General features: G+C 53.3%; 1 long non-coding RNA gene across 1 annotated transcript; it reads left to right on the forward strand.

Moving 5' to 3' along the window:
• The first annotated feature begins 29,274 nt into the window (after positions 1-29,274).
• LOC140399608 (uncharacterized) lies at positions 29,275-35,349 on the forward strand. Its single transcript, XR_011937759.1, has 2 exons — positions 29,275-29,381; positions 33,360-35,349. It is a non-coding gene; the product is annotated as an uncharacterized lncRNA (long non-coding RNA).
• The last annotated feature ends 35,653 nt before the right edge of the window (positions 35,350-71,002 follow it).

Genomic DNA, 71,002 nt, shown 5'->3' on the forward strand with positions numbered 1-71,002 from the left:
ACCCACGGGTAACCTCACGATGCTCCACTTCTCCAGCTTCCACCCTAAACACATTAAAGAAGCCATCCCCTATGGACAAGCGCTCCGTATACACAGGATCTGCGCAGACGAGGAGGAGCGTAACAGACATCTACAGACGTTGAAAGATGCCCTCGTATGAACGGGATATGGCACTCGACTCATCGATCGACAGTTCCAACGCGCCACAGCGAAAAACCGCACCGACCTCCTCAGAAGACAAACATAGGACACAACCGACAGAATACCCTTCGTCGTCCAGGACTTTCCCGGAGAAGATAAACTATGTCATCTTCTTCACAGCCTTCAACACGTCATTGTTGACGATGAACTTCTTGCCAAGGTCATCCCCACACCCCCACTACTTGCCTTCAACCAACCGGGCAACCCCAAACAAACCATTGTTTGCAGCAAACTACCCAGTCTTCAGAACAGTGACCACGACACCACATAACCCTGCAATGGCAATCTCTGCAAGACGTGCTAGATCATCGACATGGATACCACTATTACACGTGAGAACACCATCCACCAGGTACGCGGTACATACTCGTGCGACTCGGCCAACCTTGTCTACCTCATACGCTGCAGGATAGGATGTCCCGAAGCGTGGTACATTGGCGAGACCATGTAGACGCTGCGACAACGAATGAACGGACATCGCGCAACAATCACCAGGCAGGAATGTTCCCTTCCAGTTGTGGAACACTTCAGCAGTCAAGGGCATTCAGCCTCTGATCTCCGGGTAAGCGTTCTCCAAGGCGGCCTTCAGGACCCCCGACAACGCAGAATCGCCGAGCAGAAACTTATAGCCAAGTTCCGCACACATGAGTGCGGCCTCAACCGGGACCTGGGATTCATGTCACATTACATTCATCCCCCATCTGGCCTGCGAAATCCTACCAACTGTCCTGGCTTGATACAATTCACACCTCTTTAACCTGGGGTTACCCCATCTCTGGATCTGTAAAGATTTAATCACCTGCTAATGGTCGCATTCCAAGCATTGTTTGGCATCTTTGAATTTGTCTGTATATATCATTCTGGAACATACCTCTTCATTCACCTGAGGAAGGAGCAGCGCTCCGAAAGCTAGTGACATTGAAACAAACGTGTTGGACTTTAACCTGGTGTTGTAAGACTTCGTACTGTGACAATTGAAAGTCATTGTTGTATCTGCCTCCACCAATCTCACAGGCAGTGCAGACCAGATAATTGAACTGTGTCTCAGAACATTGTAATAATTGTTCGAAAGATGTAATTTAAAAATCTTACCTCGCAGTTATATTGACCTGCGAGCTGCGAGTGCTGTGGCAACTGCAACTGATATCAAATTACAACAGGGCCACTCACTCCTGCCCCAACATTTAGCTTGATCACAGCTGAGCTTCTGCCTCAATGTCAATTACTGCATGTTCCTCAGACACTTTCATTCCCTCAAAGTTCACTGTCGTTAAGATAAATCGAGGCAGACACCCACAGCAAAATTTCAAACCGATTTGGACATTAGATGGTGTGGTCGAATCTGCAGCGACACAGATATGGAAGGTGGGCAGGTCAGAGAGTCATCGAAGTTTACAGCATGGAAATAGGCCCTTCGGCCAAACTTGTCCATGCAGCCCAGTTTTTACTACCCAAAGCGTGTCCAGTTGCCCACATTTGGTCATATTCCTCTCCCCATCTTCTCCATATATCTATGTAAATACTTTTTAAAGGCAGAATTGTAGACGCCTCCATTACTGCCTCTGCCAGCTCGTTCCAGACACTCAACTGTGTGAAACAATTGTTCTTCTGGACCCTTTTGAATCTCTCCCCTCTCACGTTAAACCCATGCCCTCTAGTTTTGGATTCCACTAACCTTGGGAAAATCTACTTCATCTATGACTCCGATTATTTTGTAGCCGACGTCAAGATCACCCCTAGCCTCCAAGAAAAATGTTCCAGTCTATCCAACCGCCCCGTTTAACTCAAAACATCAAGTCCGGTAGCAGCCTAGCAAATCATATCTGATCTCTTTCTAGGTTAATAATATCCTTTCTATGTTACGGTGACCAGAGCTGTACACAGTATTCGAAGTGTGTTCTTCCCAATGTCCTGTACAACTTCAGCAAGACGTCCCAACTCCTGTATTCAATAATCTGACTATGTATCTGTAGAATAGTAACAATGGCCATTGAAACAGTAATTGCGGATCAAAGAGCCTCCTTCAGTGTTGTGAATTTCCAATTATTCATCATATTTGCTGTGGTTGCAAAAAGCAACAAAGTCGCAGAATGTGTCTGACTGGCAAAAATGTAGAAGAATATCTTGCTCAAGAGACCCACAGCTAATCAAATCTTCACCCAATATCAATAGAAACAAAACAAAAACAGAATAAAGGAGAATGGTCAAGAGAGAAAGAGGGAGCGAGCGTTTAATCCTGGAGTACATTGCACACCACTCCCTTCCACCTTACTGCAGCAAACATATTGTTTCTATTTTCAAGGATTCATGCTGTTAGAAATGCATTAGATTCACTTTCCTCTGAAGCAGAAGTTACATGATTCATTCCACCGTTAGAATGACAAATAGGGACAGCAGGATGGCCCAGTGGTTAGCACTGCTGCCTCACGCCGTTGAGTTCTCAGGTTCGATTCCGTCTCTGGTTCACTGTCCGTGTGGAGTTTGCATATTCTCCCCGGTGGTTTTGCGTGGATTTCTCCCCCACAACAAAAGATGTGCAGGGTAGGTGGATTGGCCACACCAAGTTGCCCCATAATTGGAAAAAATGAATTGCGTACTTTATATTTATTTTTAAAGAATGGAAAACAGTTCATTCCCAGGCCCCAGAAATTCAAAGCACCAATGCTTTAAAAAGATCACTTTTACTGGATGTGAAAGTTGCTGGTTGGGCAGAATTTATTGCCATCCCTGGTTGCCCTTCAGAAGGTGGTGGTGAGCTGCTTTCTTAAATCGTTGTAGGCCGTGAGGTTTGGGTACACCCACGCGCTTTAAGGGAAGAAGCTAAAAAAAAATTCCCGTGACCGTGAAGGAACGTTAATGTGGTTCCTAGTGGGAGTGCTGAGTGATTTGGAGGGGGAATTGCAGTTGGTGATTTTCCCAAGTAGGGGCTTGTCTAATTGTTCAAAATGACAGTGGTCGTAGGTCTGGAATGTACTGCCGAAGGAACTTTGTGGAGTTATTACGGTGCATTTTGGGATGTCTGTGGCGGAGGGATTGAATGCTTGTGGCAGGAGGAGCAATCAAGCGCACTGCTTTGTCTTGGGTATTTTCGAACTATCTGAGTGCTCTTGGAGATCTGGGGAACAGCGTTTCACGTGGAAAATAATGGATAAATCAATTTGCCTGCGTAAGCAATCTTGTTCTGAAATTTAAAAAAATGTATAACAGATAATCAATCATTCATGTTCTTTTCCTCCATTTAGGTAGTGAGTAATTGACAAAGTGTGATCGGTCAGTTATTGTACAGAGCTGGAATCGAACTCGGGTTTCCGCAGCGCGAGGCCAGAAAGTAAACACGTGGCATAAGCTGCTTTTTAAACAAATCAATGCAGCCTGTAACAAAATACACCTAATTCTAATTATAAATGTGCTGCTGCTTTTATTTGCGCACCACACATGTTGTGAAAATAATTAAAGCGCCAGGCAGCGCCCACGGTGAGACAGTCTCGAACTTACAATTAAGTTGATGCTGTGAAGTAACCAGTGAGCTGAAGCTGACGCTGACGTCACGCACGGACTCATTGTATATAAAGGATTACCGTGATCAAACTCGCCGTGGTGGGTAACATTGAAGGGAAACTCCAGGTGTCGCTGCACATCACCTCACAGCCAGACGTGACAAAAAATTTAAAAGTGAATGAAGTAACAACGGAGGAAATTCATTCCGTTTAACCTCAGCGGCTCTTTAGATTTGCAGATCATTCAATCCCACTCGACCGATCTTTCCCCAGAGGCATGCATTTGATTGCTGTTGTTTCTCGCATTGAAATTCGAAAGTCATTGTTGTATCTGCCTCCGCCAATCTCACAGGCAGTGCAGACCAGATAATTGAACTGTAACCCAGCAAATTTAAATAATTGTTGGAAAGATGTAACTTAAAAATCTGATCTCGCAGTTATATCCACCTGCGAGTACTGTGGCAACTGGAACTGATAGCAAATGACAACATCGGGAGACTACACGGCCATCACTCCTGCCCCAACATTCAGTTTGATCACAGCTGAAATTCTGCCACGAATGTCATTTGCTGCCTGTTCCTCAGATATTTTCATTCCCTCAAAGTTCACTGTCGATAAGAAAAATGGAGGCAGACACCACAGCAAAATTTCAAACCGATTTGGACATATAGATGGAGTGCTCGAATCTGCAGCGACACAGATCTGGAAGGTGCGACAGGTCATAGGGTCATAGAAGTTTACAGAGTGGAAATAGGCCCTTCGGCCTAACTTGTCCATGCCGTCTAGTTTTTACTACCCAAAGCCTGTCCAATTGCCCACATTTGGTCATATTCCTCTTCTCAGTATAACTCAGTATAACTATCTAAATGTTTTTGAAAGGCAACAATGTAGAAGCCTCCACTACTGCCTCTGCCAGCTTGTTCCAGATACTCACCACCCTCTGTGTGAAACAATTGTGTCTCTGGACCCTTTTGTTTCTCTCCTCATTCAACTTAAACTTATGCCCTCTAATTTTGGATTCCAGTACCTCATGGAAAATCTACCTTATCTATGCACCTCATTATTTTTTAGCCGTTGTCTAGATCACCGCACGCCTACAATAAAAATGTTCCAGTCTATTCAGCCGCTCCTTATAACTCAAATTTTCAAGACCGGAAGCAGCCGAGCAAATCTTTTCTTCCCTCTTTCTATATTACGGTGACCAGAACTGTACACATTATTCCAATTGTGTCCTTCTCAATGTCGTGTACAGCTTCAACAAGACGCCCCATCTTCTGTATTCAATTTCTGACCATGTATCTGTAGAATAGTAACAATAGGCACAGGCACAGTAATTGTGGAACAAAGTCAGTGTTGTGAATTTCCAATTATTCATCATGTTAACAGTCGTGTAAAAGCAAAAAAGTCGCAAAATGTGTCTGACTGGAATAAGATGTAGAAGAATGTCTTGTTCTGAGACCCACGGCAAAACAAATCTTCACCCAATGCCAATAGAAACAGAAGAGAAACAAAGGAGAGTGGTAAAGAGAGAAAGGAGGAGAGAGCGTTTACTGCTGGATACATTGCACACCATTACCTTCCACCTGACTGCAGCAAGCACATTGTTTCTATCTTCCAGGATTCATGCTGTTAGAAATACCTTCGATCCAGTTTCCTGTGAAGCAGAAGTTACATGATTCAGTCCACCGTTAGAATTACGAACAGGGGCAGGACGGTGGCGCAGTGGCTAGCACTGCTGCCTTATGGCGTCGTGTTCTCAGGTTCGATCCAGGCTCTGGGTCACTCTTTGTGTGGAGTTTGCACATTATCCCCGTGTTTGCGTGGGTTATGCTCCCACAACCCAATTATGTGCAGAGTAGGTGGATTTGTCACGCTAAATTGCGCCTTAATTGGAAAAAATGAGTTGGGTACCCTATATTTTTGTTTCAAGAATGGAGAACAGTTCATCCCGGGCCCCAGGAATTCAAAGCATCAGTGTATTAAACAGATAACATTGACTGGATAAGACAGTAGCTGGTTCGGACATAATTTATTGTCCATCCGTAGTTGCCCTACAGAAGGTGGTGGTGAGCTGCTTTCTTGAAGCGTTGCAGTCCGTGAGGTTTGGGTACACCCAACGTGCTTTTATGGAGGAAGCAAAATTATTTTCCCCCCTTTGCCGTGTAGGAACGTTAATATGGTTCCTAGTGGGAGCGGTGAGTGATTTGGAGGGGAAGATCCAGTTGGTGATTGTCCCAAGTAGGGGCTTGTCTAGTTCTTCAAAATCTTAGTGGTCGTACGTCTGGAAGGTACTGCCGAAGGAACAATTGCCTGAAGAACTTTGTTGAGTTATTGCGGTGCATTTTGGGATGTCTGTGGCGGAGGGATTGAATGCCTGTGGCAGGAGGAGCAATCAAGCGCATTGCTTGGTCCTGGATGCTTTCGAACTCACTGAGTGTTCTTGGAGGTCTGGGGAACAGCGTTTCACGTGGAAAAGAATGGATTAATCAATTTGCCTGCGTTGACAATTTAAGGAAATGTATAATCGATAATGGTCCATGCTCTTTTCCTGGATTTAGGTTGTGTGTAATTGACAGAGAGTGATAGGTCAGATGTACTGAGCTGGAATCGAACTTGGGTTTCCGCAGTGTATGATCAGAAAGTATGCACGTGGCACAAACCTCTTTTCAAAACAGATCAATGCAACCTCTAAACAAAATGAACCTACTTCTAATTATAAATGTACTGCTGCATTTTTTATGCAACACACATGTTTTCGAAATTTTAAAAGCGCCAGTCAGCGCCCACGGTGAGACAGGTTGGAACTTACAATTAAATTGATGCTGTGAAGTAACCAGTGAGCTAAAGCTGACGTCGTTTTAAGCATGGGCACATTGTATATAAAGGATTACCGTGCCCATACTCGCCGTGGTCGGTAACATTGACGGGAAACTCCAGGTGTTGATGCACATCATCGCACAGCCAGACGTGACCAAAAACTTGAAAGTGCGTGAAGTACCGAAGGAGGACATTCATTCCGGTTAACCTCAGCGGCTCTTTAGATTAGCAGATCATTCAATCAAACTCGACCAATCTTTCCCTAGAGGCATGCAATTAATTGCTGACGTTTCTCGCATTGAAATTTGAAAGCAACTGTGTATCTGCCTCCGCCAATCTCACAGGCAGTGCAGACCAGATAATTGAACTGTCTCCCAGGACATTGAAATAATTGTTGGAAACATGTAATTTAAAAATCTTATCTCGCAGATATCTTCATCTGCGAGTGCTGTGGCAACTGGAACTGATAGCAAATGACAACATAGGGAGACTATGCGGATAATCACCCCTGCCCCAACATTCAGTTTAATCACAGCTGAGCTTCTGCCTCAATGAAATTGGCTGCCTGTTCTGAAGATATTTTCATTCCCTCAAAGTTCACTGTCGATAAGAAAAATTGAGGCAGACACCCACAGCAAAATTTCAAACCGATTTGGACATATAGATGGAGTACGCCAATCTGAAGCGACACAGATCTGGAAGGTGGTACAGTTGAGAGACTCATCGAAGTTCACCGCATGGAAATAGGTGCTTTGGCCTAACTTGTCCATGCCTCCCAGTCTTTACTGCACAAAGCCTGCCCGATTGCTCACATTTGGTCTTATTCCTCTATACCCATCTTCTCCACATAATTATCAAAATAATTTTTAAAAGGCAGAATTGTAGACGGCTGTACTATTGCCAATATTTCAAACACTCACCACCCTCAGTGCGAAAATATGTTCACCTGGACCCTTTTGTATCTCTCCCCTCGCAACTTAAACCTTTGCCCCCTAGGTTTGGATTCCATTACCTTTGGGAACATCTACAATATCTATGCTCCGCATTGTTTTATTGTCGCCGTCATGATCACTCCGAGCCTCCAAGAAAAATGTTCGAGCCAATCGGGCCTCTCCTCATAACTCAAACCATCAAGTCCGGTAGTAACCTAGAAAATCTTTTCTGCCCTCATTCTAGGTTAATACCATCCGTTCTATATTAGGGCGACCAGAACTGTACACAGTATTTCAAGTGTGTCCTTCCCAATGTCTTGTTCAAGTTAAGCAAGATCTCCAAACTCCTGCATTCAATTATCTGACCATGTATGTGTATAATAGTAATAATGGCGACAGACACAGTAATTGTGGAACAAAGAGCCGCTTCTATGTTGTGAATTTCCAATTATTCATCATGTTTGCAGATGTTAAAAAAAACAACAAAGTCGCAGAATGAGTCTGACTGGAAAAAATGTAGAAGAATATCTTGATCAAGAGACTCACAGCTAATCAAATCTTCACCCGATACTAATAGAAACAAAACAGAAACAGAATAAAGGAGAGTGGTAAAGAGGGAAAGGGGGAGAGAGCGTTTAATGCTGGAGTACACTGCACGCCACTCCCTTCCACCTTACTGCAGCAAGCACATTGTTTCTGTCTTGCAGGATTAATGCAATTAGTAATGCCTTAGATCCAGTTTCCTCTGAAGTAGAAGTTACATGATTCATTCCACCGTTAGACCGACAAACGAGACAGCACAATGGCCCAGTGGTTAGCATTGCTGCCTCACGACGCCGTGTTGTCAAGTTCGATGTCGGCTCTGGGTCACTGTCAACAAAGAACAAAGAACAAAGAAAGGTACAGCACAGGAACAGGCCCTTCGGCCCTCCAAGCCATTGCCGACCATGCTGCCCGACTAAACTGCAATCTTCAACACGCCCTGGGTCCGTATCCCTCTATTCCCATCCTTATTCATGTATTTGTCAAGATGCCCCTTAAATGTCACTATCGTCCCTGCTTCCACCACCTCCTTCCGTAGCGAGTTCCAGGCACCCTACCCTCTGTGTAAAAAAACTTGCCTCTTTCATCTACTCTAAACCTTGCCTTCTGTCCGTGTGGAGTTTGCACATTGGCCTCGTATTTGCGTTTGTTTCTCCCCCACAAACAAAGATGTGCATGATAGGTGGATTGGCCACACGAAATTGCCCCATAATTGGAAAAAATGAATTGCGTACTTTATATTTATTTTTAAAGAATGGAAAACAGTTCATTCCCAGGCCCCAGAAATTCAAAGCACCAATGCTTTAAAAAGATCACTTTTACTGGATGTGAAAGTTGCTGGTTGGGCAGAATTTATTGCCATCCCTGGTTGCCCTTCAGAAGGTGGTGGTGAGCTGCTTTCTTAAATCGTTGTAGGCCGTGAGGTTTGGGTACACCCACGCGCTTTAAGGGAAGAAGCTAAAAAAAAATTCCCGTGACCGTGAAGGAACGTTAATGTGGTTCCTAGTGGGAGTGCTGAGTGATTTGGAGGGGGAATTGCAGTTGGTGATTTTCCCAAGTAGGGGCTTGTCTAATTGTTCAAAATGACAGTGGTCGTAGGTCTGGAATGTACTGCCGAAGGAACTTTGTGGAGTTATTACGGTGCATTTTGGGATGTCTGTGGCGGAGGGATTGAATGCTTGTGGCAGGAGGAGCAATCAAGCGCACTGCTTTGTCTTGGGTATTTTCGAACTATCTGAGTGCTCTTGGAGATCTGGGGAACAGCGTTTCACGTGGAAAATAATGGATAAATCAATTTGCCTGCGTAAGCAATCTTGTTCTGAAATTTAAAAAAATGTATAACAGATAATCAATCATTCATGTTCTTTTCATTCCACCGTTAGAATGACAAATAGGGACAGCAGGATGGCCCAGTGGTTAGCACTGCTGCCTCACGCCGTTGAGTTCTCAGGTTCGATTCCGTCTCTGGTTCACTGTCCGTGTGGAGTTTGCATATTCTCCCCGGTGGTTTTGCGTGGATTTCTCCCCCACAACAAAAGATGTGCAGGGTAGGTGGATTGGCCACACCAAGTTGCGAAATTTTAAAAGCGCCAGTCAGCGCCCACGGTGAGACAGGTTGGAACTTACAATTAAATTGATGCTGTGAAGTAACCAGTGAGCTAAAGCTGACGTCGTTTTAAGCATGGGCACATTGTATATAAAGGATTACCGTGCCCATACTCGCCGTGGTCGGTAACATTGACGGGAAACTCCAGGTGTTGATGCACATCATCGCACAGCCAGACGTGACCAAAAACTTGAAAGTGCGTGAAGTACCGAAGGAGGACATTCATTCCGGTTAACCTCAGCGGCTCTTTAGATTAGCAGATCATTCAATCAAACTCGACCAATCTTTCCCTAGAGGCATGCAATTAATTGCTGACGTTTCTCGCATTGAAATTTGAAAGCAACTGTGTATCTGCCTCCGCCAATCTCACAGGCAGTGCAGACCAGATAATTGAACTGTCTCCCAGGACATTGAAATAATTGTTGGAAACATGTAATTTAAAAATCTTATCTCGCAGATATCTTCATCTGCGAGTGCTGTGGCAACTGGAACTGATAGCAAATGACAACATAGGGAGACTATGCGGATAATCACCCCTGCCCCAACATTCAGTTTAATCACAGCTGAGCTTCTGCCTCAATGAAATTGGCTGCCTGTTCTGAAGATATTTTCATTCCCTCAAAGTTCACTGTCGATAAGAAAAATTGAGGCAGACACCCACAGCAAAATTTCAAACCGATTTGGACATATAGATGGAGTACGCCAATCTGAAGCGACACAGATCTGGAAGGTGGTACAGTTGAGAGACTCATCGAAGTTCACCGCATGGAAATAGGTGCTTTGGCCTAACTTGAAAAAAATGAATTGAGTACTCGATATTTATTGTTAAAGAATGCAGAATAGTTCAATCCTTGCCCCAGAAATTCAAAGAATCAATGCATTAAAAAGATCACTTTTACTGGATGTGAAAGTTGCTGGTTAGGAGAGAATTTATTGCCCATTCCCAGTTGCCCTTCAGAAGGTGGTGGTGAGCTGCTTTCTTGAACCGTTGCAGTCCGTAAGGTTTGGGTACACCCAACGTGCTTTTATGGAGGAAGATAAATGATTTTTTTTCCCCCGTTACCGCGAAGGAACGTTTATATGGGTCCAAGTGGGAGAGTGCGTGATTTTGATGGGAAATTCCAGTTGGCGATTTTCCCACGCAGGGGCTTGTCTAGTTCTTCAAAATGATAGTGGTCTTAGGCATGGAAGGTGCTGTCTCTGGGACAATTGACTCAGGAAACTTGTTGAGTTATTGCGGTGCATTTTGGGATGGCTGTGAGAGGGATTGAATGCCTGTGGCAGGAGGAGCAATCAAGCGCACTGCTTGGTCCGGGATGCTTTCGAACTCCCTGAGCGTTCTTGGACATCTGGGGAACAGCGTTTCACTTGGACAAAAAATGGATCAATCATTTTGCCTGCGGAACCAATCATGTTCTGAAATTTCACAAAATGTATAATAGATGATTGTTAATGCTCTTTTGTACAATTTACATTGTGAGTAATTGACAATGTGCGATAGGTCAGTTATTGTACAGAGCTGGAATCGAACTTGGGTTTCCGCAGTGTGAGATCAGAAAATAAAGACGTGGCATAAGCATCTTTTTCAAACAGGTTAATGTTAGCTCAAAACAAAATACACCAACTTCCAATTATAAATGTGCTGCTGCTTTTATTTATGCAACACACATGTTTTGGAAATATTAAAAACGCCAAGCAGCGCCCATGGTGAGACAGGTCCGAACTTACAATTAAGTTGATGCTGTGAAGTAACCAGCGAGCTAAAGCTGACGCTGGCTTCAAGCACGGACACATTGTAGAAAAGGATGACCGTTATCCTACTCGCCGTGGTGGGTCACATTCGGGGAAAACTCCAGGTGTTGATGCACATCATCTTATAGCCAGACGTGACCAAAAACATAAAAGTGCGTGAAGTACCGAAGGAGGACATTCATTCTGTTTAACATCAGCGGCTCTTTAGATTAGCAGCTCATTCAATGCCACTCGACCGACCTTTTCCCAGAGGCATGCATTTGATTGCTGTCGTTTCTGGCATTGACATTTGAAAGTCACTGTTGTATCTGCCTCCATTAATCTCACAGGCAGTGCAGACCAAATAATTGAAATCTATCCCAGAACATTGAAATAATTGTTGGAAACATGTAATTTAAAAATCTTATCTCGCAGATATCTTCATCTGCCAGTGCTGTGGCAACTGGAACTGATCGTAAATGAGAACATAGGGAGACTATGCGGATAATCATTCCTGCCCCAACATTCAGTTTAATCACAGCTGAGATTCTGCCTCAATGTAACTTGCTGCCTGTTCCTCACGTACTTTCATTCCCTCAAAGTTCACTGTCGATAAGAAAAATCGAGGCAGACACCCACAGCAACATTTCAAACCGATTTGGACATATAGATGGAGTACTCCAATCTGCAGCGACACAGATCTGGAAGGTGGGACAGGTGATAGAGTCATCGAAATTCACCGCTTGGAAAAAGATGCTTTGGCCTAACTTGTCCATACCTCCCAGTTTTTACGACACAAAGCCTGGCCGATTGCCCACATTTGGTCATATACCTCTATACCCATCTTCTCCACATAAATATCGAAATACATTTAAAAAGGCAGAATTGTCGACGGCTGTACTACTGCCAATAGTTCAAACACTCACCACCCTCAGTGCGAACACATTGTTCACCTGGACCCTTTTGTATCTCTCCCATCTCACCTTAAACCTTTGCCCTCTATTTTTGGATTCCATTACCTTTGGGAACATCTACAATATCTATGCCCCGCATTATTTTATAGTCGCCGTCATGATCACTCCGAGGCTCCAAGAAAAATGTTCGAGCCTATCGAGCCTCTCCTTATAACTCAAACCATCAAGTCCGGGAGCAACCTAGCAAATCTTTTCTGCCCTCATTCTCGGTTAATAACATCCTTTCTATATTAGGGTGACCAGAAATGTACACAGTATTCCAAGTGTGTCCTTCCCAATTTCTTGTTCAAGTTGAACAACATCTCCAAACTCCTGTATTCAATTATCTGACCATGTATCTGTATAATAGTAATAATGGCGACAGACACAGTAATTGCGGAACAACGAGCCGCTTCTATGTTGTGAATTTCCAATGATTCATCATGATTGCAGAGGTTAAAAAAAACAACGAAGTCGCAGAATGTGTCTGACTGGAAAAAATGTAGAAGAATATCTTGATCAAGAGACTCACAGCTAATCACATCTTCACCCGATACTAATAGAAACAAAACAGAAACAGAATAAAGGAGAGTGGTAAAGAGAGAAAGGGGGAGAGAGTGTTTAATGCTGGAGTACATTGCACACCACTCCCTTCCATCTCACTGCAGCAAGCACATTGTTTCTATCTTCCACGATGCATGCTCTTAGAAAGACCTTAGATCCAGTTTCCTCTGAAGTAGAAGTGTGAGAATCACCGGTCACCTTTTAATAATTTACACTTACTCAAATTCTGAAGAACTATTTATTATCGATCTTGCAAGAGCGGGTGCTGCCAGTAAGCAATAGCAGACACAAATAATTCACACAGCATCACTTTGTTATATACAACCCATTAAAATACAATCCGTGAGAAATACATCCCACAAACTATAGAAAGGGCTTATCAGTGATCCCTTATTTGGCCTCCCCCTTGCATAGTGGTGTCTGTCAGCTCCTGGTATATCCTTGGACCGTCAGTTAAAGATAAGAATGAGGCCCCCAGCTGGCACCTGCTATCTTCCCCCTTGCTTAGCAATTTCTGTTATTGTACATCCCATTCTTCCCCGAAGGTCAGCCTTGTACAGAGTTACAACAACACGCTCACTATAGGTTACTCAGAACTTGACATGTTAATGTTCCCATCAGGCTTCATTGTTGACATCTTAATTGTGAACCAGAGATTATACATGTAAAAACAACACAAAATGTTCATTTCTCACAAGCCCCCTTTTTTTCTTTTTACTCTATTTGCTTTTTACACTTTGTCTCCTCTTCTAACCTACCCCAAAATTGTCCAACATCCTCTCAACTTCCCTTTCTATGGTGCCGTCCTCTCCTTCAGTCTTCCCTCTTTCTAGTAGGCAAATTGTATCCTGGCCTCCTTTGCCCAGGGGTAACGGCATCTGCTTAGTCAAGGCTGTTTCGATGTGACTCTGCACCAAGCCTCTTACGCACGGGATGATGCAACAGCCTATTGCCGCCAATGCTCCTATCACCACGATGATGGAGGTAAGGATGGATACAATTAACCCTTTCAATTTCCCAATCATTGATTCAAGCCACCCAGTCATGGATGTGCCTCCCCTGAGTTGTCCGCCATTTCCTCAGCAAGAGTGGTTAACCCTTGTAGCGCACGGGTAGTCGATCCGTCGGGTGCCGTGTTGTTGGGGATAAACGTGCAACACTGTCCCTTAAGCATAAAGCATACACCACCTTTCTCTGCCAAAATCATATCCAGAGCCAATCTATTCTCCCAGACAATTCTACTGGTTACGTCCAGATGTTCTGCTATGCCCTTCACGGCGTCCCTGGGATAATTGATGAACCTCTGTTGATTATAGTATATATAGTTTATCCAATCCACATTTTTATTGATCGTAACCCATCAGAAGAGGGACTCGAACCCAGCTGCAATCTGATTTCGGGCTTTGAACTCATTTGGTACTCCCCTGGGAATGCCAACGGGGTCCAGGTAAATCCTGTCATTAAATGAGGTGGGTATGCTTCGTTTAGATCGTTCCCCTTTTACACTCCCCCTCTCCTCTTGTCTTTCATAGGCTATACTGAACGGAATGGCGAGCTGAACTAATGCGCATGTCCCTTTCCATTGGGGGGGGGGGGGGGAGGGGGTAGAGTGGGTCTTAGAATATTTCCTCCGCAATACCACCATATATCCGCACGTGGTATTTTCAGTGATGAATAATTGCCCTGGGTGGTCACGTTCTTAGTCTCAATACAAGTCTTGAGTTCTCCCATATCTTTACTTAGCCCCGTATCAGAACGACTTATACACGATTTGTGATGCGTCACGGTAACCAAGAAGGAGGGAGGGTTTGCTGATAGTTTCTTATTAACAGGAGGAAACAACAGAGATAGGGCAGTGCAGGTCTTGTTTCCCCAGGCTGTCTCATCTTGGTACAAGGCCATCATGCATTCCATGCTCCCTCTATTGTCTGTCCACCCCAGTGTAAAGGGCTACATATGGGCCTGTGGTCTACCTGATGCGCAAGCATAACAATTGTCTTTCTTCTGCGTCTGGGCCGAATACCTCACCCACTCAATCCACGCATTCTCTTCCTCATAGCCGGTCTCTATCTCAAAGGCTTGCTCTAAATCTTTCACTTCAATTATTTTGACTCCCTGTCCCTTCTCCGCCTTGTCGTTCCTAGTTCCATTAGTTGGAGTTCCTCCCTGGTCTAATGAGATACGGAAGCAGCATTCAGTCTTGCCATTTCTCATGTTTACCCTGAATATCTCATGTCTAAGTGAACAAACCCTATTGCCTGTCTCAATCCAGGCCGTGTGTTTTACGGTGATGTATACAGGGTGACAAGTTCCAGCCTTGCACGTTGAGGGGGAATTTCCATTAATCTGGTGAATGCATACGACCGGTGGTGCCCCTCTGGGCAATTGGCAGAACCCTCTCCATAATCATTCCCCCTCGGTAATAATGAAGAGAATCTACCCTAAACTCCTTTTCATTCCCCGCTGACTCGCAGTCTATGAGGGTGCATTGATCAGTCCGTATTACCTGAGGGTACCGACTTTCTGGGATTGTTAATTTAAACATATGACCGATTCCTTCCCCCCACATTATTAATATTACAATACATTGTATAGTCCATTTTAGCTGTAGTTTTGTCATATTATTGAACAATTCAGGATTTAGTGTCTTTTCAACCTTATCTTTAATGGTTCCTCAGTGGCCTCCACATGCCATTGTTCCTGTTCAGGTGGTGATTTCACGGGACCCTTCGTTCTGCTGTAATGAGTCCAACCATTTTCCGCGGTTTGTATGGCAGTCTCTGTGGTTAACAAAACCAGGAACGGTCCATCCCAAGTGGGTTGAAGGTTGGTTTCTTTCCACGATTTCACCAGTCCCCAATCTCATGGTTTAAATGTGTGGACTACGAATTCAAGGGGAAGTGTCTGCGCTAGCAGTCCTTGTCTCCCGAGGAATGATAATGAGGAACAATGCCAGTATATATTTCTTTACATAGTTATCTTTACATTCTGCAATGGGCCATTCTCCCATTGTTCCAAGGTATGGCAATCCGAACAACATTTCGTATGGGGACAACCCCAAATCTTTTCTTGGAGCCGTTCGGATTCTTAGAAGGGCTATCGGTAAGCATTTGTCCAGGGGAGCCTAGTTTCTAGTATTATTTTTGACAAATGATTTTTAAGGGTTTGATTCATCCTTTCCACCCTTCCCGATGAGGAGGGGAGGTGGGGGGGGGGGTGCCAAGGAGTGTGGAAGTCCCAATTTATCTCCAAACTTCTAGTAGTGCCTTCTTTAATAGAAGCGACCAATTCATCTACAGGAAACCTGTATGTTTAATAAGTTTTTGTGTTTGATATTTTGAAATAAATGTTTAGAATTAGCCTGGAAATTAAAACTTAAAATGATGTGGAAGCTGGTCTTAAAAAAACAAATCAGCTTTGATTAAAAAGAACAGGTCGTTCAAGGACATTTGATAACGGGAATTTGGCAGCAATCCAACTTTTACTCCCAGTCGATGAATTTGAGCTGAAATACTATTATTGAAATGTTACTGAATCAGTAGTATCAAATTTGATTAATTTGTTAATTATAATAATTATTTTGAAATGCCTGGTTGTTGGGTCCCTGCGGTTGGCAGGTTTGTATGCTATATTGGGAACTTGCTGGACGGGGAACTGACACTGCGGTTGGCAGGGTTGTATGCTATATTGGGAACTTGCCGGACGGGGAACTGACACTGCGGTTGGCAGGGTTGTATGCTATATTGGGAACTTGCCGGACGGGGAACTGACACTGCGGTTGGCAGGTTTGTATGCTATATTGGGAACTTGCCGGACGGGGAACTGACACTGCGGTTGGCAGGTTTGTATGCTATATTGGGAACTTGCCGGACGGGGAACTGACACTGCGGTTGGCAGGTTTGTATGCTATATTGGGAACTTGCCGGACGGGGAACTGACACTGCGGTTGGCAGGTTTGTATGCTATATTGGGAACTTGCCGGACGGGGAACTGACACTGCGGTTGGCAGGTTTGTATGCTATATTGGGAACTTGCCGGACGGGGAACTGACACTGCGCTTGATAAGACCTTAGAGGTAAAGTGACTTCCCCTGTCCTAGTCTAGATTTTCTACCAACCCGTATCGGGGAACAATTTGCTCCAGAATGATTTTAGAGACTCCGCCTGCGGTGGCCGTGGTTGTAGGGTAAGCTTATTTCAGCCTTCCCACGGGTGGTAGTTCAGTATTTGCAGCCTTCTCTGCAACAAACTGTCTCTCTCTCTCTCTGTATTGAAACACTGACTCCAGGCATTTTGCAGCCTCCTCTGTCTCTCCCTCTCTCTCTCTCTGTATCTCTCTCTCTCTGTCTCTCTCTGTCTCTTTGACTCTCTCTGTCTCTTTCTCTCTCTATCTCTCTCTGTCTCACTGTTCTCTCTCTCTGTCTCTGTATCTCTCTCTCTGTGCCTGTCTCTCTCTCTCTGTATCTCTCTCAGTCTCAGTCTCTCTCTCTCTCTGTATCTATCTGTCTCTCTCACTCTCTGTATCTCTCTCTCTCTCTGTTCTCTGTATCTATCTTACTCTGTCTCTCTCTGTCTCTCTCTTTCTCTCTCTGTCTCTCTCTGTCTCTTTCTCTCTCTCTCTCTCTCTCTGTCTCTGTCTCTCTCTGTATCTCTTACTCCCTGCCTGTCTCTCTCTCTCTCTCTTTATCTCTCTCTCTGTCTCTCTGTGTCTCTTTCTCTCTCTGTATCTCTGTGTCTCTTTCTCTCCCTGTATCTCTCTCTCTCTCTGTATCTCTCTCTCTGCCTCTCTCTGTCTCTTTCTCTCTCTGTATCTCTGTATCCCCCTCTCTCTCTCTGTTCTCTGTATCTCTCTCTCTCTCTGTCTGTCTTTCTCTCTTTCTCTCTCTCTCTGTCTCTTTGGATCTCTCTATCTGTCTCTCTGTATCTCTCTGTCTCTCTGTATCTCTCTGCCTCGCTCTCTCTCTGTCTCTCTCTCTGTCTCTGTATCTCTCTGTCTCTGTCTCCCTCTGTCTCTCTCTGTGTATCTCTCTCCCTGTCCCTTTCTCTCTGTCTCTCTCTCTCGCTGTATCTCTCAGTCTCTGTCTCTCTCTGTCTCTCTCTGTCTCTCTGTTCTCTCTCTCTCTCTGTATCTCTCTCTCTCTCTGCCTGTCTCTCTCTGTCTCTCTCTGTTCTCTGTATCTCTCTCTCTCTCTTTCTTTCTCTGTCTCTTTCTCTCTGTCTCTCTGTATCTCTCTCTCTCTCTGTTCTCTGTATCTCTCTCTCTCTCTCTGTCACTCTCTGTCTCTTTCTCTCTCTGTCTCTCTCTCTCTTTGTTCTCTGTATTTGTCTCTCTGTCTCTCTGTATCTCTCTCTCTCTCCCTGTCTCTCTGTATCTCTCTGTCTGTCTCTCGCTGTCTGTCTCTCTCTGCCTGTCTCTCTCTCTCTGTATCACTCTCTCTGTCTCTGTCTCTCTCTGTCTGTCTCTCTCTCTCTGTCTCTCTGTATCACTCTCTCTGTCTCTCTCTGTCTCTGTCTCTCTCTGTCTGTCTCTCTCTCTCTGTCTCTCAGTATCTCTCTGTCTGCCTCTCTCTGTCTGTCTCTCTCTGTCTCTTTCTCTCTCTGTATCTCTCTCTCTCTGTCTTTATCGCTTACCCCTGTCGGGTGTTTATTCTCCCCCAGTCGCATGCCTGCTCTTCTAATCATACCCTTTCACCCCCCGTGAATAGGATACTCATAATGGACATTAATTCGGTCCATGTGTATATATTAGGACCTAAGAACTGATTGAATTGTTCCGCCAGTCCTAAGGGGTCTTCCATTAACGTACATAGATATATATTTTTTTAATGCTCTGACTTCTCCTGAATTTAAAAGAGAATTTACAAATCCTACTTCGCCCTCTCCAATAGGGTCTTCCCGAAGGAGGTTCATTTTTGTTATTTCTGGTTCCTTTCCCTGTCCTTTCGTGGATCTTAATATCATTTGACTCTCTCCTTTTTCAGGGACTTTCTCTGATTTGCCTTTATTAATTTGTTGGTCATTTGCCGAGTCCTTGTCGTTTGACTTATTCTTATAAGGGGGTGGCAAATTATCTAGGACGTCCCATTGTTTAAGAGGGGCTGTGCGAACGTCTTCGCCCTGTGGGATTAATGGATATATTCGGGTGGCGTTCCTGCTGGGAAGCCAACAACTCGCGTAACTTACTTCTTTATCGGAACAGGGTCTTTTATCATTGACATATATATTCAAAATTTGGCACACCCAATCTTCGTCCGAACCGTATTTCGGCCAAAAGACTGTGGGTTTACGGATTGCTTCTTTTACCCATATGAAGCAACAAAATTTTATCATTGTTTTCCTGTCCTTATTTTTTTTGTACATGGCTCTCAAAATCCCAATTCACTAACATCCGACCCACTGGACTTTCTGGTCCCATTGTAATGTACTCAACTTCCACTTATTTCTAAGTAAAGTGTCTAGTTATGACTGGTCCGTCAAAACAATCACAATCCTGAAAGTACTTATATCATCAATCCGCCCATTCACTGATACGGATGTCTGGATATAAACTCGAGAGTCCTTATATCATCAATCCGCCCTTGCGGATGTATAGATACGAACTCAAGTCAACAAGGTAATACTTAAAAGTCGCTTTACTTACCTTGCTCCGTGCACAGAGTTGCCTGACTTTCACTTCCACGGCGTGCCTGCCACTATAATCCGTGACTTGCTTCTTCAGAATGACTACCCTAGGAACGTGTTCAGTTGACCGTGGGTAACTACTCAAGATGAAGTACGAGACGGTTTAAATAACGGGACGCGTCTTCTCGGTTCCTCTTGAGCCGCCCCCCTCGATCAATGAAAACTATCCCGGACGAGCCCCCAATTGTGAGAAACACCGCTCACATTGTAATAATTTACACTTAGTCAAATTCTGAAGAAGTATTTATTATCGATCTTGCAAGAGTGCGTTGCACACCACTCCCTTCTACCCTACTGCAGCAAGCACATTATTTCTATCTTCCAGGATTCATGCTCTTAGAAATACCTTAGATCCAGTTTCCTCTGAAGTAGAAGTTACATGATTCATCCCACAGTTTGAACGACAAACAGAGGCAGCACAATGGCCCAGTGGTTAGCACTGCTGCCTCACGACGCCGTGTTCTCAAGTTCGATCTCGGTTCTGGGTCACTGTCAACAAAGAACAAAGACCAAAAAACGTACAGCATAGGAACAGGCCCTTCGGCCCTCAAAGCCCGTGCCGACCATGCTGCCAGACTAAACTACAATCTTCTACACTTCCTGGGTCCGTATCCCTCTCTTCCCATCCTATTCATGTATTTGTCAAGATGCCCCCTTAAATGTCACTATCGTCCCTGCTTCCACCACCTCCTCCGGTATCAAGTTCCTGGCACCCACTACCCTCTGTGTAAAAAACTTGCCTCGTTCATCAACTCTAAACCTTGCCCATCTGTCCGTGTGGAGTTTGCACATTGGCCCCGTATTTGCGTTGGTTTCTCCCCCACAACCAAAGATGTGCATGATAGGTGGATTGGCCACACGGAATTGCCCCTTATTTGAAAAAAATGAATTGAGTACTCTATATTTATCTTTAAAGAATGCAGAACAGTTTATCTCAGACCCCAGAAATTCAAAGCATCAATGCATTAAAAAGATCACTTTTACTGGATGTGAAAGTTGTTGGTTGGGACAGAATTTATTGCCCATTCCCAGTTGCCCTTCAGAAGGTGGTGGTGAGCTGCTTTCTTGAAACGTTGCAGTCCGTGAAGTTTGGGTACACCCAACGTGCTTTTATGGAGGAAGCTAAATGATTTTTTCCCCCCGTTACCGCGAAGGAACGTTTATATGGGTCCAAGTGGGAGTGGTGAGTGATATTGAGGGGAAATTCCAGTTGGAGATTTTCCCAAGTAGGGGCTTGTCTAGTTGTTCAAAATGATAGTGGTCATAGGTATGGAAAGTGCTGTCTAAGGGACAATTGCCTGAGGAAATTTGTTGAGTTATTGCGGTGAATTTTGGGATGGCTGTTGGAGGGATTGAATGCCTGTGGCATGAGGAGCAATCAAGCACACTGCTTGGTAAGGGATGCTTTCGAACTCCCTCAGCGTTCTTGGAGATCTGGGGAACAGCATTTCACTTGGACAAAAAATGGATTTATCAATTTGCCTGCGCAACCATTCTTGTTCTGAAATTTCACAAAATGTATAATAGATGATTGTTAATGCTCTTTTCCACAACTTACGTTGTGAGTATTTGACAATATGTGATAGGTCAGTTATTGTACAGAGCTGGAATCGAACTTGGTTTTCCGCAGTGTTAGATCAGAAAGTAAAGACGTGACATAAGCATATTTTTCAAGCAGGTTACTGTTACCTCTAAACAAAACACACCAACTTCCAATTATAAATGTGCTGCTGCTTTTATTTATGCAACACACATGTTATGGAAATATAAAAGACGCCAGGCAGCGCCCATGGTGAGACAGGTCCGAACTTACAATTAAGTTGATGCTGTGAAGTAACCAGTGAGCTAAAGCAGACGCTGGACTAAAGCACGGACACATTGTAGAAAAGGATTACCGTGATCCTGACGAATGTGATATAAAATAGTTACTTTAGAGATATTAGTTAATGTAATGTAGAAATAAGCCACTTTGATTCTGGCAGATAGAGACAAAGGGATTTGAGACCGCATGGAAAAAGCAGGAAGAGGTGTGTCTATGAGAGTGATGCTGCATCGATAGGGGCCAGAGAAAGGGATTGGAAGTGAGCCAATCAGAATAGATCAAACAGGTCAGGAGGGATATAGGCTGACCTATGGGCGTCGAGTATGTAAAACTTGATACCATTTGAATTGATTTGCAGGGATCCCTTTGTTCATTCGCTTTCTGGGATGTAGGAGACTGGATGTCTCTTATGTTTCTGTGAGATGAATTAAGCTTGCAAGCTAAATAAAATAACTTATTTTTACGTGCGAATCCATCTCGACTTTTATTGAGGCCAGACTGACGGTGAAAGAAATTTGGGAATCAACATTTGGTGCCGAAAACCGGGATTTCTCAGGGCGATCCTGATCCAACTGCGTAATCAGAATTAGACTGATTATGAACAGGAGGATGAGGAACAAAGGGCCCTCAATGTAGAACTGGAAAACGACCGCGCATTGATTGTTCCCCTCTTCTTATCGTCTGATTAGTCTGGTCACTCGCGGTTGGCACAGAAAGACCGCCTCAACGAAATCACAGGTCAGTCTGGGGATTAGCAATTTAATTGATGGGATTTCATATTGTTGTTTCGGCTTGGGTTAGGGTTTTGGGTTGATGTGACATCGCAAATGATGATTCAATTCCAAGTATAAGGGTTCAGAGGCTGATGGGACTTCAGTAATGAAGGTTCAGTCTATTATATGGGTTCAGGGGCTGATGGGACTTCAGTAATGAAGGTTCAGTCTATTATATGGGTTCAGGGGCTGATGGGACTTCAGTAATGAAGGTTCAGTCCAGTATAACTGTTTTTAAATCTGAAGATGGTTCAACTCTATGTGTGAGTGTTTTAAATATATAGTTGATTAAGCTAAAAATTGTCTCCTTGGACTGTATTGGCGAAAAACGCAGTTCCGAGGGCTAGTTGAGATTGTGGGGAATGCTGCATATTGGTTGAAGCAGAAGTCTCTCAAAGGGTTAACAGCAGCAGGCAAAGTCATGCCAGACAGTGCTTCTCACTCAGGCCTTGAGATAACAGCGCCAGTCGCTAGTGTAATCGGATACCTTTCCTTTGAGTCAGTGAACTCCAGCAAAGTTACGTTTTGAATTAATTAAAGGAAACCAGTGGGTTTCTCCACCTCCTTGATAAAAGTTATTATTTTCGAAACCAATTGATTGAAATTGCCAGAATCTTAAGTTTTACTTACTTGAAATAAGGTTTATCTCATTTTATCTGGAGATTAATAGAAACTTAAAGAAGATCATGGACACCATTTTAAAAAGTGTCAATCTGGAGATGATAGTTGATTTTGCTAATACTTATGTGTATGTAAAAGAAAAAAAACTTGTTAAAAGAAAAATTGTTAAGGTAAAGAAATAATTAAGTTGTAAATGTTATACAAGTTTGTGTTAAGCAAATTGTAAATTTAGTTCTGAGTTGAGATCAGAGCTAAGCTTGCAAGTTCCAGTAATTCAATTTGAATTTTCAAACATTTTAAGTTTTTAAAAAAAAGAGCAAATAGAGAAAAGAAGGACACAGATCTTGAATGCGTTGAATAGCACATTTCAAAGGCCCTTAAATCTTTTTGTTATCTTGGACCTAAAACCTAGGAAGACTGAAGAGCCAGAGGAATTTCTGGAGCGTTTTAATGAAATCTACCGGGGGCAGTCAGGCGATTTGCTGTATCAAAATGGTCAGAATTCCCCTCAATACTGTACTATGTTAATGCATTGCCTACCGCCTCCTGTGGTTACTGCTGTGAAATGTAATAACATGAATTGGACAGAGAACGACCCTTCCCAGATGGCAAGGGCAGTCAGATTTTACTGGAAGGAGGGTGTAGGCCAAGAAGGAGGCTCAGTTACAAAGGTTAAGACTGGGTATGTAATGAAAAAGGATGATCTGCGACCCCAACAAGCGGCAGAAATTGTAGTTTACCAGCAGGAGCCCCAATATAGTGACTTTGGGTGGGTGGATCAGCGAAGAGGAGGATGAGACAACAGTGCTATATTTCTATCACCCCCCAGTGGTGGACGTTAGACGTTGAACAGTCACTGCATCACGTTACCCTGGCCTATGACAGAACTGGACGAAACAGGGAGTTGGAGGACAAATACCGGCCATTACTTGAGACCGAATGGCCAGTCAAGGTTACAGCCACAGTCACGGGAAAAGAAGGTACAGCCGATTTTGTTACAATATCACCACATTTATGGCCACAGTCAGCTTCGGTAAGCCCTCATATTACACGTCAGGTCCATGACCAGTACCATGCCAGGGATATGGGGCGAATGGTCAGGACGGCAGTGGATCATTCAGATCCCACAGACTACGCACTTCATGTCATGCCGGACGGCACTACCATAAAATATTTTTAGGTCCCTGAAACGATTAACACTCGACTGCAGCATCACAGGGGACATGACGTGTTGGAATATGTCAATCCACAGGTCTGGGCGGAATACCCATCACAAGTGGGAAAGACAAATGTTACACCTCTTAAGGTGATGATTAAGGATCATGTAAAGCTACCTTCCATTCGACAATACCCCCTCAAATCTCAAGCTGCTCCATCAATTGATAAATTAATTCAAGACCTGTTGAAACAGGGTATTTTGGTCCCTTGCCAATCAGAATGTAACACCCCCATACTTGCTGTGCCTAAACCAGCCAAACCAGACCAGTACCGATTAGTACAGGATTTACGTTCAATCAATGCCATCGCATAGCCATTACATGCTCTCACCCTCCAACAGGATATTAAGGTGTATAGCTCCCACTCGGTCATCGCACTACTGAGGCAACTGCAGACTCAGCATCTTACCGCAGCTCGTCAGAATAGGTATGAGATATACCTTTTGAACAATCCACGTCTGACATTTAAATACTGTACCATTATCAATCCAGCTTGTTTTCTTAGCGGCCCCCCTGTCCATGAGGACGCGCCTGGCCACGACTGTTTAGCCTTGAATCAGGAAACTACCACAATAAGGGGCGATTTGAGTGACATTTCGTCAGAACAACCTGACATGATTATGTGTGGTCAAATATCCCACCGGGGTTTAGTTAATGACCTACTGCAGGCCCTTCTTATGCCCGCGCAGATTTCCGTTATTCAATGCGCTGCCCACACGAATGGTACAACCCCAGTAGACGTTGGTAATGAACGAGCAGATCGTGCAGCGCGAACAGCCGCGCAAATTGAGCAAGTGATGGTGCCTAAGATGTTAAGTCAGACTAAACGATCTACTATAAATATGTCTGCTTCTGACAAGTCAATGCCAACCATCCAAGACGTCATAAGGTTACAGGAGGACGCTCCTGAGAGTGATAAACAAATGTGGAAACGGTTCGGTTGTACATATGATTCTGTTTCCTCTTTATGGACCACGCCTGCACATCAGACTTGTATGTCTGATGTGCTGGCTTTATGGGTCATTGAATGTGTACACTTTGCAACTCATTGTGGGGCTCGAGGGACTAGTGATTTGTTGCTGGACACTTGGTGGCACCCTAAAATTCAGGGGTTGGCCCAAAGTATCAGTAATCGGTGTTTGATTTGTCAGCAATATAACACAGGAAAAGGTATCCCTTGTGGGAAGGGGCAAACCCCGTTGCCCAGTGGTCCCTTTGAGACGCTCCAAATGGATTACATTGAGTTGGAAAGGTGTCAATGTTATAAATATGTTTTGGTCATTGTGGATGTGTTCAGCAGATGGGTCGAGGCGTATCCGACGATCGATAATAAAGCTGCTACTGTGGTTAAAGTGTTGATGAGGGAAATCATTCCCCGGTACGGTATACCAGCTCAGTTAAGTTCTGATAATGGGCCTCATTTTATTGGACAAATTAAAAAGGAGTTTTGCTCCCAGTTGGGCATACGTCAGCAGTTACACTGTGCTTACAGACCGCAGGCGGCCGGGTTGGTTGAGAGACACAAACAGACCCTCAAAACTAAATTGGCTAAATTAAGAGCAGACACGGGACTGACATGGCTTAGGTTGCTCCCCGTTGCCCTCTTCCAGCTGCGGGTTACACCTGCGGGACCGGCCCGGCTCTCTCCCGCAAAGATTCTTTATGGCAGGCCTCTTAGAACTCCTTGGAGCCTGCAGGTTCCCAGACGGGTTCAGTTTCATCAGATGACTGAAGAAATGACCACTTATGTTCTAGCCCTTACGCAAGTGCTCAAGGAACTCCATGGCCAAGTCCGCGCGGCTCACCAGCCATTGCCCCCAGTACCTAGCTCACTTTCAGTCCAGCCCGGTAGTTATGTCATGGTCAAAAATTGGACTAGGAATGGGTCGGAGCCGCGATGGGACGGGCCCTTCCAAGTTCTCCTTACCACCCCCACAGCAGTTAAAGTGGAGGGGCGAAGTGCTTGGGTCCACCTACATCACTGTAAATTGAGTCCATCTCCACTACTGTAAAAGGTCGGATACGAACCTGCCTCCCTTCTCCAGTGCTATTTTACAGGTGTGGAGCATGATGGAGTGGCTACGCATCGTCTGTCTGATATTTGGCCTCACTTCGCTTGGCGTGTTATTGGCGATGGACATGGAAAAGGGGAATATTATGTATCTGTGTAGCCCCAACCAATCTACAAGGATACATCACCTATGCACAGGTGATGTTCTTCACTGCCCCCATATACGAGGACATGGTATCGACTCATGGAAGGTCATCAAAGTTAAGGAGAATGCGGGAGTCATGAAGCAGCTGCACCGGTCCCGGCGATGGGAAGGGAACATTATATGGACATTGCCTTGTTTTTGGAATACATGTAAATTTGATTTTGGATGTGTTAAAAGTGGTACAATAAAGGTAACATCAAGCTGTCAGAAGAGTGTAGGAAGAGACCATGAGAAAGAGAAAGGGACTAGAGAGAGGACGGGGCGTGTGAGAAGGGAAGTACAGCTAGAACGTAGGTTACCGGGAGATACACTTAAGTTAATTAAAGGCCAAACTGAGGAAAACCCGGGTAGTATGAATCTCTTCTACCAGATTTACCACCGTCTGTATGGCCAGGGACGGGTTGTCTGCTACCCAAACCCCGCAGCGGTGTCTCGGTTATTTTCTGTTTCACCGCTTTGGGGCACTCCACCAAATGGTGGTTCATTGTCAGCGTTCCGAGCCATTGCCCGAGCACGTCACTCTTCCTTACGATCCGGATTCAGCACCACCGGCTATTTGCCTTCCCCTCCCTCGGGATAATTCCCATTCACAGTACGATAGGCTGCGACGGTGGAGGGCGTACATACCTAGCCACTTCACTCCCAATAGGGATTCCCGGTCGTACGAGAATTGCTTCAGCAGTGAAGGATATGGCTGTTTGCTGGTAGAGGTGGACACAAATATAACATGTCTGTTTCCCACCTGTACGGACAGGAGGTGCCATATCACCCAGGCGTCTGGCCAATGCGTTTGTTATAGCACCACTTGCGTTCCATTGAACGCTGGCCTCCAGCTCCTTTGTGGCTGGGCGAATGTCTCTCATATCACTGTCGGGAATAGGGCTTTCCGCATTGCTGGGCGGCCCGAATGGGCATTTCAAAATTGGATAAACTGGGCTACTGGGAGGTCCTTACGCAACCGATATACTGATTGTGATGCTAGTCTCCACACGGAACAAGGATACTACTTTTTATTTAATGGTACGGCGACCAACGTTTTGTCACCCCCATTTCCCCGCCGAATTGCTATAGGGACTCTAGTCCCTACCACAGTCCCCTGCCCTTCGGCGTGGAACCTGCATAATCAGTTAGCACGCCGGGCAGTCTCTGCTGAATTTTGCGAGAACTGGAAAAAACCTCAGGTTCTTGCACCCAACCGGGGCCACTCAGCCGGGTGGGGCATTCTGAGCGTATTGACACTGGGAGGTGTGGGGGGTTCCTTGCCTGTTAGTGATCGGAATTATTTTATTTGCGGCCTTACCATTTTGGGAAATGAAACCTTGAGAGCCCTCGGGGCAATAACTAAGGAGTTGTCTCAGCTACGGTTGTTTGCAATGCAGAACCGTTATGCTCTTGACTATCTTCTGGCCCGTGAGGGTGGGGTATGCGCCATAGTACAGGGCAAGTGTATTATGGGTGTTCAAGACTTGACCGCTAACATCACTAAATTTATGGATCGCATACGGGATCACTTGGACGGAATGCAGGATCCTGGCTCTTGGGGTAACTGGGGATTTGGAGGATGGAAGGACTGGTTGATAAATATGGCCATGTATCTAGTGGTAGCTATCGGCTGCATCTTTGTGGGCCTGGCCATCCTTAAATGTGTGATGGGTAAAATGCGGGGTGCACTGGATCAGATCACCGCCCCAATCACCGAGAAAAAAAATTTAACTGTTAAAATCCATGAGGGTGAAGCAGATGAAGGGGGGCTAAGACAGGAATTGGAAATGCAGCGACGAATCTTTTTAGATGAGGAACCGTAGCTATAGATTGGATAGTTCGGTTATCATGGAATGATAAAAGGAGGGAATGACGAATGTGATATAAAATAGTTACTTTAGAGATACTAGTTAATGTAATGTAGAAATAAGCCACTTTGATTCTTGCAGTTAGGGACAAAGGAATTTGGGACCGCATGGAAAAAGCAGGAAGAGGTGTGTCTATAAGAGTGAGGCTGCATTGATAGGGGCCAGAGAAAGGGATTGGAAGTGAGCCAATCAGAATAGATTAAACAGGTCAGGAGGGACCTAGGCTGACCTATGTCCGTCGAGTATGTGAAACTTGATACCATTTGAACTGATTTTGCAGAGATCCCTTTGTCTGTTAGTTCAGTCGTTTTCTGGAGTGTAAGAGGCTGGATGTCCTGTTACATTTCTGTAAGATGATTAAGCTTGCAAGCTAAATAAATAACTTCTGTTTACGTGCGAATCCGTCTCAACTTTTATTGAGGCCAGACTGACAGAGAAAGAAATTTGGAGATCAACACCACGAGAATCGGGAATGCACGAGAGGCGTGAGTTGGAGGGGGTGTCGTGATCTCGGAGGCCGGAGGGCTGGAGGAGATTACAAAGTCAGAGCGATTTGAAAACAAGGATGAGAAGGTTAAAACCAAGGCATTGGTGGGACAGCAGCCAGTGTAGGTCAGCGAACACAGGGCAACTGGAGTCAGGATAAGTTAGGACACGGACAGCAGAGTTTTGGATGAGCTTAAGTTTAAGGTGGGTGGAAGGGGGTAGAACATTGGAATAGTCGGCGGGACTGCATAGTCTCAAAGAGGGAAGAGGAAAAGGGAATTTTGATTTAAGCCCTTTACAGACAGGTTGTGATCGAGCGGGATGGTCAGTTTATCTGATTGTAACAGCAAATTTAAGAGAAAGACCGAGAGACAGCTAACACGTCCTGAAAGATTCAGGAGTAATTTCTAAAATATTTGAAGGGAAAATATTTGCAACTCTATGTGAAAAGAGCAGGGGAGTTGGACTAACTGAGCTAGCACACACATTATGGCCACCCTCTGTGCTGTAAGATTTTATCCCGGAAAACAAATAGACAGTCATGTATTTCTTTGTGCTGATTGTATAAATCCTGATGGTCATGTATGTTACTAATATATATAATATATATATATATATACTCCTGGTCACAGTCGCATCCATCCAAGAAAAAAGGTTTCCTCTAATCTCACTTGAGATTCTTTTGCATTGCATATTCTTTAGAAACTGCATCAACTAAGCTGCTCTCACCTTGCCAAACGTTTCTAAAATAATTTCCTTTCTTACAGAGATGCATGTCGAGCCCAGCTTAACGGTACAAGTACAGTCCAGACGTCCCACACTGTGTTGATTGCTCTCTTTGTCACGTTTCTCAAATTATTGTACATTTAGAGGTAAGCGCTATCGGCAGTTGTCCACTCAAATGATAACTTTTTAAAAAATATGTTTATTAAGGCATTTATGAATAAACATGAAACAAAACTGTAGCGATCTGTACATCTGTACATACATCTGCACATACACCAGGGACTGCAGCACAGATGTGACAGCCACAGCATCACTAGAGGGAGCATCAGAGACGGGTCTAAAGGGTCAAGCCCAAGGCAGGATCCGCCTCTTTTAGAAGCACAGAGCTAGTGAGCAGCAGCACACAGGGATAGCTTAGCATAGGCAGTTTACCTTAGTTTCACTGGTGATACCTCTTGACTGTTTTACATCTAGTTGAGCTCTGGAAGCAGAACGAAGCCTTTGAATAAAGTGTTTGTGTTAACTGTAAGTTTACAGTCGTTATTCAGAATTAGAGAATAACATAAAAAGCACAACCAGGATGAAAAAGATAACCAACATATAACAAACAGGAGAACACAGCATAAGTCAATAAATAGCCAACAACCGCAACCCGCCTTCCTGACCATACCCTCCCAGCCACTCTGCCTCCACTTTTTCTACTTAACCCCCCCACCCCCTCGCACTCTCTCATCCCCTGGATTCCCAGATCTTCCAACACCCAAACACTGCTAATTCTGGACTCGGGACCACCTTCACCCCCAGTACCCCCCACAAAAATCCGTCAATTCCTTATATATATCTGACACCCTGCCCTCTCCAACCCTTGTTCTCGACAGCACCCTGTCCTGCAACCCCGGGGGCGGAAGATCAGGAAAGGACGACACCTGCTTTCTCATGTAGTTCTGCACCTGTATCGGCACCCATTTCCTCTGGGCAACTCACACTCCTCCACCAGCCCTTCCAACCTCAGGAAGCTGCCCTCCATTAACAAATTTCCAAACCTCACAATCCCTGCCCGCCGCCAACCCTGAAAACCCCGTCCAATTCCTCCGGAGCGAACCAGTGATTCCCACAGATCGGGGCCCAAACCGAGGCTCCCTCAAGTGCTGTAGCCACTCTCCCCACACCCTCAGGGTTGCCACTACCACCAGGCTTGTGGAGTACCTAGCTGGCGAGAACGGCAGAGGCGCTGTCAACAGCGTTCCCAAACTAGTACCCTGACAAACCGACCCCTCCCCCACTACCTACTTTCTTACCATGGCTATATTTGCCGCCCAATAATAATTCATTAATTTTGGCAAGGCCAAACCCCTGCCACCCGCCCCCCAATCCCCCTGCCGCCCAATCCCCCCACCGCCCTTGCTCCAACAACGCCTTCTTTACCCAAGGGGTCTTTCCCACCCACACAAATCCCGATATCAACGTGTTCACCTTCCTGAAAACGGCCTTGGAGATTAAAATCTGGAGGCTCTGGAATGCAAACAAGAACATCGGGAACACAGTCACCTTTCCAGACTGCACACGCCCCGCCAATGACATTGGAAGCACATCCCAACTTGTGTAGTTGCTCCCATCCCCCCGCGCCACCTGAATACCCAGATACCTAAAACTCGCCCCCACTACCTAAAACGGCAGATTGCCCAGCCTCCTCTCCTGCCCCCTCGCTTGAATTGTAAAGACCTCACTCTTCCCCATGTTTTGTTTGTACCCCGAAAACCGACTGAATTTCACCAAAATGTCCCATGATATCCCCAATGCTTTCCAGTGGGTCCAATATATACAACAGCAGGTCATCCGCATATCGGGACACCTTATGCTCCACCCCTCCCCGCGCAATCCCTTCCCAACCCCTAGACGCTCTAAGCGCCATCGCCAGTGGCTCGCCAAGGCGAAAACCAACGGGGAGAGCGGGCATCCCTGCCTTGTCCCCCTGTACAACATGAAGTACCCCAAACTCACCCGATTAGTTCTGACACTCGCCACCGGGGCCCGGTACAACAATCAAATCCAATCTACAAACCCCTGCCCAAATCCGAACCGCCCCAGCTCCTCCCATAAATACTCCCACTCTACCCGATCAAAGGCCTTCTCCGCGTCCATCGCGACCATCACCTCCACATTTCGTCCCTCTGGGGGCATCATGATAACATTTAGCAGGCGCCTGATATTGGCCGACATGTGCCTTCCTTTACAAACCCCGTCTGATCCCCTCCCTTATTACCTCTGGCATACAATCCTCAGTCCGAATCCTAGCCAGCAACTTGGCATCTACATTCAACAGCGATATTGCATTCAAATGATAACTATTAGGGTTAGGGAATTTCAAATGTTCATAATACTTCAGGCATCATATTAATGTCAAAACAGTAAGAAGTCTCTCAACACCAGGTTAACGTCCAACAGGTTTATTTGAAATCACAAGCTTTTGGAGCTCTGCTCCTTCATCAGGTGAACTACACTTCATATCCCAGGGGTGAATTTTCAAAATCAAAACTTAAGACCTTTCTGATATGTGTAAGACCGTTATCATAGGAGCAAAGACACAGGAAGAGTCCATTCAGCCCCTTTGAACCTGTTCTGCCATTTTATTAGATCATCGCTGGTTTATACCTTAATTCCTTCCACTCGCTTTGGCTCTGTAACCCTAATCTATCAAACCCTTGTCTATCAAACGTCTATAAATCTCAGTTTTGACATTTCAATTAACACCCCCACCCTACCCCTCCCCTTGATAGTTTTTGGGTGGAGAGAGTTTCAGATTTGCACTTTGTCTGAAGAGGTACTTCCTGACATCACTCCTGAATGACCTGGCTTGAATGTTAAGATTTTGCACTCTTGTTCTGGACTCCACCCCCTCCCCCGCTTTGTTTCTCTACATCTATCTCATCAACTCCTTTAATTGTTTATAGCCCTCAATTTAATCACCCTTTAATCTACTGTACTCGGAAGAATACAAGGCAATGCACGTATATGTAATCAAAGCAAAATGCTGCAGATGCTGCAAATCTGAAATAAAGACAGAAAATGCTGGAAATCTCAGCAGGCCTGGCAGCATCTGGGGAGAGAGAAACAGAATGAACGTTTCAGAGCATCTTCAAGCTTGTGTAACCTGTCCTCGTAACTTAACCCTTTTAGGCACAGATGAGTTTTGCAAGGCTTTTATCATTCTGACCACGCATGCCCAGTGAAACAATGAAGAGTGAGCCTCTGCATAATGTTTTCGTCATGTGTAGATCAGGTGGGTTTGGTGGGTATCTATAAAGATACCTTGAGTCACCAAACACAGGTAGATTGTTGGCCATCCCCTATTCCCAATGTTGGAACATAGGAATTAGGAATAAAAGGAGGCAATTCAGCCCCTCGAGCCTGCTCCGTCATTAAATCAGATCACGGCTGATCTCTCCCTGGTCTCAAATCCACCTCGATACCTGTTCCCCCTATCCCTTTAACCCATTTTCAAATCAGAAATATATCTATCCCCTTCTTGAAACCAATGAATGAATCAGACTCCAACGCACTATGGGGCAGCGAGTCCCAAAAATTCACCTGCCTCTGCGAGAAGTGGTTCCTCCTCATCTCAGCTTTAAATCACATTTGAAAGCTGTTCTACTTGTTCAGTATATCCTATGATGGGAGGTCCTGAGGTGTAGTGGTAGTGTCCCCACCTCTAGGCAAGATGTTCCAGGTTCAAGTCCCCACCAGGACTTGCTGGCCATGGAAGGAGAGTGCATGAACTGATTCAATGGGCTGACAATCAGCCTGTGAATCCTTCCACCATTTCTCAAAAGGGAAACAAAGTGTGTGAAGTTACATAAAGAAATATATCCTATTTTGCTTTCAAAGGTCCAGCATATTCTGCCATTATGGATTGCACTGATTGAAAAGATGCAGAAAGAGATTTGACCACTACAGTGCTGCCAGTAAATGTGACAAATATTTAAAAGGATAAAGAAGGTGCTGGGGAATGGGGATGAGCAGGGGGCTAATTGGCTATCCCTTTCTAAGACCCAGAATAGACATTCTGGGCCAAAAGGCCTCCTTGTGTATGATTTGATGACTTAAAACCTTTGTTATATTTTTAGGATCGGAACAAGGATCGGATTGCAAGACGAAGAAAAAACACTTTGCATTGTTACAAACTTTCTATGAGACAAATTCCCCAAAATCTATTTTTAATGCCTTCTGGGGTGAATATAGAATAAGACTCTGAACCGAATCATTTTCATTTAAAAAGCAGCTGATTTCTATAGTTTCCAAACAAATGTTGTGTAAAGAGGATGTGGCAATTGACAATGCAAGGTATAGACTGGCACACGTGTCAATCCATCAACAGATTAAAGAGGTGGCAAATTCATGTGGCATTGGGCTCTTGTGTGCTCATCCAGTGTCTCTCTATACCCTGCTCCCTCACACTATAACCCAGTGTCTCTCTATACCCTGCTCCCTCACACTGCAGTAGTTATCACTGCTGCCTCACAGTGCCAGGGACCCAGGTTCGATTGCAACCTTGGGTGACTGTGTGGAGTTTGCACTTTCACCCCGTGTTTGCATGGGTTTCCTCTGGGTGCTCCGGTTCGTTCCCACTGTCCAAAGATTCAACAGGTTAGGTGGATTGGCCATGCTAAAACTGCTCCTTCGTGTCCAAAGGTTAATTAGGGCTGCAGGGTTACGGCGATAGGGTGTGGGGTTGGGCTTGGGTGGGGTGCTCTTTCGGAGGGTCGGTGCAGACCCGATGGGCCAAATGGCCTCTTTCGGCAGTGCCGGGATTCTACGAACCTCACACTCTACCCTGCTCCCTCACACTATGAGTATCTCGCGATAACCTGTTTAATTTGGCCCCTTGCATTGCAGTGATGTACAAGAGAGGTAAAACACTTTGAGTTTTTAATTGCTGCTCACAGCTGCTGTGGCCAGGTTATTGTGAGACCATTTTCATAATTCTGGAATTTGAACTTTCACAGCCTTCCCTTTAACAATCACTCGAAATTCGAGTGAAAGGGCTGTAGTGTGATGAGACAGCAAGCGAACTGTTCAAGACTTCAAGTTGGAGCCCCTGGAGATGGGGCCCAGTCTGCACCCGCTCCTTGTCCGAAATTGTCACTAAGCTGTTCAATTGCTGCAACAGATTCCTGAGTGAGTGTTGGGCTCAATAACAGCGCTTCTCCAAAGTGTTCTGAAAGGTTTGACAAGTGTGTTGCCAGTATTTGTTTCCCTGGACTCCAACATAACTAAAGATCAACATCTAAAGATACCTTGGGCAGCACAGTAGCGCTGTGGCTTCACATCGCCAGGGTCCCAGGTTCGATTCCCCGCTGGGTCACAGTCTGTGCGGAGTCTGCACGTTCTCCCCGTGTCTGCGTGGGTTTCCTCCGGGTGCTCCGGTTTCCTTCCAAAGACGTGCAGGTTAGGTGGATTGGCCGTGCTAAATTGCCCTTAGTGACCAAAAAGGTTAGGGGGGGTTATTGGGTTACAGGGATAGGGTGAAAGTGAGGGCTTAAGTGGGTCGGTGCAGACTCGATGGGCCGAATTGCCTCCTTCTGCACTGTATATTCTATGTATAAAATCTATGTATCCAATACCATGGAGCTATGATGCCAACCCTCCAGGATTACCCTGGAGACTCCAGGAATTAAAGGTTAAACTCTGGGACAACTGTAGTGATTTAGACGCTGGGAGGAAAATCATAAGAGGCATTAAAAAAAAACAAATACATGCTGTTATTATCTTTTTAGTTTGTTAGTTATAAACACTATTGGTAATTATTTTTAAAAATTGGCGAGCAGATAAAACAGCTGCTTGACCAGTTGAAGGTCAAGTAATGATATCTGCACGAATATATCCAAACAAAGTTGGCAACCTCGCATGAAATGCCCGTTCTCCCCACACAGCGTGGCTCCAGCATCTCAATGTTGTCAGAGATTTCACTACGCAAAAGAAAATGCATTCTTTGTAGAAATACTTCTATTTTTAAGGCAAAGCAAGAGACATGTAGTCAAAAAACAAAAGTCGGGAAACAAGAATGTAGTGATGTAATTTGTATATTTGATATCTTGGAATAAAATGACAAAACTCGCCTGTTGTTACTGGTAGCTGTTTTTCCTCACATATTTATTAATTTGTTCTTGGTAACGAAAACCACTGATAAGATTATTATCCATGATGTGGAGATGCCGGCGTTGGACTGGGGTGAGCACAGTAAGAAGACTTACAGCATCAGGTTAAAGTCCAACAGGTTTGTTTCGATGTCACTAGCTTTCGGAGCACTGCTCCTTCCTCAGGTGAATGAAGAGGTATGTTCCAGAAACATATATATAGACAAATTCAAAGATGCAAGACGATACTTTGAATGCTAGCATTTGCAGGTAATTAAGTCTTTACAGATCCGGAGAGAGGGATCACCCCAGGTTAAAGAGGGGTGAATTGTCTCAAGCCCGGACAGGATTATTCTCGATTGATCGCCCCTCATTTCCTTTCACTTTCTCTTGGCCTTGTTCAGATGCTGGAGGCTCAGAGGACAGTTTCTCAAACCGAGCTTCTGCATTCAGGTCCCATTCCACACACTTGACCATTTATTTAAGATGAGACTTCCAGCGGCACTACTCTCGAGCACTGCACTGTGGGAGGGTCAGGACCGAGGGAGCATCGCACTGTGGGAGGGTCAGGACCGAGGGAGCATCGCACTGTGGGAGGGTCAGGACCGAGGGAGCATCGCACTGTGGGAGGGTCAGGACCCAGGGAGCATCGCACTGTGGGAGGGTCAGGACCCAGGGAGCATCGCACTGTGGGCGGGTCTGTACCTAAGGAGCATCGCACTGTGGAGGGGTCCCTACCGAGGGAGCACTGCACTGTGGGAGGGTCAGTTCCGAGGGAGCGCAGCGCTGTGGGAGGGTCAGTTCCGAGGGAGCATTGCACTGTGGGAGGGTCAGTTCCGATGGAGCAGTGCACTGTGGGAGGGTCAATACCGAGGGAGCGCAGCGCCATGGGAGGGTCAGTACCGAGGGAGCGCAGCGCTGTGGCAGGGTCAGTTCCGAGGGAGCGCAGAGCCATGGGAGGGTCAGTACCGAGGGGGCACAGCGCCATGGGAGGGTCAGTACCGAGGGAGCAATGACAGTGCTGGCTGTGTGGGGAGCACTGACAGTGCTGGCTGTGTGGGGGAGCACTGACAGTGCTGGCTGTGTGGGGGAGCACTGACAGTGCTGGCTGTGTGGTGGGAGCACTGACAGTGCCGGCTCTGTGTTGGGAGCACTGACAGTGCTGGCTGTGTGGTGGGAGCACAGACAGTGCTGGCTGTGAGGGTGGAGCACTGACAGTGCTGGCTGTATGGTGAGAGCACTGACAGTGCTGGCTGTGTGGGGGGTCACTGACAGTGCTGGCTGTGTGGGGAGCACTGACAGTGCTAGCTGTGTGGGAGGAGCACTGACAGTGCTGGCTGTGTGGGGAGCACTGACAGCGCTGGCTGTGTGGGGAGCACTGAAAGTGCTGGCTTTGTGGGGAGCACTGACAGTGCTAGCTGTGTGGGAGGAGCACTGGCAGTGCTGGTTGTGTGGGGGAGCACTGACAGTGCTGGCTGTGTGGGGTCGGAGCACTGACAGTGATGGCTGTGTGGGGAGCACTGACAGTGCTGGCTGTGTGGGGGGAGCACTTACAGTGCTGGCTGTGTGGGGCGAGCACTGACAGTGCTGGTTGTGTGGAGGAAGCAATGACACTGCTGGCTGTGTGGGGGAAGCACTGAGAGTGCTGGCTGCGTGGGGGAGCACTGACAGTGTTAGCTGTGTGGTGGGAGCACTGACAGTGCTGGCTGTGTGGGGCGAGCACTGACAGCGCTGGCTGTGTCGTATGAGCACTGTCAGTGCTGGCTGTGTGGTGGGAGCACTGACAGTGCTGGTTGTGTGGTGGGAGCACTGACAGTGCTAGCTCTGTGGGAGAGCACTGGCAGTGCTGGCTGTGTGGGGAGCACTCGCAGTGCTGGCTGTGGGTGGAGAACTGGCAGTGCTGGCTGTGGGGGAGCACTGATAGTGCTGGCTGTGTGGGGTGGGGGCACTGACAGTGCTGGCTGTGTGGTGGGAGCACTGACAGTGCTGGCAGTGTGGTGGGAGCACTGGCAGTGCTGGCTGTGTGGGGGGAGCACTGACAGTGCTTGCTGTGTTGGGTGGGAGAACTGACAGTGCTGGCTGTGTGGGGAGCACTGACAGTGCTGGCTGTGTGGGGAGCAATGACAGTGCTGGCTGTGTGGGGAGCACTGACAGTGCTGGCTGTGTGGGGGAGCACTGACAGTGCTGGCTGTGTGGAGGAGCTCTGACAGTGCTGGCTGTATGGGGGGAGCACTGACAGTGCTGGCAGTGTGGGGAGCATTGACAGTGCTGGTTGTGTGGTGGGAGCACTGACAGTGCTGGCTGTGTGGGGGAGCACTGACAGTGCTAGCTCTGTGGGAGAGCACAGTCAGTGCTGGCTGTGTGTGGTGCACTGACAGTGCTGGCTGTGTGGGGAAGCACTGACAGTGCTGTCTGTGTTGGGGAGCACTGACAGTGCTGTCTGTGTGGGGCAGCACTGTCAGTGCTGGCTGTGTGGTGGGAGCACTGACAGTGCTGGCTGTGTGTGTGGGAGCACTGACAGTGCTGGCAGTGTGGGGGAAGCACTGACAGTGCTGGCTGTGTGGTGGGAGCTCTGACAGTGCTTGCTCTGTGGGGGAGTAGTGACAGTGCTGGTTGTGTGGTGGGAGCACTGACAGAGCTGGCTGTGTGGTGGGAGCACTGGCAGTGCTGGCTGTGTGGGGGGAGCACTGACAGTGCTTGCTGTGTTGGGTGGGAGCACTGACAGTGCTGGTTTGTGGGGGAGCACTGATAGTGCTGGCAGTGTGGGTGGAGCACTGACAGTGCTGGCTGTGTGTGGGAGCACTGACAGTGCTGGTTGTGTGGTGGGAGCACTGACAGTGCTAGCTCTGTGGGAGAGCACTGGCAGTGCTGGCTGTGTGGGGAGCACTCGCAGTGCTGGCTGTGGGTGGAGAACTGGCAGTGCTGGCTGTGGGGGAGCACTGATAGTGCTGGCTGTGTGGGGTAGGGGCACTGAGAGAGCTGGCAGTGTGGTGGGAGCACTGGCAGTGCTGGCTGTGTGGGGGGATCACTGACAGTGCTTGTTGCGTTGGGTGGGAGCGCTGACAGTGCTGGCTGTGTGGGGGAGCACTGACAGTGCTGGCTGTGTGGGGAGCAATGACAGTGCTGGCTGTGTGGTGGGAGCACTGACAGTGCTGGCTGTGTGGGGGAAGGATGACAGTGCTGGCTGTGTGGTGGGAGCACAGGCAGTGCTGGCCGTGTGGGGGAGCATTGACAGTGCTGGCTGTATGGGGGAGCACTGACAGTGCTGGCTGTGTGGGGGGTGCACTGACAGTCTGGTTCTGCGGGGGAGCACTGTCAGTGCTGGCTGTGTGGGGGAGCACTGGCAGTGCTGGCTGTGTGGGTGAAGCACTGGCAGTGCTGGCTGTGTGGTGGAGGACTGACAGTGCTGGCTGTGTTGTGGGAGCACTGGCAGTGCTGGTTGTGTGGGGGAGCACTGACAGTGCTGGCTGTGTGGGGTCGGAGCACTGACAGTGCTGGCTGTGTGGGGAGCACTGACAGTGCTGGCTGTGTGGGGGGAGCACTTACAGTGCTGGCTGTGTGGGGCGAGCACTGACAGTGCTGGTTGTGTGGAGGAAGCACTGACACTGCTGGCTGTGTGGGGGAAGCACTGAGAGTGCTGGCTGCATGGGGGAGCACTGACAGTGTTGGCTGTGTGGTGGGAGCACTGACAGTGCTGGCTGTGTGGGGCGAGCACTGTCAGCGCTGGCTGTGTCGTATGAGCACTGTCGGTGCTGGCTGTGTGGTGGGAGCACTGACAGTGCTGGTTGTGTGGTGGGAGCACTGACAGTGCTAGCTCTGTGGGAGAGCACTGGCAGTGCTGGCTGTGTGGGGAGCACTCGCAGTGCTGGCTGTGGGTGGAGAACTGGCAGTGCTGGCTGTGGGGGAGCACTGATAGTGCTGGCTGTGTGGGGTGGGGCACTGGCAGTGCTGGCTGTGTGGTGGGAGCACTGACAGAGCTGGCAGTGTGGTGGGAGCACTGGCACTGCTGGCTGTGTGGGGGAGCACTGACAGTGCTTGCTGTGTTGGGTGGGAGAACTGACAGTGCTGGCTGTGTGGGGAGCACTGACAGTGCTGGCTGTGTGGGGAGCAAAGACAGTGCTGGCTGTGTGGGGAGCACTGACAGTGCTGGCTGTGTGGGGGAGCACTGACAGTGCTGGCTGTGTGGGGGAGCACTGACAGTGCTGGCTGTGTGTGGTGCACTGACAGTGCTGGCTGTGTGGGGAAGCACTGACAGTGCTGTCTGTGTTGGGGAGCACTGACAGTGCTGTCTGTGTGGGGCAGCACTGTCAGTGCTGGCTGTGTGGTGGGAGCACTGACAGTGCTGGCTGTATGTGTGGGAGCACTGACAGTGCTGGCAGTGTGGGGGAAGCACTGACAGTGCTGGCTGTGTGGTGGGAGCTCTGACAGTGCTTGCTCTGTGGGGGAGTAGTGACAGTGCTGGTTGTGTGGTGGGAGCACTGACAGAGCTGGCTGTGTGGTGGGAGCACTGGCAGTGCTGGCTGTGTGGGGGGAGCACTGACAGTGCTTGCTGTGTTGGGTGGGAGCACTGACAGTGCTGGCTTCGTGGGGGAGCACTGATAGTGCTGGCTGTGTGTGTGGAGGACTGACAGTGCTGGCTGTGTGGGGGAGCACTGACAGTGCTGGCTGTGTGGGGGAGCACTGACAGTGCTAGCTCTGTGGGAGTGCACAGTCAGTGCTGGCTGTGTGTGGTGCACTGACAGTGCTGGCTGTGTGGGGAAGCACTGACAGTGCTGTCTGTGTTGGGGAACACTGACAGTGCTGTCTGTGTGGGGCAGCACTGTCAGTGCTGGCTGTGTGGTGGGAGCACTGACAGTGCTGGCTGTGTGTGTGGGAGCACTGACAGTGCTGGGAGTGTGGGGGAAGCACTGACAGTGCTGGCTGTGTGGTGGGAGCTCTGACAGTGCTTGCTCTGTGGGGGAGTAGTGACAGTGCTGGTTGTGTGGTGGGAGCACTGACAGAGCTGGCTGTGTGGTGGGAGCACTGGCAGTGCTGGCTGTGTGGGGGGAGCACTGACAGTGCTGGCTGTGTGGTGGGAGCACTGACAGTGCTGGCTGTGTGGGGGAGCACTGACAGTGCTGGTTGTGTGGTGGGAGCACTGGCAGTGCTGGCTGTGTGGGGAGCACTCGCAGTGCTGGCTGTGGGTGGAGAACTGGCAGTGCTGGCTGTGGGGGAGCACTGATAGTGCTGGCTGTGTGGGGTGGGGGCACTGAGAGAGCTGGCAGTGTCGTGGGAGCTCTGGCAGTGCTGGCTGTGTGGGGGAGCACTGACAGTGCTTGCAGTGTTGGGTGGGAGCGCTGACAGTGCTGGCTGTGTGGGGGAGCACTGACAGTGCTGGCTGTGTGGGGAGCAATGACAGTGCTGGCTGTGTGGGGAGCACTGACAGTGCTGGCTGTGTGGGGGGAGCACTGACAGTGCTGGCTGTGTGGGGGAGCACTGACAGTGCTGGCTGTGTGGTGGGAGCACTGACAGTGCTGGCTCTGTGGTGGGAGCACTGACAAGGCTGGCTGTGTGGTGGGAGCACTGACAGTGCTGGCTGTGTGGGGGGAGGATGACAGTGCTGGCTGTGTGGTGGGAGCACAGGCAGTGCTGGCCGTGTGGGGGAGCATTGACAGTGCTGGCTGTATGGAGGAGCACTGACAGTGCTGGCTGTGTGGGGGGTGCACTGACAGTCTGGTTCTGCGGGGGAGCACTGTCAGTGCTGGCTGTGTGGGGGAGCACTGGCAGTGCTTGCTGTGTGGGTGAAGCACTGGCAGTGCTGGCTGTGTGGGGGAGGACTGACAGTGCTGGCTGTGTTGTGGGAGCACTGGCAGTGCTGGTTGTGTGGGGAGCACTGACAGTGCAGGCTGTGTGGGGTCGGAGCACTGACAGTGCTGGCTGTGTGGGGAGCACTGACAGTGCTGGCTGTGTGGGGGGAGCACTTACAGTGCTGGCTGTGTGGGGCGAGCACTGACAGTGCTGGTTGTGTGGAGGAAGCACTGACACTGCTGGCTGTGTGGGGGAAGCACTGAGAGTGCTGGCTGCGTGGGGGAGCACTGACAGTGTTGGCTGTGTGGTGGGAGCACTGACAGCGCTGGCTGTGTCGTATGAGCACTGTCAGTGCTGGTTGTGTGGTGGGAGCACTGACAGTGCTGGTTGTGTGGTGGGAGCACTGACAGTGCTAGCTCTGTGGGAGAGCACTGGCAGTGCTGGCTGTGTGGGGAGCACTCGCAGTGCTGGCTGTGGGTGGAGAACTGGCAGTGCTGGCTGTGGGGGAGCACTGATAGTGCTGGCTATGTGGGGTGGGGGCACTGACAGTGCTGGCTGTGTGGTGGGAGCACTGACAGAGCTGGCAGTGTGGTGGGAGCACTGGCAGTGCTCGCTGTGTGGGGGAGCACTGACAGTGCTTGCTGTGTTGGGTGGGAGAACTGACAGTGCTGGCTGTGTGGGGAGCACTGACAGTGCTGGCTGTGTGGGGAGCAATGACAGTGCTGGCTGTGTGGGGAGCACTGACAGTGCTGGCTGTGTGGGGGAGCACTGACAGTGCTGGCTGCGTGGGGGAGCACTGACAGTGCTGGCTGTGTGGTGGGAGCACTGGCAGTGCTGGCTCTGTGTTGGGAGCACTGACAGTGCTGATTTTGTGGTGGGAGCATTGACGTTGCTGGCTGTGAGGGTGGAGCACTGACAGTGCTGGCTGTGTAGGGGGAACACTGACAGTGCTGGCTGTATGGAGAGAGCACTGACAGTGCTGGCTGTGTGGTGTGAGCACTGACAGTGCTGGCTGTGAGGGTGGAGCACTGACAGTGCTGGCTGTATGGTGAGAGCACTGAAAGTGCTGGCTGTGTGGGGGGTCACTGACAGTGCTGGCTGTGTGGGGAGCACTGACAGTGCTAGCTGTGTGGGAGGAGCACTGACAGTGCTGGCTCTGTGGGGAGCACTGACAGCGCTGGCTGTGTGGGGAGCACTGACATTGCTGGCTGTGTGGGGAGCACTGAGAGTGCTAGCTGTGTGGGAGGAGCACTGACAGTGCTGGCTGTGTGGGGGAGCACTGACAGTGCTGGCTGTGTGGGGCGAGGATGACAGTGCTGGCTGTGTGGTGGGAGCACAGGCAGTGCTGGCCGTGTGGGGGAGCATTGACAGTGCTGGCTGTATGGGGGAGTACTGACAGTGCTGGCTGTGTGGGGGGTGCACTGACAGTGCTGTTTCTGCGGGGCAGCACTGCCAGTGCTGGATGTGTGGGGGAGCACTGGCAGTGCTGGCTGTGTGGGTGAAGCACTGGCAGTGCTGGCTGTGTGGGGGAGCACTGACAGTGCTGGCTGTGTTGTGGGAGCACTGGCAGTGCTGGTTGTGTGGGGGAGCACTGACAGTGCTGGCTGTGTGGGGTCGGAGCACTGACAGTGCTGGCTGTGTGGGGAGCACTGACAGTGCTGGCTGTGTGGGGGGAGCACTTACAGTGCTGGCTGTGTGGGGCGAGCACTGACAGTGCTGGTTGTGTGGAGGAAGCACTGACACTGCTGGCTGTGTGGGGGAAGCACTGAGAGTGCTGGCTGCGTGGGGGAGCACTGAAAGTGTTGGCTGTGTGGTGGGAGCACTGACAGTGCTGGCTGTGTGAGGCGAGCACTGACAGTGCTGGCTGTGTCGTATGAGCACTGTCAGTGCTGGCTCTGTGGTGGGAGCACTGACAGTGCTGGCTGTGTGGTGGGAGCACTGACAGTGCTGGCTATCTTGTGAGAGCACTGGCAGTGCTGGCTGTGTCGGGGAGCATTGACAGTGCTGGCTGCATGGGGGGAGCACAGACAGTACTGGCTGTGTGGGGGGTGCACTGACAGTGCTGGCTGTGTGGGGGAGCACTGGCAGTGCTGGCTGTGTGGTGGGAGCACGGACAGTGCTGGCTGTGTGGTGGGAGCACCGACAGTGCTGGTTGTGTGGTGGGAGCACTGACAGTGCTGGCTGTGTGGGGGAGCACTGACAGTGCTGGCTGTGTGTGGTGCACTGACAGTGCTGGCTGTGTGGGGAAGCACTGACAGTGCTGTCTGTGTTGGGGAGCACTGACAGTGCTGGCTGTGTGGGGAGCAATGTCAGTGCTGGCTGTGTGGGGAGCACTGACAGTGCTGGCTGTGTGGGGGAGCACTGACAGTGCTGGCTGTGTGGGGGAGCACTGACAGTGCTGGCTGTGTGTGGTGCACTGACAGTGCTTGCTGTGTGGTGGGAGCTCTGACAGTGCTTGCTCTGTGGGGCAGTAGTGACAGTGCTGGTTGTGTGGTGGGAACACTGACAGAGCTGGCTGTGTGGTGGGAGCACTGGCAGTGCTGTCTGTGTGGGGGAGCACTGACAGTGCTTGCTGTGTTGGGTGGGAGCACTGACAGTGCTGGCTTTGTGGGGGAGCACTGATAGTGCTGGCTGTGTGGGTGGAGGACTGACAGTGCTGGCTGTGTGGGGGAGCACTGACAGTGCTGGCTGTGTGGGGGAGCACTGACAGTGCTGGCTGTATGGGGGGAGCACTGACAGTGCTGGCAGTGTGGGGGAGCACTGACAGTGCTGGTTGTGTGGTGGGAGCACTGACAGTGCTGGCTGTGTGGGGGAGCACTGACAGTGCTAGCTCTGTGGGAGAGCAAAGTCAGTGCTGGCTGTGTGTGGTGCACTGACAGCGCTGGCTGTGTGGGGAAGCACTGACAGTGCTGTCTGTGTTGGGGAGCACTGACAGTGCTGTCTGTGTGGGGCAGCACTGTCAGTGCTGGCTGTGTGGTGGGAGCACTGACAGTGCTGGCTGTGTGTGTGGGAGCACTGACAGTGCTGGCAGTGTGGGGGAAGCACTGACAGTGCTGGCTGTGTGGTGGGAGCTCTGACAGCGCTTGCTCTGTGGGGGAGTAGTGACAGTGCTGGTTGTGTGGTGGGAGCACTGACAGAGCTGGCTGTGTGGTGGGAGCACTGGCAGTGCTGGCTGTGTGGGGGAGCACTGACAGTGCTGGTTGTGTGGGGAGCACTGACAGTGCTGGCTGTGTGGGGGAGCACTGACAGTGCTGGCTGTGTGGGGGAGCACTGACAGTGCTGGCTGTGTGTGGTGCACTGACAGTGCTGGCTGTGTGGGGAAGCACTGACAGTGCTGTCTGTGTTGGGGAGCACTGACAGTGCTGTCTGTGTGGGGCAGCACTGTCAGTGCTGGCTGTGTGGTGGGAGCACTGACAGTGCTGGCTGCGTGTGTGGGAGCACTGACAGTGCTGGCAGTGTGGGGGAAGCACTGACAGTGCTGGCTGTGTGGTGGGAGCTCTGACAGTGCTTGCTCTGTGGGGGAGTAGTGACAGTGCTGGTTGTGTGGTGGGAGCACTGACAGAGCTGGCTGTGTGGTGGGAGCACTGGCAGTGCTGGCTGTGTGGGGGGAGCACTGACAGTGCTTGCTGTGTTGGGTGGGAGCACTGACAGTGCTGGCTTTGTGGGGGAGCACTGATAGTGCTGGCTGTGTGGGTGGAGGACTGACAGTGCTGGCTGTGTGGGGGAGCACTGACAGTGCTGGCTGTGTGGGGGAGCACTGACAGTGCTGGCTGTATGGGGGGAGCACTGACAGTGCTGGCAGTGTGGGGGAGCACTGACAGTGCTGGGTGTGTGGTGGGAGCACTGACAGTGCTGGCTGTGTGGGGCAGCACTGACAGTGCTAGCTCTGTGGGAGAGCACAGTCAGTGCTGGCTGTGTGTGGTGCACTGACAGTGCTGGCTGTGTGGAGAAGCACTGACAGTGCTGTCTGTGTTGGGGAGCACTGACAGTGCTGTCTGTGTGGGGCAGCACTGTCAGTGCTGGCTGTGTGGTGGGAGCACTGACAGTGCTGGCTGTGTGTGTGGGAGCACTGACAGTGCTGGCAGTGTGGGGGAAGCACTGACAGTGCTGGCTGTGTGGTGGGAGCTCTGACAGTGCTTTCTCTGTGGGGGAGTAGTGACAGTGCTGGTTGTGTGGTGGGAGCACTGACAGAGCTGGCTGTGTGGTGGGAGCACTGGCAGTGCTGGCTGTGTGGGGGAGCACTGACAGTGCTTGCTGTGTTGGGTGGGAGCACTGACAGTGCTGGCTTTGTGGGGGAGCACTGATAGTGCTGGCTGTGTGGTTGGAGCACTGACAGTGCTGGCTGTGTGGGGGAGCACTGACAGTGCTGGTTGTGTGGTGGGAGCACTGGCAGTGCTGGCTGTGTGGGGAGCACTCGCAGTGCTGGCTGTGGGTGGAGAACTGGTAGTGCTGGCTGTGGGGGAGCACTGATAGTGCTGGCTGTGTGGGGTGGGGGCACTGAGAGAGCTGGCAGTGTGGTGGGAGCACTGGCAGTGCTGGCTGTGTGGGGGGAGCACTGACAGTGCTTGCAGTGTTGGGTGGGAGCGCTGACAGTGCTGGCTGTGTGGGGGAGCACTGACAGTGCTGGCTGTGTGGGGAGCAATGACAGTGCTGGCTGTGTGGGGAGCACTGACAGTGCTGGCTGTGTGGGGGGAGCACTGACAGTGCTGGCTGTGTGGGGAGCACTGACAGTGCTGGCTCTGTGGTGGGAGCACTGACAGTGCTGGCTGTGTGGTGGGAGCACTGACAGTGCTGGCCGTGTGGGGGAGCATTGACAGTGCTGGCTGTATGGGGGAGCACTGACAGTGTTGGCTGTGTGGGGGGTGCACTGACAGTCTGGTTCTGCGGGGGAGCACTGTCAGTGCTGGCTGTGTGGGGAGCACTGGCAGTGCTGGCTGTGTGGGTGAAGCACTGGCAGTGCTGGCTGTGTGGAGGAGGACTGACAGTGCTGGCTGTGTTGTCGGAGCACTGGCAGTGCTGGTTGTGTGGGGAGCACTGACAGTGCTGGCTGTGTGGGGTCGGAGCACTGACAGTGCTGGCTGTGTGGGGAGCACTGACAGTGCTGGCTGTGTGGGGGGCACTGACAGTGCTGGCTGTGTGGGGGGAGTACTTACAGTGCTGGCTGTGTGGGGCGAGCACTGACAGTGCTGGTTGTGTGGAGGAAGCACTGACACTGCTGGCTGTGTGGGGAAAGCACTGAGAGTGCTGGCTCCGTGGGGGAGCACTGACAGTGTTGGCTGTGTGGTGGGAGCACTGACAGTCCTGGCTGTGTGGGGCGAGCACTGACAGCGCAGGCTGTGTCGTATGAGCACTGTCAGTGCTGGCTGTGTGGTGGGAGCACTGACAGTGCTGGTTGTGTGGTGGGAGCACTGACAGCGCTAGCTCTGTGGGAGAGCACTGGCAGTGCTGGCTGTTTGGGGAGCACTCGCAGTGCTGGCTGTGGGTGGAGAACTGGCAGTGCTGGCTGTGGGGGAGCACTGATAGTGCTGGCTGTGTGGGGTGCGGGCACTGACAGTGCTGGCTGTGTGGTGGGAGCACTGACAGAGCTGGCAGTGTGGTGGGAGCACTGGCAGTGCTGGCTGTGTGGGGGAGCACTGACAGTGCTTGCTGTGTTGGGTGGGAGAACTGACAGTGCTGGCTGTGTGGGGAGCACTGACAGTGCTGGCTGTGTGGGGAGCAATGACAGTGCTGGCTGTGTGGGGAGCACTGACAGTGCTGGATGTGTGGGGGAGCACTGACAGTGCTGGCTGTGTGGGGGAGCACTGACAGTGCTGGCTGTGTGGTGGGAGCACTGACAGTGCTGGCTCTGTGTTGGGAGCACTGACAGTGCTGGCTGTGTGGTGGGAGCACTGACATTGCTGGCTGTGAGGGTGGAGCACTGACAGTGCTGGCTGTGTGGGGGGAGCACTGACAGTGCTGGCTGTATGGAGAGAGCACTGACAGTGCTGGATGTGTGGTGGGAGCACAGGCAGTGCTGGCCGTGTGGGGGAGCATTGACAGTGCTGGCTGCATGGGGGAGCACTGACAGTGCTGGCTGTGTGGGGGGTGCACTGACAGTCTGGTTCTGCGGGGGAGCACTGTCAGTGCTGGCTGTGTGAGGGAGCACTGGCAGTGCTGGCTGTGTGGGTGAAGCACTGGCAGTGCTGGCTGTGTGGGGGAGGACTGACAGTGCTGGCTGTGTTGTGGGAGCACTGGCAGTGCTGGTTGTGTGGGGAGCACTGACAGTGCTGGCTGTGTGGGGTCGGAGCACTGACAGTGCTGGCTGTGTGGGGAGCACTGACAGTGCTGGCTGTGTGGGGGGAGCACTTACAGTGCTGGCTGTGTGGGGCGAGCACTGACAGTGCTGGTTTTGTGGAGGAAGCACTGACACTGCTGGCTGTGTGGGGGAAGCACTGAGAGTGCTGGCTGCGTGGGGGAGCACTGACAGTGTTGGCTGTGTGGTGGGAGCACTGACAGTGCTGGCTGTGTGGGGCGAGCACTGACAGCGCTGGCTGTGTCGTATGAGCACTGTCAGTGCTGGCTGCGTGGTGGGAGCACTGACAGTGCTGGTTGTGTGGTGGGAGCACTGACAGTGCTAGCTCTGTGGGAGAGCACTGGCAGTGCTGGCTGTGTGGGGAGCACTCGCAGTGCTGGCTGTGGGTGGAGAACTGGCAGTGCTGGCTGTGGGGGAGCACTGATAGTGCTGGCTGTGTGGGGTGGGGGCACTGACAGTGCTGGCTGTGTGGTGGGAGCACTGACAGAGCTGGCAGTGTGGTGGGAGCACTGGCAGTGCTGGCTGTGTGGGGGGAGCATTGACAGTGCTTGCTGTGTTGGGTGGGAGAACTGACAGTGCTGGCTGTGTGGGGAGCACTGACAGTGCTGGCTGTGTGGGGAGCAATGACAGTGCTGGCTGTGTGGGGAGCACAGACAGTACTGGCTGTGTGGGGGGTGCACTGACAGTGCTGGCTGTGTGGGGGAGCACTGGCAGTGCTGGCTGTGTGGTGGGAGCACGGACAGTGCTGGCTGTGTGGTGGGAGCACCGACAGTGCTGGTTGTGTGGTGGGAGCACTGACAGTGCTGGCTATGTGCGGGAGCACTGACAGTGCTGGCTGTGTGTGGTGCACTGACAGTGCTGGCTGTGTGGGGAAGCACTGACAGTGCTGTCTGTGTTGGGGAGCACTGACAGTGCTGGCTGTGTGGGGAGCAATGACAGTGCTGGCTGTGTGGGAGAGCACTGACAGTGCTGGCTGTGTGGGGGAGCACTGACAGTGCTGGCTGTGTGTGGTGCACTGACAGTGCTGGCTGTGTGGGGAAGCACTGACAGTGCTGTCTGTGTTCGGGAGCACTGACAGTGCTGTCTGTGTGGGGCAGCACTGTCAGTGCTGGCTGTGTGGTGGGAGCACTGACAGTGCTGGCTGTGTGTGTGGGAGCACTGACAGTGCTGGCAGTGTGGGGGAAGCACTGACAGTGCTGGCTGTGTGGTGGGAGCTCTGACAGTGCTTGCTCTGTGGGGGAGTAGTGACAGTGCTGGTTGTGTGGTCGAGCACTGACAGAGCTGGCTGTGTCGTGGGAGCACTGGCAGTTCTGGCTGTGTGGGGGGAGCACTGACAGTGCTTGCTGTGTTGGGTGGGAGCACTGACAGTGCTGGCTTTGTGGGGGAGGACTGACAGTGCTGGCTGTGTGGGGGAGCACTGACAGTGCTGGTTGTGTGGGGGAGCACTGACAGTGCTGGCTGTATGGGGGGAGCACTGACAGTGCTGGCTGTGTGGGGGAGCACTGACAGTGCTGGCTGTGTGGTGGGAGCACTGACTGTGCTGGCTCTGTGTTGGGAGCACTGACAGTGCTGGCTGTGTGGTGGGAGCACTGACATTGCTGGCTGTGAGGGTGGAGCACTGACAGTGCTGGCTGTGTGGGGGGAGCACTGACAGTGCTGGCTGTATGGAGAGAGCACTGACAGTGCTGGCTGTGTGGTGTGAGCACTGACAGTGCTGGCTGTGAGGGTGGAGCACTGACAGTGCTGGCTGTATGGTGAGAGCACTGAAAGTGCTGGCTGTGTGGGGGGTCACTGACAGTGCTGGCTGTGTGGGGAGCACTGACAGTGCTAGCTGTGTGGGAGGAGCACTGACAGTGCTGGCTGTGTGGGGAGCACTGACAGCGCTGGCTGTGTGGGGAGCACTGACAGTGCTGGCTGTGTGGGGAGCACTGACAGTGCTAGCTGTGTGGGAGGAGCACTGACAGTGCTGGCTGTGTGGGGGAGCACTGATAGTGCTGGCTGTGTGGGGTGGGGGCACTGACAGTGCTGGCTGTGTGGTGGGAGCACTGACAGAGCTGGCAGTGTGGTGGGAGCACTGGCAGTGCTGGCTGTGTGGGGGGAGCATTGACAGTGCTTGCTGTGTTGGGTGGGAGAACTGACAGTGCTGGCTGTGTGGGGAGCACTGACAGTGCTGGCTGTGTGGGGAGCAATGACAGTGCTGGCTGTGTGGGGAGCACAGACAGTACTGGCTGTGTGGGGGGTGCACTGACAGTGCTGGCTGTGTGGGGGAGCACTGGCAGTGCTGGCTGTGTGGTGGGAGCACGGACAGTGCTGGCTGTGTGGTGGGAGCACCGACAGTGCTGGTTGTGTGGTGGGAGCACTGACAGTGCTGGCTATGTGCGGGAGCACTGACAGTGCTGGCTGTGTGTGGTGCACTGACAGTGCTGGCTGTGTGGGGAAGCACTGACAGTGCTGTCTGTGTTGGGGAGCACTGACAGTGCTGGCTGTGTGGGGAGCAATGACAGTGCTGGCTGTGTGGGAGAGCACTGACAGTGCTGGCTGTGTGGGGGAGCACTGACAGTGCTGGCTGTGTGTGGTGCACTGACAGTGCTGGCTGTGTGGGGAAGCACTGACAGTGCTGTCTGTGTTCGGGAGCACTGACAGTGCTGTCTGTGTGGGGCAGCACTGTCAGTGCTGGCTGTATGGTGGGAGCACTGACAGTGCTGGCTGTGTGTGTGGGAGCACTGACAGTGCTGGCAGTGTGGGGGAAGCACTGACAGTGCTGGCTGTGTGGTGGGAGCTCTGACAGTGCTTGCTCTGTGGGGGAGTAGTGACAGTGCTGGTTGTGTGGTGGGAGCACTGACAGAGCTGGCTGTGTCGTGGGAGCACTGGCAGTTCTGGCTGTGTGGGGGGATCACTGACAGTGCTTGCTGTGTTGGGTGGGAGCACTGACAGTGCTGGCTTTGTGGGGGAGGACTGACAGTGCTGGCTGTGTGGGGGAGCACTGACAATGCTGGCTGTGTTGGAGGAGCACTGACAGTGCTGGCTGTATGGGGGGAGCACTGACAGTGCTGGCTGTGTGGGGGAGCACTGACAGTGCTGGCTGTGTGGTGGGAGCACTGACTGTGCTGGCTCTGTGTTGGGAGCACTGACAGTGCTGGCTGTGTGGTGGGAGCACTGACATTGCTGGCTGTGAGGGTGGAGCACTGACAGTGCTGGCTGTGTGGGGGGAGCACTGACAGTGCTGGCTGTATGGAGAGAGCACTGAGAGTGCTGGCTGTGTGGTGTGAGCACTGACAGTGCTGGCTGTGAGGGTGGAGCACTGACAGTGCTGGCTGTATGGTGAGAGCACTGAAAGTGCTGGCTGTGTGGGGGGTCACTGACAGTGCTGGCTGTGTGGGGAGCACTGACAGTGCTAGCTGTGTGGGAGGAGCACTGACAGTGCTGGCTGTGTGGGGAGCACTGACAGCGCTGGCTGTGTGGGGAGCACTGACAGTGCTGGCTGTGTGGGGAGCACTGACAGTGCTAGCTGTGTGGGAGGAGCACTGACAGTGCTGGCTGTGTGGGGGAGCACTGACAGTGCTGGCTGTGTGGGGCGAGGATGACAGTGCTGGCTGTGTGGTGGGAGCACAGGCAGTGCTGGCCGTGTGGGGGAGCATTGACAGTGCTGGCTGTATGGGGGAGTACTGACAGTGCTGGCTGTGTGGGGGGTGCACTGACAGTGCTGGTTCTGCGGGGCAGCACTGCCAGTGCTGGATGTGTGGGGGAGCACTGGCAGTGCTGGCTGTGTGGGTGAAGCACTGGCAGTGCTGGCTGTGTGGGGGGAGCACTGACAGTGCTGGCTGTGTTGTGGGAGCACTGGCTGTGCTGGTTGTGTGGGGGAGCACTGACAGTGCTGGCTGTGTGGGGTCGGAGCACTGACAGTGCTGGCTGTGTGGGGAGCACTGACAGTGCTGGCTGTGTGGGGGGAGCACTTACAGTGCTGGCTGTGTGGGGCGAGCACTGAAAGTGCTGGTTGTGTGGAGGAAGCACTGACACTGCTGGCTGTGTGGGGGAAGCACTGAGAGTGCTGGCTGCGTGGGGGAGCACTGACAGTGTTGGCTGTGTGGTGGGAGCACTGACAGTGCTGGCTGTGTGGGGCGAGCACTGACAGTGCTGGCTGTGTCGTATGAGCACTGACAGTTCTGGCTGTGTGGTGGGAGCACTGACAGTGCTGGCTGTGTGGTGGGAGCACTGACAGTGCTGGCTGTCTTGTGAGAGCACTGGCAGTGCGGGCTGTGTCGGGGAGCATTGACAGTGCTGGCTGCAAGGGGGAGCACAGACAGTACTGGCTGTGTGGGGGGTGCACTGACAGTGCTGGCTGTGTGGGGGAGCACTGGCAGTGCTGGCTGTGTGGTGGGAGCACGGACAGTGCTGGCTGTGTGGTGGGAGCACCGACAGTGCTGGTTGTGTGGTGGGAGCACTGACAGTGCTGGCTGTGTGCGGGAGCACTGACAGTGCTGGCTGTGTGTGGTGCACTGACAGTGCTGGCTGTGTGGGGAAGCACTGACAGTGCTGTCTGTGTTGGGGAGCACTGACAGTGCTGGCTGTGTGGGGAGCAATGACAGTGCTGGCTGTGTGGGGGAGCACTGACAGTGCTGGCTGTGTGGGGGAGCACTGACAGTGCTGGCTGTGTGTGGTGCACTGACAGTGCTGGCTGTGTGGGGAAGCACTGACAGTGCTGTCTGTGTTCGGGAGCACTGACAGTGCTGTCTGTGTGGGGCAGCACTGTCAGTGCTGGCTGTGTGGTGGGAGCACTGACAGTGCTGGCTGTGTGTGTGGGAGCACTGACAGTGCTGGCAGTGTGGGGGAAGCACTGACAGTGCTGGCTGTGTGGTGGGAGCTCTGACAGTGCTTGCTCTGTGGGGGAGTAGTGACAGTGCTGGTTGTGTGGTGGGAGCACTGACAGAGCTGGCTGTGTCGTGGGAGCACTGGCAGTTCTGGCTGTGTGGGGGGAGCACTGACAGTGCTTGCTGTGTTGGGTGGGAGCACTGACAGTGCTGGCTTTGTGGGGGAGGACTGACAGTGCTGGCTGTGTGGGGGAGCACTGACAGTGCTGGCTGTGTGGGGGAGCACTGACAGTGCTGGCTGTTTGGGGGGAGCACTGACAGTGCTGGCAGTGTGGGGGAGCACTGACAATGCTGGTTATGTGGTGGGAGCACTGACAGTGCTGGCTGTGTGGGGGAGCACTGACAGTGCTAGCTCTGTGGGAGAGCACAGTCAGTGCTGGCTGTGTGTGGTGCACTGACAGTGCTGGCTGTGTGGGGCAGCACTGTCAGTGCTGGCTGTGTGGTGGGAGCACTGACAGTGCTGGCTGTGTGTGTGGGAGCACTGACAGTGCTGGCAGTGTGGGGGAAGCACTGACAGTGCTGGCTGTGTGGTGGGAGCTCTGACAGTGCTTGCTCTGTGGGGGAGTAGTGACAGTGCTGGTTGTGTGGTGGGAGCACTGACAGAGCTGGCTGTGTGGTGGGAGCACTGGCAGTGCTGGCTGTGTGGGGAGCACTGACAGTGCTGGTTGTGTGGTGGGAGCACTGACAGTGCTGGCTTTGTGGGGGAGCACTGATAGTGCTGGCTGTGTGGGTGGAGCACTGACAGTGCTGGCTGTGTGGGGGAGCACTGACAGTGCTGGTTGTGTGGTGGGAGCACTGACAGTGCTAGCTCTGTGGGAGAGCACTGGCAGTCCTGGCTGTGTGGGGAGCACTCGCAGTGCTGGCTGTGGGTGGAGAACTGGCAGTGCTGGCTGTGGGGGAGCACTGATAGTGCTGGCTGTGTAGGGTGGGGGCACTGAGAGAGCTGGCAGTGTGGTGGGAGCACTGGCAGTGCTGGCTGTGTGGGGGGAGCACTGACAGTGCTTGCTGTGTTGGGTGGGAGCGCTGACAGTGCTGGCTTTGTGGGGGAGCACTGACAGTGCTGGCTGTGTGGGGAGCAATGACAGTGCTGGCTGTGTGTGGAGCACTGACAGTGCTGGCTGTGTGGGGGGAGCACTGACAGTGCTGGCTGTGTGGGGGAGCACTGACAGTGCTGGCTGTGTGGTGGGAGCACTGACAGTGCTGGCTCTGTGGTGGGAGCACTGACAGTGCTGGCTGTGTGGTGGGAGCACTGACAGTGCTGGCTGTGTGGGGGGAGGATGACAGTGCTGGCTGTGTGGTGGGAGCACAGGCAGTGCTGGCCGTGTGGGGGAGCATTGACAGTGCTGGCTGTATGGGGGAGCACTGACAGTCTGGTTCTGCGGGGGAGCACTGTCAGTGCTGGCTGTGTGGGGGAGCACTGGCAGTGCTGGCTGTGTGGGTGAAGCACTGGCAGTGCTGGCTGTGTGGGGGAGGACTGACAGTGCTGGCTGTGTTGTGGGAGCACTGGCAGTGCTGGTTGTGTGGGGAGCACTGACAGTGCTGGCTGCGTGGGGTCGGAGCACTGACAGTGCTGGCTGTGTGCGGAGCACTGACAGTGCTGGCTGTGTGGGGGGAGCACTTACAGTGCTGGCTGTGTGGGGCGAGCACTGACAGTGCTGGTTGTGTGGAGGAAGCACTGACACTGCTGGCTGTGTGGGGGAAGCACTGAGAGTGCTGGCTGCGTGGGGGAGCACTGACAGTGTTAGCTGTGTGGTGGGAGCACTGACAGTGCTGGCTGTGTGGGGCGAGCACTGACAGCGCTGGCTGTGTCGTATGAGCACTGTCAGTGCTGGCTGTGTGGTGGGAGCACTGACAGTGCTGGTTGTGTGGTGGGAGCACTGACAGTGCTAGCTCTGTGGGAGAGCACTGGCAGTGCTGGCTGTGTGGGGAGCACTCGCAGTGCTGGCTGTGGGTGGAGAACTGGCAGTGCTGGCTGTGGGGGAGCACTGATAGTGCTGGCTGTGTGGGGTGGGGGCACTGACAGTGCTGGCTGTGTGGTGGGAGCACTGACAGAGCTGGCAGTGTGGTGGGAGCACTGGCAGTGCTGGCTGTGTGGGGGGAGCACTGACAGTGCTTTCTGTGTTGGGTGGGAGAACTGACAGTGCTGGCTGTGTGGGGAGCACTGACAGTGCTGGCTGTGTGGGGAGCAATGACCGTGCTGGCTGTGTGGGGAGCACTGACAGTGCTGGCTGTGTGGGGGAGCACTGACAGTGCTGGCTGTGTGGGGGAGCACTGACAGTGCTGGCTGTGTGGTGGGAGCACTGACAGTGCTGGCTCAGTGTTGGGAGCACTGACAGTGCTGGCTGTGTGGTGGGAGCACTGACATTGCTGGCTGTGAGGGTGGAGCACTGACAGTGCTGGCTGTGTGGGGGGAGCACTGACAGTGCTGGCTGTATGGAGAGAGCACTGACAGTGCTGGCTGTGTGGTGTGAGCACTGACAGTGCTGGCTGTGTGGGGGGTCACTGACAATGCTGGCTGTGTGGGGAGCACTGACAGTGCTAGCTGTGTGGGAGGAGCACTGACAGTGCTGGCTGTGTGGGGAGCACTGACAGCGCTGGCTGTGTGGGGAGCACTGACAGTGCTGGCTGTGTGGGGAGCACTGACAATGCGAGCTGTGTGGGAGGAGCACTGACAGTGCTGGCTGTGTGGGGGAGCACTGACAGTGCTGGCTGTGTGGGGCGAGGATGACAGTGCTGGCTTTTTGGTGGGAGCACAGGCAGTGCTGGCCGTGTGGGGGAGCATTGACAGTGCTGGCTGTATGGGGGAGTACTGACAGTGCTGGCTGTGTGGCGGGTGCACTGACAGTGCTGGCTGTGTGTGTGGGAGCACTGACAGTGCTGGCTGTATGGTGAGAGCACTGAAAGTGCTGGCTGTGTGGGGGGTCACTGACAGTGCTGGCTGTGTGGGAGCACTGACAGTGCTGGCCGTGTGGGGGAGCACTGGCAGTGCTGGTTGTGTGGGGGAGCACTGACAGTGCTGGCTGTGTGGGGTCGGAGCACTGACAGTGCTGGCTGTGTGGGGAGCACTGACAGTGCTGGCTGTGTGGGGGGAGCACTTACAGTGCTGGCTGTGTGGGGCGAGCACTGACAGTGCTGGTTGAGAGGAGGAAGCACTGACACTGCTGGCTGTGTGGGGGAAGCACTGAGAGTGCTGGCTTCGTGGGGGAGCACTGACAATGTTGGCTGTGTGGTGGGAGCACTGACAGTGCTGGCTGTGTGGGGCGAGCACTGACAGTGCTGGCTGTGTCGTATGAGCACTGTCAGTGCTGGCTGTGTGGTGGGAGCACTGACAGTGCTGGCTGTGTGGTGGGAGCACTGACAGTGCTGGCTGTCTTGTGAGAGCACTGGCAGTGCTGGCTGTGTCGGGGAGCATTGACAGTGCTGGCTGCATGGGGGGAGCACAGACAGTACTGGCTGTGTGGGGGGTGCACTGACAGTGCTGGCTGTGTGGGAGCACTGGCAGTGCTGGCTGTGTGGTGGGAGCACGGACAGTGCTGGCTGTGTGGTGGGAGCACCGACAGTGCTGGTTGTGTGGTGGGAGCACTGACACTGCTGGCTGTGTGGGGGAAGCACTGAGAGTGCTGGCTCCGTGGGGGAGCACTGACAGTGTTGGCTGTGTGGTGGGAGCACTGACAGTGTTGGCTCTGTGGGGGTGCACTGACAGTGCTGGCTGTGTGGTGGGAGCACTGACAGTGCTGGCTGTGTGGGGGGAGCACTGACAGTGCTGGCTGTGTGGGGTTAGCACTGACAGCGCTGGCTGTGTGGGGGAGCAGTGGCAGTGCTGTCTGTGTGGGGGGAGGACTGACAGTGCTGGTGTGTGGTGGGAGCACTGACAGTGCTGGCAGTGTGTGGGAGCACTGACAGTGCTGGCTGTATGGGGGGAGCACTGACAGTGCTGGCTGTGTGGGGGGAGCATTGACAGTGCTGCCTGTGTGGGGGAGCACTGACAGTGCTGGTTGTGTGGTTGGAGCACTGACAGTGCTGGCTGTGTGGGGTTAGCACTGACAGCGCTGGCTGTGTGGGGGAGCAGTGGCAGTGCTGTCTGTGTGGGGGGAGGACTGACAGTGCTGGTGTGTGGTGGGAGCACTGACAGTGCTGGCAGTGTGTGGGAGCACTGACAGTGCTGGCTGTATGGGGGAGCACTGACAGTGCTGGCTGTGTGTGTGGGAGCACTGACAGTGCTGGCAGTGTGGGGGAAGCACTGACAGTGCTGGCTGTGTGGTGGGAGCTCTGACAGTGCTTGCTCTGTGGGGGAGTAGTGACAGTGCTGGCTGTGTGATGGGAGCACTGACAGTGCTGGCTGTGTGTGCGGAGCACTGACAGTGCTGGCTGTGTGGGGGAGCACTGACAGTGCTGGCTGTGTGGTGGGAGCTCTGACAGTGCTGGCTGTGTGGGAGCACTGACAGTGCTGGCTGTGTGGTGCACTGACAGTGCTGGCTGTGCGTTGGGAGCACTGACAGTGCTGGCTGTATGGGGGAGCACTGAGAGTGCTGGGTGTGTGGGGGAGCATTGCCAGTGCTGGCTGTGTGGGGGGAGCACTGACAGTGCTGGCTGTGTGGGGGGATCACTGATAGTGCTGGCTTTGTGGGGAGCACTGAAAGTGCTGGCTGTGTGGTGGGAGCACTGACAGTGCGGTCTGTGAGGGTGGAGCACTGACAGTGCTGGCTGTGTGGGGGAGCACTGACAGTGCTGGTTGTGTGGTGGGAGCACTGACAGTGCTGGTTGTGTGGGGGAGAACTGACAGTGCTGGCTGTCTTGTGAGAGCTCTGGCAGTGCTGGCTGTGTCGGGGAGCATTGACAGTGCTGGCTGCATGGGGGGAGCACAGACAGTACTGGCTGTGTGGGGGGTGCACTGACAGTGCTGGCTGTGTGGGGGAGCACTGGCAGTGCTGGCTGTGTGGTGGGAGCACGGACAGTGCTGGCTGTGTGGTGGGAGCACCGACAGTGCTGGTTGTGTGGTGGGAGCACTGACACTGCTGGCTGTGTGGGGGAAGCACTGAGAGTGCTGGCTACGTGGGGGAGCACTGACAGTGTTGGCTGTGTGGTGGGAGCACTGACAGTGTTGGCTCTGTGGGGGAGCACTGACAGTGCTGGCTGTGTGGTGGGACCACTGCCAGTGCTGGCTGTGTGGGGAGCACTGACAGTGCTGGCAGTGTGGGGGAGCACTGGCAGTGCCGTCTGTGTGGGGGGAGCACTGACAGTGCTGGCTGTGTGGCGGAGCACTGACAGTGCTGGCTGTGTGGTGGGAGCACTGACAGTGCTGGCTGTGTGCGGGGAGCACTGACAGTGCTGGCTGTGTGGGGGTAGCACTGACAGCGCTGGCTGTGTGGGGGAGCAGTGACAGTGCTGTCTGTGTGGGGGGAGGACTGACAGTGCTGGTGTGTGGTGGGAGCACTGACAGTGCTGGCAGTGTTTGGGAGCACTGACAGTGCTGGCTTTATAGGGGAGCACTGACAGTGCTGGCTGTGTGGGGGAGCACTGACAGTGCTGGCTGTGTGGGGGAGCACTGACAGTGCTGGTTGTGTGGTTGGAGCACTGACAGTGCTGGGTGTGTGGGGGAGCACTGACAGTGCTAGCTCTGTGGGAGAGCACAGCCAGTGCTGGCTGTGTGGGGGGCACTGACAGTGCTGGCTGTGTGGGGGAGCACTGACAGTGCTGTCTGTGTGGGGGAGCACTGTCAGTGCTGGCTGTGTGGTGGGAGCACTGACAGTGCTGGCTGTGTGTGTGGGAGCACTGACAGTGCTGGCAGTGTGGGGGAAGCACTGACAGTGCTGGCTGTGTGGTGGGAGCTCTGACAGTGCTTGCTCCGTGGGGGAGTAGTGACAGTGCTGGCTGTGTGGTGGGAGCAGTGACAGTGCTGGCTGTGTGTGCGGAGCACTGACAGTGCTGGCTGTGTGGGGGAGTACTGACAGTGCTGGCTGTGTGGTGGGAGCTCTGACAGTGCTGTCTGTGTGGGAGCACTGACAGTGCTGGCTGTGTGGTGCACTGACAGTGCTGGCTGTGCGGTGGGAGCACTGACAGTGCTAGCTGTATGGGGGAGCACTGAGAGTGCTGGGTGTGTGGGGGAGCATTGCCAGTGCTGGCTGTGTGGGGGGAGCACTGACAGTGCTGGCTGTGTGGGGGGATCACTGATAGTGCTGGCTTTGTGGGGAGCACTGAAAGTGCTGGCTGTGTGGTGGGAGCACTGACAGTGCGGTCTGTGAGGGTGGAGCACTGACAGTGCTGGCTGTGTGGGGGAGCACTGACAGTGCTGGTTGTGTGGTGGGAGCACTGACAGTGCTGGTTGTGTGGGGGAGAACTGACAGTGCTGGCTCTATGGCGGAGCACCGACAGTGCTGGCTGTGTGGTGGGAGCACTGAAAGTGCTGGCTGTGAGGGTGGAGCACTGACAGTGCTGGCTGTATGGTGAGAACACTGACAGTGCTGGCTGTGTGGGAGGTCACTGACAGTGCTGGCTGTGTGGGGAGCACTGACAGTGCTAGCTGTGTGGGAGGAGCACTGACAGTGCTGGCAGTGTGGGGAGCACTGACAGCGCTGGCTGTGCGGGGAGCACTGACAGTGCTGGCTGTGTGGGGGGAGGATGACAGTGCTGGTTGTGTGGTGGGAGCACTGGCAGTGCTGGCCGTGTGGGGGAGCATTGACAGTGCTGGCTGTATGGGGGAGCACTGACAGTGCTGGCTGTGTGGGGGGTGCACTGACAGTGCTGGTTCTGCGGGGGAGCACTGCCAGTGCTGGCTGTGTGGGGGAGCACTGGCACTTCTGGCTGTGTGGGTGAAGCACTCGCAGTGCTGGCTGTGTGGTGGGAGCACTGGCAGTGCTGGTTGTGTGGAGGAGCACTGACAGTGCTGGCTGTGTGGGGGGAGCACTCACAGTGCTGGCTGTGTGGGGAGCACTGACAGTGCTGGCTGTGTGCGGTGAACACTTACAGTGCTGGCTGTGTGGGGGAGCATTGACAGTGCTGGTTGTGTGGAGGAAGCACTGACACTGCTGGCTGTGTGGGGGAAGCACTGAGAGTGCTGGCTGCGTGGGGGAGCACTGACAGTGTTGGCTGAGTGGTGGGAGCACTGACAGTGCTGGCTGTGTGGGGCGAGCACTGACAGTGCTAGCTGTGTCGTGTGAGCACTGTCAGTGCTGGCTATGTGGTGGGAGCACTGACAGTGCTGGTTGTGTGGTGGGAGCACTGACAGTGCTGGCTGTGTGGTGGGAGCACTGGCAGTGCTGGCTGTTTCGGGGAGCATTGACAGTGCTGGCTGTTTGGGGGGAGCACTGACAGTGCTGGCTGTGTGGGGGGTGCACTGACAGTGCTGGCTGCGTGGGGAGCACTGGCAGTGCTGGCTGTGTGGTGAGAGCACTGACAGTGCTGGCTGTGTGGTGGCAGCACTGACAATGCTGGCTGTGTGGTGGGAGCACTGGCAGTGCTGGCTGTATGGTGAGAGCACTGACAGTGCTGGCTGTGTGGGGGGTCACTGACAGTGCTGGCTCTGTGGGGAGCACTGACAGTGCTAGCTGTGTGGGAGGAGCACTGACAGTGCTGGCTGTGTTGGGAGCACTGACAGCGTTGGCTGTGTGGGGAGCACTGACAGTGCTGGCTGTGTGGGGAGCACTGACAGGGCTAGCTGTGTGGGAGGAGCACTGACAGTGCTGGCTGTGTGGGGGAGCACTGACAGTGCTGGATGTGTGGGGGGAGGATGACAGTGCTGGCAGTGTGGTGGGAGCACAGGTAGTGCTGGCCGTGTGGGGTAGCATTGACAGTGCTGGCTGTATGCGGGAGCACTGACAGTGCTGGCTGTGTGGGGGGTGCACTGACAGTGCTGGTTCTGCGGGGGAGCACTGCCAGTGCTGGCTGTGTGGGGAGCACTGGCAGTGCTGGCTGTGTGGGTGAGGCACTGGCAGTGCTGGCTGTGTGAGGTCGGAGCACTGACAGTGCTGGCTGTGTGGGGAGCACTGACAGTGCTGGCTGTGTGGGGGGAGCACTTACAGTGCTGGCTGTGTGGGGCGAGCACTGACAGTGCTGGTTGTGTGGAGGAAGCACTGACACTGCTGGCTGTGTGGGGGAAGCACTGAGAGTGCTGGCTGCGTGGGGAGCACTGACAGTGTTGGCTGTGTGGTGTGAGCACTGACAGTGCTGGCTGTGTGGGGCGAGCACTGACAGTGCTGGCTGTGTCGTATGGGCACTGTCAGTGCTGGCTGTGTGGTGGGAGCACTGACAGTGCTGGTTGTGTGGTGGGAGCACTGACAGTGCTAGCTCTGTGGGAGAGCACTGGCAGTGCTGGCTGTGTGGGGAGCACTCGCAGTGCTGGCTGTGGGTGGAGAACTGGCAGTGCTGGCTGTGGGGGAGCACTGATAGTGCTGGCTGTGTGGGGTGGGGGCACTGACAGTGCTGGCTGTGTGGTGGGAGCACTGACAGAGCTGGCAGTGTGGTGGGAGCACTGGCAGTGCTGGCTTTGTGGGGGAGCACTGACAGTGCTGGCTGTGTGGTGGGAGCACTGACAGTGCTGGCTCTGTGTTGGGAGGACTGACAGTGCTGGCTGTGTGGTGGGAGCACTGACAGTGCTGGCTGTGAGGGTGGAGCACTGACAGTGCTGGCTGTATGGTGAGAGCACTGACAGTGCTGGCTGTGTGGGGGGTCCCTGACAGTGCTGGCTGTGTGGGGAGCACTGACAGTGCTAGCTGTATGGGAGGAGCACTGACAGTGCTGGCTGTGTGGGGAGCACTGACAGCGCTGGCTGTGTGGGGAGCACTGACAGTGCTGGCTGTGTGGGGAGCACTGACCGTGCTAGCTTTGTGGGAGGAGCACTGACAGTGCTGGCTGTGTGGGGGAGCACTCACAGTGCTGGCTGTGTGGGGTGATGATGACAGTGCTGGCTGTGTGGTGGGAGCACAGGCAGTGCTGGCCGTGTGGGGGAGCATTGACAGTGCTGGCTGTATGGGGGAGCACTGACAATGCTGGCTGTGTGGGGGGTGCATTGACAGTGCTGGTTCTTCGGGGAGCACTGCCAGTGCAGGCTGTGTGGGGGAGCACTGGCAGTGCTGGCTGTGTGGGTGAAGCACTGGCAGTGCTGGCTGTGTGGGGGGAGCACAGACAGAGCTGGCTGTGTGGTGGGAGCACTGGCAGTGCTGGCTGTGTGGGGGGAGCACTGACAGTGCTTGCTGTGTTGGGTGGGAGCACTGACAGTGCTGGCTTTGTGGGGAGCACTGACAGTGCTGGCTGTGTGGGTGGAGCACTGACAGTGCTGGCTGTGTGGGGGTGCACTGACAGTGCTGGCTGTGTGGTGGGAGCACTGACAGTGCTAGCTCTGTGGGAGAGCACTGGCAGTGCTGGATGTGTGGGGAGCACTCGCAGTGCTGGCTGTGGGTGGAGAACTGGCAGTGCTGGCTGTGGGGGAGCACTGATAGTGCTGGCTGTGTGGGGTGGGGGCACTGACAGTGCTGGCTGTGTGGTGGGAGCACTGAGAGAGCTGGCAGTGTGGTGGGAGCACTGGCAGTGCTGGCTGTGTGGGGGGAGCACTGACAGTGCTTGCTGTGTTGGGTGGGAGCACTGACAGTGCTGGCTGTGTGGGGGAGCACTGACAGTGCTGGCTGTGTGGGGAGCAATGACAGTGCTGGCTGTGTGGGGAGCACTGACAATGCTGGCTGTGTGTGGGGAGCACTGACAGTGCTGGCTGTGTGGGGGAGCACTGACAGTGCTGGCTGTGTGGTGGGAGCACTGACAGTGCTGGCTCTGTGGTGGGAGCACTGACAGTGCTGGCTGTGTGGTGGGAGCACTGACAGTGCTGGCTGTGTGGGGGGAGGATGACAGTGCTGGCTGTGTGGTGGGAGCACAGGCAGTGCTGGCCGTGTGGGGAGTGCTGGCTGTATGGGGAGCACTGACAGTGCTGGCTGTGTGGGGGGTGCACTGACAGTCTGGTTCTGCGGGGGAGCACTGACAGTGCTGGCTGTGTGGGGGAGCACTGGCAGTGCTGGCTGTGTGGGTGAAGCACTGGCAGTGCTGGCTGTGTGGGGGGAGCACTCACAGTGCTGGCTGTGTTGTGGGAGCACTGGCAGTGCTGGTTGTGTGGGGGAGCACTGACAGTGCTGGCTGTGTGGGGTCGGAGCACTGACAGTGCTGGCTGTGTGGGGAGCACTGACAGTGCTGGCTGTGTGGGGGGAGCACTTACAGTGCTGGCTGTGTGGGGCGAGCACTGACAGTGCTGGTTGTGTGGAGGAAGCACTGACACTGCTGGCTGTGTGGGGGAAGCACTGAGAGTGCTGGCTGCGTGGGGGAGCACTGACAGTGTTGGCTGTGTGGTGGGAGCACAGACAGTGCTGGCTGTGTGGGGCGAGCACTGACAGCGCTGGCTGTGTCGTATGAGCACTGTCAGTGCTGGCTGTGTGGTGGGAGCACTGACAGTGCTGGCTGTGTGGGGGGAGCACTTACAGTGCTGGCTGTGTGGGGCGAGCACTGACAGTGCTGGTTGTGTGGAGGAAGCACTGACACTGCTGGCTGTGTGGGGGAAGCGCTGAGAGTGCTGGCTGCGTGGGGGAGCACTGACAGTGTTGGCTGTGTGGTGGGAGCACAGACAGTGCTGGCTGTGTGGTGCGAGCACTGACAGCGCTGGCTGTGTCGTAGGAGCACTGTCAGTGCTGGCTGTGTGGTGGGAGCACTGACAGTGCTGGTTGTGTTGTGGGAGCACTGACAGTGCTAGCTCTGTGGGAGAGCACTGGCAGTGCTGGCTGTGTGGGGAGCACTCGCAGTGCTGGCTGTGGGTGGAGAACTGGCAGTGCTGGCTGTGGGGGAGCACTGATAGTGCTGGCTATGTGGTGGGAGCACTGGCAGTGCTGGCTGTGTGGGGGAGCACTGACAGTGCTTGCTGTGTAGGGTGGGAGCACTGACAGCGCTGGCTGTGTGGGGAGCACTGACAGTGCTGGCTGTGTGGGGAGCATTGACAGTGCTGGCTGTGTGGGGAGCACTGACAGTGCTGGCTGTGTGGGGGAGCACTGACAGTGCTGGCTGTGTGGGGAGCACTGACAGTGCTGACTGTGTGGTGGGAGCACTGACAGTGCTGGCTGTGGGTGGAGAACTGGCAGTGCTGGCTGTGGGGGAGCACTGATAGTGCTGGCTGTGTGGGGTGGGGGCACTGACAGCGCTGGCTGTGTGGTGGGAGCACTGACAGTGCTGGCTGTGAGGGTGGAGCACTGACAGTGATGGGTGTGTGGGCGGAGCACTGACAGTGCTGGCTGTATGGTGAGAGCACTGACAGTGCTGGCTGTGTGGTGTGAGCACTGACAGTGTTGGCTGTGAGGGTGGAGCACTGACAGTGCTGGCTGTATGGTGAGAGCACTGACAGTGCTGGCTGTGTGGGGTTCACTGACAGTGCTGGCTGTGTGGGGAGCACTGACAGTGCTAGCTGTGTGGGAGGAGCACTGACAGTGCTGGCTGTGTGGGGAGCACTGACAGCGCTGGCTGTGTGGGGAGCACTGACAGTGCTGGCTGTGTGGGGAGCACTGACAGTGCTAGCTGTGTGGGAGGAGCACTGACAGTGCTGGCTGTGTGGGGGAGCACTGACAGTGCTGGCTGTGTGGGGCGAGGATGACAGTGCTGGCTGTGTGGTGGGAGCACAGGCAGTGCTGGCCGTGTGGGGGAGCATTGACAGTGCTCGCTTTATGGGGGAGTACTGACAGTGCTGGTTGTGTGGGGGGTGCACTGACAGTGCTGGTTCTGCGGTGGAGCACTGCCAGTGCTGGATGTGTGGGGGAGCACTGGCAGTGCTGGCTGTGTGGGTGAAGCACTGGCAGTGCTGGCTGTGTGGGGGTAGCACTGACAGTGCTGGCTGTGTTGTGGGAGCACTGGCAGTGCTGGTTGTGTGGGGGAGCACTGACAGTGCTGGCTGTGTGGGGGGAGCACTTACAGTGCTGGCTGTGTGGGGCGAGCACTGACAGTGCTGGTTGTGTGGAGGAAGCACTGACACTGCTGGCTGTGTGGGGGAAGCATTGAGAGTGCTGGCTGCGTGGGGGAGCACTGACAGTGTTGGCTGTGTGGTGGGAGCACAGACAGTGCTGGCTGTGTGGGGCGAGCACTGACAGTGCTGGCTGTGTCGTATGAGCACTGTCATTGCTGGCTGTGTGGTGGGAGCACTGACAGTGCTGGCTGTGTGGTGGGAGCACTGACAGTGCTGGCTGTCTTGTGAGAGCACTGGCAGTGCTGGCTGTGTCGGGGAGCATTGACAGTGCTGGCTGCATGGGGGGAGCACAGACAGTGCTGGCTGTGTTGAGGGTGCACTGACAGTGCTGGCTGTGTGGGGGAGCACTGGCAGTGATGGCTGTGTGGTGGGAGCACGGACAGTGCTGGCTGTGTGGTGGGAGCACCGACAGTGCTGGCTGTGTGGTGGGAGCACTGACACTGCTGGCTGTGTGGGGGAAGCACTGAGAGTGCTGGCTCCGTGGGGGAGCACTGACAGTGTTGGCTGTGTGGTGGGAGCACTGACAGTGTTAGCTCTGTGGGGGAGCACTGACAGTGCTGGCTGTGTGGTGGGAGCACTGACAGTGCTGGCTGTGTGGGGAGCACTGACAGTGCTGGCTGTGTGGGGGGAGCACTGACAGTGCTGTCTGTGTGGGGGGAGCACTGACAGTGCTGGCTGTGTGGGGGGGCACTGACAGTGCTGGCTGTGTGGTGGGAGCACTGACATTGCTGGCTGTGTGGGGGGAGCACTGACAGTGCTGGCTGTGTGGGGGTAGCACTGACAGCGCTGGCTGTGTGGGGGAGCAGTGACAGTGCTGGCTGTGTGGGGGGAGGACTGACAGTGCTGGCTGTGTGGTGGGAGCACTGACAGTGCTGGCAGTGTGTGGGAGCACTGACAGTGCTGGCTGTATGGGGGGAGCACTGACAGTGCTGGCTGTGTGGGAGGAGCACTGACAGTGCTGGCTGTGTGGGGGAGCACTGACAGTGCTGGTTGTGTGGTTGGAGCACTGACAGTGCTGGCTGTGTGGGGGAGCACTGACAGTGCTAGCTCTGTGGGAGAGCACAGCCAGTGCTGGCTGTGTGGGGGGCACTGACAGTGCTGGCTGTGTGGGGGAGCACTGACAGTGCTGTCTGTGTGGGGGAGCACTGTCAGTGCTGGCTGTGTGGTGGGAGCACTGACAGTGCTGGCTGTGTGTGTGGGAGCACTGACAGTGCTGGCAGTGTGGGGGAAGCACTGACAGTGCTGGCTGTGTGGTGGGAGCTCTGACAGTGCTTGCTCTGTGGGGGAGTAGTGACAGTGCTGGCTGTGTGGTGGGAGCACTGGCAGTGCTGGCTGTGTGTGGGGGAGCACTGACAGTGCTGGCTGTGTGGGGAGCACTGACAGTGCTGGCTGTGTGGTGGGAGCTCTGACAGTGCTGGCTGTGTGGGAGCACTGACAGTGCTGGCTGTGCGGTGGGAGCACTGACAGTGCTGGCTGTGTGGGGGGAGCACTGAGAGTGCTGGCTGTGTGGGGGAGCATTGCCAGTGCTGGCTGTCTGGGTGAGCACTGACAGTGCTGGCTGTGTGGGGGGATCACTGATAGTGCTGGCTTTGTGGGGAAACCTGAAAGTGCTGGCTGTGTGGTGGGAGCACTGACAGTGCGGTCTGTGAGGGTGGAGAACTGACAGTGCTGGCTGTGTAGTGGGAGAACTGACAGTGCTAGCTCTGTGGGAGAGCACTGGCAGTGCTGGCTGTGTGGGGAGCACTCGCAGTGCTGGCTGTGGGTGGAGAACTGGCAGTGGTGGCTGTCGGGGAGCACTGATAGTGCTGGCTGTGTGGGGTGGGGGCACTGACAGTGCTGGCTGTGTGGTGGGAGCACTGACAGAGCTGGCTGTGTGGTGGGAGCACTGGCAGTGCTGGCTGTGTGGGGGAGCACTGACAGTGCTTGCTGTGTTGGGTGGAAGCACTGACAGTGCTGTCTCTGTGGGGGAGCACTGACAGTGCTGGCTGTGTGGGGAGCACTGACAGTGCTGGCTGTGTGGTGGGAGCACTGACAGTGCTGGCTCTATGGCGGAGCACCGACAGTGCTGGCTGTGTGGTGGGAGCACTGAAAGTGCTGGCTGTGAGGGTGGAGTACTGACAGTGCTGGCTGTATGGTGAGAGCACTGACAGTGCTGGCTGTGTGGGGTTCACTGACAGTGCTGGCTGTGTGGGGAGCACTGACAGTGCTAGCTGTGTGGGAGGAGCACTGACAGTGCTGGCTGTGTGGGGAGCACTGACAGCGCTGGCTGTGTGGGGAGCACTGACAGTGCTGGCTGCGTGGGGGGAGGATGACAGTGCTGGCTGTGTGGTGGGAGCACTGGCAGTGCTGGCCGTGTGGGGGAGCATTGACAGTGCTGGCTGTATGGGGCAGCACTGACAGTGCTGGCTGTGTGGGGGGTGCACTGACAGTGCTGGTTCTGTGGGGGAGCACTGCCAGTGCTGGCTGTGTGGTGGGAGCACGGACAGTGCTGGCTGTGTGGTGGGAGCACTGACAGTGCTGGTTGTGTGGAGGGAGCACTGACAGTGCTGGTTGTGTGGGGGAAGCACTGAGAGTGCTGGCTGCGTGGGGGAGCACTGACAGTGTTGGCTGTGTGGTGGGAGCACTGACAGTGTTGGCTCTGTGGGGAGCACTGACAGTGCTGGCTGTGTGGTGGGAGCACTGACAGTACTGGCTGTGTGGTGGGAGCACTGGCAGTGCTGGCTGTATGGTGAGAGCACTGACAGTGCTGGCTGTGTGGGGGGTCACTGACAGTGCTAGCTCTGTGGGGAGCACTGACAGTGCTAGCTGTGTGGGAGGAGCACTGACAGTGCTGGCTGTGTGGGGAGCACTGACAGCGCTGGCTGTGTGGGGGAGCACTGACAGTGCTGGCTGTGTGGAGAGCACTGACAGTGCTAGCTGTCTGGGAGGAGCACTGACAGTGCTGGCTGTGTGGGGGAGCACTGACAGTGCTGGCTGTGTGGGGGGAGGATGACAGTGCTGGCTGTGTGGTGGGAGCACAGGCAGTGCTGGCCGTGTGGGGGAGCATTGACAGTGCTGGCTGTATGGGGGAGCCCTGACAGTGCTGGCTGTGTGGGGGGTGCACTGACAGTGCTGGTTCTGCTGGGAGCACTGCCAGTGCTGGCTGTGTGGGGAGCACTGGCAGTGCTGGCTGTGTGGGTGAAGCACTGGCAGTGCTGGCTGTGTGGGGGAGCACTGACAGTGCTGGTTGTGTGGTTGGAGCACTGACAGTGCTGGCTGTGTGGGGGAGCACTGACAGTGCTAGCTCTGTGGGAGAGCACAGCCAGTGCTGGCTGTGTGGGGGGCACTGACAGTGCTGGCTGTGTGGGGGAGCACTGACAGTGCTGTCTGTGTGGGGGAGCACTGTCAGTGCTGGCTGTGTGGTGGGAGCACTGACAGTGCTGGCTGTGTGTGTGGGAGCACTGACAGTGCTGGCAGTGTGGGGGAAGCACTGACAGTGCTGGCTGTGTGGTGGGAGCTCTGACAGTGCTTGCTCTGTGGGGGAGTAGTGACAGTGCTGGCTGTGTGGTGGGAGCACTGGCAGTGCTGGCTGTGTGTGGGGGAGCACTGACAGTGCTGGCTGTGTGGGGAGCACTGACAGTGCTGGCTGTGTGGTGGGAGCTCTGACAGTGCTGGCTGTGTGGGAGCACTGACAGTGCTGGTTGTGTGGTGCACTGACAGTGCTGGCTGTGCGGTGGGAGCACTGACAGTGCTGGCTGTGTGGGGGGAGCACTGAGAGTGCTGGCTGTGTGGGGGAGCATTGCCAGTGCTGGCTGTCTGGGTGAGCACTGACAGTGCTGGCTGTGTGGGGGGATCACTGATAGTGCTGGCTTTGTGGGGAAACCTGAAAGTGCTGGCTGTGTGGTGGGAGCACTGACAGTGCGGTCTGTGAGGGTGGAGAACTGACAGTGCTGGCTGTGTAGTGGGAGAACTGACAGTGCTAGCTCTGTGGGAGAGCACTGGCAGTGCTGGCTGTGTGGGGAGCACTCGCAGTGCTGGCTGTGGGTGGAGAACTGGCAGTGGTGGCTGTCGGGGAGCACTGATAGTGCTGGCTGTGTGGGGTGGGGGCACTGACAGTGCTGGCTGTGTGGTGGGAGCACTGACAGAGCTGGCTGTGTGGTGGGAGCACTGGCAGTGCTGGCTGTGTGGGGGAGCACTGACAGTGCTTGCTGTGTTGGGTGGAAGCACTGACAGTGCTGTCTCTGTGGGGGAGCACTGACAGTGCTGGCTGTGTGGGGAGCACTGACAGTGCTGGCTGTGTGGTGGGAGCACTGACAGTGCTGGCTCTATGGCGGAGCACCGACAGTGCTGGCTGTGTGGTGGGAGCACTGAAAGTGCTGGCTGTGAGGGTGGAGTACTGACAGTGCTGGCTGTATGGTGAGAGCACTGACAGTGCTGGCTGTGTGGGGTTCACTGACAGTGCTGGCTGTGTGGGGAGCACTGACAGTGCTAGCTGTGTGGGAGGAGCACTGACAGTGCTGGCTGTGTGGGGAGCACTGACAGCGCTGGCTGTGTGGGGAGCACTGACAGTGCTGGCTGCGTGGGGGGAGGATGACAGTGCTGGCTGTGTGGTGGGAGCACTGGCAGTGCTGGCCGTGAGGGGGAGCATTGACAGTGCTGGCTGTATGGGGCAGCACTGACAGTGCTGGCTGTGTGGGGGGTGCACTGACAGTGCTGGTTCTGTGGGGGAGCACTGCCAGTGCTGGCTGTGTGGTGGGAGCACGGACAGTGCTGGCTGTGTGGTGGGAGCACTGACAGTGCTGGTTGTGTGGAGGGAGCACTGACACTGCTGGTTGTGTGGGGGAAGCACTGAGAGTGCTGGCTGCGTGGGGGAGCACTGACAGTGTTGGCTGTGTGGTGGGAGCACTGACAGTGTTGGCTCTGTGGGGAGCACTGACAGTGCTGGCTGTGTGGTGGGAGCACTGACAGTACTGGCTGTGTGGTGGGAGCACTGGCAGTGCTGGCTGTATGGTGAGAGCACTGACAGTGCTGGCTGTGTGGGGGGTCACTGACAGTGCTAGCTCTGTGGGGAGCACTGACAGTGCTAGCTGTGTGGGAGGAGCACTGACAGTGCTGGCTGTGTGGGGAGCACTGACAGCGCTGGCTGTGTGGGGGAGCACTGACAGTGCTGGCTGTGTGGAGAGCACTGACAGTGCTAGCTGTCTGGGAGGAGCACTGACAGTGCTGGCTGTGTGGGGGAGCACTGACAGTGCTGGCTGTGTGGGGGGAGGATGACAGTGCTGGCTGTGTGGTGGGAGCACAGGCAGTGCTGGCCGTGTGGGGGAGCATTGACAGTGCTGGCTGTATGGGGGAGCCCTGACAGTGCTGGCTGTGTGGGGGGTGCACTGACAGTGCTGGTTCTGCTGGGAGCACTGCCAGTGCTGGCTGTGTGGGGAGCACTGGCAGTGCTGGCTGTGTGGGTGAAGCACTGGCAGTGCTGGCTGTGTGGGGGGAGCACTGACAGTGCTGGCTGTGTTGTGGGAGCACTGGCAGTGCTGGTTGTGTGGGGTCGGAGCACTGACAGTGCTGGCTGTGTGGGGAGCACTGACAATGCTGGCTGTGTGGGGAGCACTGACAGTGCTGGCTGTGTGGGGGGAGCACTTACAGTGCTGGCTGTGTGGGGCGAGCACTGACAGTGCTGGTTGTGTGGATGAAGCACTGACACTGCTGGCTGTGTGGGGGAAGCACTGAGAGTGCTGGCTGCGTGGGGGAGCACTGACAGTGTTGGCTGTGTGGTGGGAGCACTGACAGTGCTGGCTGTGTGGGGCGAGCACTGACAGTGCTGGCTGTGTCGTATGAGCACTGTCAGTGCTGGCTGTTTGGTGGGAGCACTGACAGTGCTGGTTGTGTGGTGGGAGCACTGACAGTGCTAGCTCTGTGTGAGAGCACTGGCAGTGCTGGCTGTGTGGGGGGAGCACTGACAGTGCTTGCTGTGTTGGGTGGGAGCACTGACAGTGCTGGCTGTGTGGGGGAGCACTGACAGTGCTGGCTGTGTGGGGGATTACTGACAGTGCTGTCTGTGTGGTGGGAGCACTGACAGTGTTGGCTCTGTGTTGGGAGGACTGACAGTGCTGGCTGTGTGGTGGGAGCACTGACAGTGCTGGCTGTTAGGGTGGAGCACTGACAGTGCTGGCTGTGAGGGTGGAGCACTGACGGTGCTGGCTGTATGGTGAGAGCACTGACAGTGCTGGCTGTGTGGTGGGTCACTGACAGTGCTGGCTGTGTGGGGAGCACTGACAGTGCTAGCTGTGTGGGAGGAGCACTGACAGTGCTGGCTGTGTGGGGAGCACTGACAGCGCAGGCTGTGTGGGGAGCACTGACAGTGCTGGCTGTGTGGGGAGCACTGACAGTGCTAGCTGTGTGGGAGGAGCACTGACAGTGCTGGCTGTGTGGGGAAGCACTCACAGTGCTGGCTGTGTGGGGTGAGGATGACAGTGCTGGCTGTGTGGTGGGAGCACAGGCAGTGCTGGCCGTGTGGGGGAGCATTGACAGTGCTGGCTGTATGGGGGAGCACTGACAGTGCTGGCTGTGTGGGAGCACTGACAGTGCTAGCTGTGTGGGAGGAGCACTGACAGTGCTGGCTGTGTGGGTGAAGCACTGACAGTGCTGGCTGTGTGGGAGGAGCACTGACAGTGCTGGCTGTCTTGTGGGAGCACTGGCAGTGCTGGTTGTGTGGGGGAGCACTGACAGT

Source organism: Scyliorhinus torazame, chromosome 23 (genome assembly GCF_047496885.1).
Source record: "Scyliorhinus torazame isolate Kashiwa2021f chromosome 23, sScyTor2.1, whole genome shotgun sequence".
Taxonomy (NCBI): domain Eukaryota; kingdom Metazoa; phylum Chordata; class Chondrichthyes; order Carcharhiniformes; family Scyliorhinidae; genus Scyliorhinus; species Scyliorhinus torazame.